The following is a 72,089-nucleotide window of genomic DNA, read 5'->3' as shown; positions in this document are numbered from 1 at the left end:
CTCACTGTAAACTCTTTCATCAAAACTCAAATCACTCACAACCATACTTCTCTGAAAAGACTAAAAAATGTACCTTCATTCAAGCCACCCCATAAAACACACTTCAAAACAGTTGGAATAGGTCCAAAAGAAGCCAAGGTCAAGAGAATATTCAAAAGACAAAGAAGACAAAGAAGAAGACAACTGATAGCTGAATTTCTCAATGATCATGGATTTGGTGAAAAGGCCATATGGAACAGATATGATCAAGATGATTTCCAACCCTAAATGTTGTTGATTCAGATGAAGACTACTTCCAACAGCTAGCTGAAGGAATGGTCAGAGTTTGGGTTGTTAACATCAAAGAAGTTAGAATCTACTACAGTGATGGGTCCTTTGAACAGCTTGGAAATAGACTAATGGATTCTCTCTCAATTGTTGAACTAAAAAGGGTGCTAAGCTTGATGAATGGTAAAGATTCAACCACTAAGGCATGAAGAACAATATTGGCAGTGTTTGTGGTTAACAGAGAGGAGATGAGAGATGAGCATAGAGCTTTGCTAGCTGAAAAGAGGAGAAAGTATGAGCATGACATTGATGAGTATATTAGAAGATCAGAAGAGTTGAAGGCAGCAGACAAGAGCAGAATATCAAAGGATGGAAGATTTCTGAATGTAAAAGCTGGCTCTTTGTCAAGATACAGGATATGGATGTTAGCTGGTTATCCTAAGCTAGATTTGCTGAAACTAATGGAGGCTCTAACTGACACCCCCATCCTAGAAGAATTAGAAATATTTGTACAGATTAAGAACATAATTGAAAAAGGATCAGAAAGCTCAGTCTTTACTTAATTATTGTAAACTGTCAAATGTTCAATGTACAAGTGTTGTATCAGCTTTTGTATTGTTTTATTTTCATTCTTTAACTTGGGGTTAGTCTTGTTAACAGACATGAATTTGTGATAAGCAATCTTCTCACAAATTGGGGGAAATTATTGTGCAAGACATGCCTGTATCATAACAAGACTAAGTCATATTGACAACCCTAAGATTAGTTGTATTGTAACCTTAATCTGTAATTTATACTTGTAACACTTAATGTCTGTAAAATATAAATGGAGCAGACTGGAGCATTTTTCCCTAAACAGTGTCAAGCCTAAGAATTCTATCTGGAAGAAGATCAAGAAGGTGATGCCTCGGAAGAATTACGAAGAAGCTTGGAGTTGAATAATTATGTTCGGTGAAAAACATTCTAAGTCAAGATCTCTACAAGTCACAGAATTAGTGTTATAGAGAAGTCATTCGAGAACTCAGAAAGACCTATCGAGAACTCAGGAATTGTCTATCGAGAATTCAGGAAATGCTATTGGAGATATCGATAAGTCAGATACCCATTCGAGAACTCAGAGATATCAACATGTATACATTCATTAGAGAACTCTGAGTTATCGATAAGCCAAAGTCCATTAGAGAACTCTGAGTTATCGATAAACCAAAATTCACTAGAGAACTCAGAGTTGTCGATAAGTCAAGTCAACAATGAAGTTTTAGAGATATCGACAAGCCAACATGCCTATCGAGATGTCGAGTTCTCTACAGCTTAATTGGAGATCTCGAAGTGAAGAAATTTCTCTAAGTACAGAATTGCAGAACAGTTCAATATCCAAGGTTACAAATCAACAAACAATTCACACAGCTGGATTGACAAGTCTACAAAAAGCAGCTTGAGAGATGTGCAAGATTAATGGTGAAGATTAACTGACAAAGAAGGATCAACCAATACACAGTGGATGAAGATATGCTAATCTAGATATGGAAATCTCACTTTTCCCTTAAATAGAAGTGATTAGTGACATGTTAGAAAAGTGATTAGCACTTCTTATTGTTCACTGTGTAAACCAAAGTTAACTATAATATAAAGTTAACTGAGGTCCTTTGTTTAAGATAGGACTGAACAGATTAAAAATTGTATTCTCTCTCAAGAAAGAAGCTAAGTTCTAAACCAAGAACTTAGAGATTTTGTAGCAAAACACTGCTTGTTTTTTAATATAAAATTAAGTGAGTTTTGAAGATCTTTGTTTTACATATTTGCATTGTTATTTATGTTTAACATCTCTTCTACAAAATCATTGATAACAACCAACTGCTAAACCCAAAGTCGATCAAAAAGTAAACATTTAAGCCAAAACACATTCACCCCGCCCCCTCTGTGTTGTATTCATATCTAACAGGGGAAACCAGACAAGAAGCCCAACTTGGGACCTAAAGCTGGGATTTCTAAGAAAAAATTTCGAGGAAAGTGTTTCAACTGTGACAAAATGGGTCACAAGTCAACTAAGTGCAGACTACCAAAGAGGAAGAAGCACGAGGCCCACATGGTGGATGATGTGGCTCAACACATATCTGATATCAGTCTTTCTGCTGTGGTTTCGGAAGTGAATCTGATCGGCTCTAACCCGAAAGAATGGTGGATTGACACTGGTGCTACTAGACACATTTGCTCTTGCAGGGAGTTGTTCCACACCTTCTCGCCAACTGAGACCGGAGAGAAGCTTTTCATGGGAAACTCTGCAATATCTGAAGTCCTTGGGAAAGGCAAGGTTGTGTTAAAGATGACATCTGGAAAGGAGCTGACTCTGAATGATGTCCTATATATTCCGGAGATCCGAAAGAATTTGGTTTCTGGTTCACTGTTGAACAAGCATGGATTCCGTATTGTGTTTGAATCTGATAAAGTTATTTTATCCAAAAAGGGAATGTTTGTGGGAAAAGGTTATGTAACCGAAGGGCTATTTAAGCTGAATGTAATGGCTGTGAAGAGTATTAATAAGAACAATAATTCTTCTGCTTACTTGCTTGAGTCTTCCAATTTATGGCATGGTAGATTAGGTAATGTTAATTATGAAACATTGCATAGATTAATTAACTTGAACCATATACCAACTTTCCAAATTAGTTCAAAACACAAATGTGAAATTTGTATTGAGGCAAAATTAACAAGATCATCGTTTCAAACAATTGAAAGGTAAACAAAACCCTTGGATTTGATTCACAGTGATGTGTGTGATTTAAAATCAAATCAAACAAGGGAAGGTTATAAGTACTTCATTACTTTTGTGGATGATAGTACAAGGTTTTGTTATGCCTATTTGCTTAAAAGTAAAGATGAAGCAATAGAGAAGTTTGAGCTCTATAAAAATGAAGTTGAAACTCAACTTAACGGGAAAATTAAAATAATAAGAAGTGACCGAGGTGGTGAATATGTATCACCTTTTGGTGAATTCTGTGCAAAACACGAAATTATTCACGAAGTCACTACACCGTATTCGCCTCAATCAAATGGGATTGTTGAGCGTAAAAATAGAACCTTGAAAGAAATGTGCATGTTGCTAAGTTCAGCGTTATCTGAGTACATGTGGGGAGATGCTGTCATGTCAGCAAATTATCTTTTAAATAGGATACCCCGAAAAAATCAAGAGCTAACTCCTTATGAATTATGGAAACGCAAGAAGCCTTCCTATAAATTCTTACGAGTGTGGGGGTGCTTTGCAAAGGTTCTTGTCCCAGAACCAAAAAAGTGAAAATCGGTCCAAAAACGGTGAATTGTATTTTTATTGGATATGTGCCTAATAGTACGACATATAGGTTTCTTGTGCATGAGTCAAAAATCCCGGACATACACAAGAATACTATAATGGAATCGAGAAATGCTTCATTTTTTGAACATGTATTTCCACGTAAGTCCAAAGCAAGTTCAAGTTCATCGAAATGAACACGTGAGACTAATTCTAAAAATGAATATAGTGATGATAAGGAACAAGAAAATATGAATGAACTTGAAACAGAGGATGAACCTCATCGAAGCAAAAGAGCTCGAGTTGAAAAATCCTTCGGGCCGGATTTTTTAACGTACTTGATCGAGAACGAACCACGGTCTTATTCTGAAGTTATGCATTGTCCGGATGGTCCATTTTGGAAAGAGGCCATTATGAGTGAAGTTGATTCTATAATGCAGAATCATACATGGTAATTGGTGGATCTTCCTACGGGATGTAAACCATTAGGATCCAAATGGATTTTCACTAGAAAATTGAAAACCGATAGGTCCATTGATAAGTACAAAGCCCGACTTGTTATTCAAGGTTTTTGCCAAAAGAAAGGCATTGTTTACTTTGACACGTATTCTCCAGTGACGAGAATGGCATCCATAAGAATGATATATGTTATTGCAGCGTTGCGAAACCTTGAAGTGCATCAAATGGATGTAAAAAACGGCCTTTTTGAATGGAGATTTACAAGAAGAAATCTACATTAACCAACCTGAGGGTTTTGTGGTTCCAGGATTGGAACATAAAGTTTGTAAGTTGGTTAAGTCAATATATGGCTTAAAACAAGCGCCTCGAGATTGGCATCAGAAATTTGACAGTGTTATATTGTCGAATGGATTTAAAATTAACGAATGTGACAAATGTGTATATGTCAAAGATACAATAGAGGGATATGTGATCCCGTGTCTTTATGTTGATGATATGTTCATCGTTGGTAGTAATGACAAAATGGTGAAATCTACCAAAGACATATTACATTCAAGATTCCACATGAAAGATATGGGCTTAGCTGATGTGATTCTAGGGATAAAGATCCTAAGAACGTCAAGTGGACTTATGCTAAATCAATCGCATTACGTTGATAAGATTCTTGAGAAATTTAGTAAAGATGATTCCAGTGTGTCAAAAACTCCTTTTGATACGACTTTACATCTATCGAAAAATAAAGGCGAGGGTGTTTCTTAAGGAGAATATGCTAAAGTGATAGGAAGTCTGATGTACTTAATGAATTATACACGACTAGACATTGCTTTTATTGTCAGCAAGCTAAGCCGATACACGAGTAATCCGGGTATGGATCACTGGAAAGCAATAACTAAAGTGCTTCGGTACTTGAGATATACGCGTGATTATGGATTGCATTACACGAGATATCATGCTGTACTAGAAGGGTATAGTGATTCAAACTGGATAAATAGTGTTAAAGGATCAAAGTCCACAAGCGGCTATATTTTTACACTAGCAGGTGGAGCGATCTCATGGAAATCTTCAAAATAAACAATTGTGACCAAATATATGATGGAAGCCGAGTTTGTTGCTTTGGATAAAGCAAGTGAACAAGCTGAATGGGTGCGCCAATTTTTAGAGGATATTCCAAGATGGGAAATTCCAGTGCCACCACTTTGTATACATTGTGATAGCACTGCTGCAATTGGTACAGCCGAGCGTGTACTATATAACGGAATGTCGAGGCATATTCGTCGTCGACACAACTCCGTTAGACAGCTACTCTCAACTGGAGTTATCACTATTCACTACATCAAGTCAAAAGAATAACACTGTGGATTCGCTAACCAAAGGGTTAACAAGAGAGTTAGTTGAAAAATCATCGAAAGGAATGGGGCTAAAGCCCATAACAAAAGTTGATACAAAGAAAATCCAACCTTGTTGACTGGAGATCCCAAGATCTTGGTTCAAAGGGACAACCTAACTGTAAAGACTTAGTGAGATCACTGTAGGGGTTTTACTCCTGGGTCCATTCCTATGATGAAAACAGTGATAAAATACGGAAAAGGCTAAGCTATGCTTTTAATGATCCTTATGTGTCGATATGTCGAACAAGTAATACTTCTTTATTATTTTAGTGATCACCTATGTGGGAGAAGTGGGGTCGTTTCAAGAAGGAATTGTGGGGGCTAATTCCGGGAAAAACTCACAGGATCAGGCTAAAACTCAAGACCAAAATGGGTTTAACGGTGAGAACTGAACAAATATAGGAAAGGCTCCAGTGAGGGATGTATCATCATTTCACAATACAGAAGGGCAGTTCAAGGTCAACGCGACTACTGAAATTCTACATATGTAAATATGTTCTTACAAGGGAAGGTTCAAAGGGTAACGCCTACCTATCCTATGCTGGTTTCTACCGTGACTTTCTATCTCCGTGTCAAAAGAGTCATTTTGCAAAATCAATTTTTATTCATGTGGGGGATTGTTGGAAAATATTTGAACAAGAATTTATTTGCATTTATTTTATTTGATTTGTAACTTATGTATTTTGATTTTTTGTAACTCTTATATTAATGTCATGATTTTAATTTGATTATTAATTTTGATGTTACAAAATTGAATACTTTGTAAGTTATTGTTCGCCTCGTAGAAGGAGGGTCTTGTAGTGCCGAAGACTACATTTGTTCGTTGTATTCTGGGAGACGTAAGTCGCATCACCTTCAAGTACACACGCGAAGGGGCTAATCTGTTTTAAGAATAACGTGGTGCTCACGTGCCTCGAACAAGTCTTTTGATATATTAATCTTGTATTCTTGATTTAAGGTAACTTCTAAAAAATACTCTCTACACAGCCCGCACCCCAGCTACCATGTTACTCGATTCATCGATAGATCAGCTGGTGTATAATTCAATGATAACCTCCATAATGGGTGCGAATTATTTTGCAGATTTTGTAAGAATCTCATCCTAGCCGGGACCTTAAAATTCTTGAATGTAATTGGACACAAAATCAGTAATCAAAATAATTCCTGTTTCAGCAGATGCAAAGACAAGATTATCAACAAAATATTTGATTATTTGTGTGACTCCACTAATCTAAGTGATCGACAATGATAATACATACATTAGACTTCATAATACCCTCTAGACAGCAAATCACATGCTTAGGCTCTCCAAATCAACTTTAGGGTCCATTGGCCCCGACTCTAATGCAATTTGCTCTTTTGTGCACTTAATATTTCACTACAAATTATTTTAAAAATCAACAAAAAATTTAGACCGCAAAAAACGGCACAATCACGTACAACATAGTAGCCAATGGAGGGCAGCTATTTAGCTGACATGGCATTGCAAATACTACCTTTTAAACAGTTAAGATGACACATGTCAACATCAGTTAAACAACACCTGGCCCGTGATACAAGTGCCACATGCACTACCCCGTAAAATTGCTGACATGGACATTCGAAAACTACATCTTCACATGGAGAAATTTGTTTTATCTTCAAAAATTCATTGTACAATCTTACTACCCAATCCATAAAAACAATAGGACCAACATGTACTTATTCGATTCGGATCACATACGTAATTAACTAATTCTCTAAAACTTCGTGCATTGTTATGTTCGTGCATTGTTATGTTCGAGCGAGATATGTGTTGGAATAATCTTAAATTTAGTTATTAATTATTTGTTTATTTAATTATTAGATATTTAGCAATGATTAATTATTAGAGAAAAATATTATTTTAGAATTGTTTAGTAGTGGGGTAGTGGAGTTATGGAGTAAATTATGGACATGTAATTTACCCATTAATTAGTAGTGGTTAGTTTTAGTAATAGTTAGTTTTAATATGTTTGTAAAGCCTATATAATGGCTAGTTTACCTTGAGTTTTAGAGGAAGAAAAGAAAACAAAAAATATAGCAGTATAAGTTCTCTGCAAAAAAAATGTAGGTGTCTTTTTCTCTAAGTTTTTTCCAACATGGCATCAGAGCTATATGTTCTAAGGCTTGTGAGACTCTTATAAAAATACATACATTTATATATATATATATATATATATATATTAAGTATTTATCTGAGATTTCAAATGACATTAAAATTTCTCCATATATATTTAGTGAAATATCAAGATGAAATGGTACGTGGAAAAAGGAAAGAGAAGCAAGAATAAAAATGAAGGAGGAACATGAGCGGGGGAAATAATGAGAAAGATATCATGGCTCAAGAGGCCATGAAAGAAATTTTATTTTAGAGTTGTGGAGAGAAAGTGCTCCAAAGTGTTTTTGATGAGATAGTGCATCAAAATTGATGGTGGTGAGAAGTGCATCACAGGCGAAGAGAAAGTGCTTCGTAAATTTAAGATTATGGGGGTGAATGTTGGAATAATCTTAAATTTAGTTATTAATTATTTGTTTATTTAATTATTAGATATTTAGCAATGATTAATTATTAGAGAAAAATATTATTTTAGAATTGTTTAGTAGTGGGGTAGTGGAGTTATGGAGTAAATTATGGACATGTAATTTACCCATTAATTAGTAGTGGTTAGTTTTAGTAATAGTTAGTTTTAATATGTTTGTAAAGCCTATATAATGGCTAGTTTACCTTGAGTTTTAGAGGAAGAAAAGAAAACAAGAAATATAGCAGTATAAGTTCTCTGCAAAAAAAATGTAGGTGTCTTTTTCTCTAAGTTTTTCCAACAATATGCTGAGTACGTTTAGTTTCGGAACGTTAGTACTTTACTTTCTGATTTGATAAGATGTATGGACAAAATAGGGAAAGGAAGGCGCTTTCATTTTAGGTTAAACAAAGAAGCAACTTAGCTAGCTAGCCATGTTATAATTAAGTGTAGTGTTGAAAGAGAATTGAAGAAAGGGATGATTTAGGTTTAGATAGTGATGGATGATGAGTTGAGGAGATGAGATTATTACGAGGCAACCTCTTCATCCACTGATACAGGGACATGCATGTAATGTATTCTCATGTGCACACATGCATGAATCATGGTTATGTTATTTACTTTATATTTGGGTATCAAATCCTACTTTCTTGTCCTCTTATTATTAGCTTGCATGTGAGCTTTGAAATTAGTTTTAGGATATTCTGATCCCAATTATTTTGGCAATCTAAAGGGTTTTGTATTTATCTTTGGCGCAGTACTTATTTTCTTCTAAAAATCTGACTTTTGCGTACATGTACTGTATGAGAACTGCTTCAAGATACATCCAATATATATATTTCACTTCATTTTTGGTGCATGTGACATACAGTTTATTTTATTTTAGTTTGAATTTATATTATTTAGGGGTTGATATCATGTGTTTAGTTTTCTATATAGGTCACTGTTAGCGTCTTACATACAGGAGCAAAAACAGTTTTTCTCTAAAGTTAATTGGAAAGTTTTTATTTCACAAAAGTTTGATTCTAGTTTAGAATACTAACCATATATAAATTTTATAAAAATCTAACACTAAAAAGTACTTCTAAAAAATCATTTGACATTTGATTCTACAATAAAATTCTTTCTGACTATTTTGATGCTAGTACGGAATCATTTTAAAATATTTTATTAATTTTAATAATTTTTTTAGAAAAATATATTTAATTTCATTTTTTAATTTTTTAATTTTATATAATAAAAAGAGTTTAATCTGTAACCTACCTCAGTGTAATGGTATATACATTATTATATTTAGAAAATATAGAGGATTCTAATTTTGTCAAAATGGGTGAGCAAGTGTGTGCAATATAACCTTAAAAAAACTAGATAAATCTTCTGTCCAATTTTCTTTAAAAAAATACGCATATTAAGAAACTATAACAACAATAATAAAGTTATATTAGTATTCATATTTATGGCATTAATTAAATTAAATATATCATTATTTATGATTTGAAGTTAGTTTTGTAAATAAAAATTAGTGATATAATAAGTAAATGGGGTGTAAAATTGATACTGAACATATAAATTAAATTTTATAATTTAAATAATGACATTAAAAATGTAAGGAGATAATTATTTTAAAATAATTTTATTTAAAAGAAGTGAACAATTATTTTAAAATAAATATTATTTATATTCTATGCAATACTTCTCTCTCGAGTCTAGGGGCTAGTGCTACCCACGGAATCACATTATCTCCACATAATATATATTCTTATCATCTCCCTAATTTTTCCAATTCTTTTTTTTTCAATTAAAATTGGAGAACGCTTTGAAACAGGACACATGGATAGCTAAGTTCATGTACGAAAGTGATAGCTGAGATATACACACACACGAGCATGTGATTCATCATTCATTGGCTACGTATATATGTGGAGAGCATTTTCAAATTAATAAACTCGTTTGCGGATTTGGCGTATGCGGAAGAATGAAGAATGAAGTTATGACCCCAAACTTTATAAAAACAAATATATTAAATTTAATTTAAACTGACTGTTTAAGCAAGTAAAGCAACCAACATTATATATAGTTTCGAATGAATCCGGTAGTACGTTTGGTACCTTTGAATTTTGTTCCATTGATTTATCAATTATCAAAGTCAGCTGTGCAACATGATTATATATGCAACCTCTTTCCCTCCTAATCATATGTATCTTTGAAAACTTTAGAATTTCTGCTTATTTTATTGTCCACTAAATTCTTTGGAGCCTTTGTATTGTAACGATTTTGCAAGTTCATGAGGTTTAACTGAAAAACGAAGTCGTGAAAGATATCTTTTTTGATATTTTTTTTGCCAGCAAAAGAAATAATTTTATTAAATTTTCGTATCATTTAACAATACATGAACCAAATTCGGATGAATATTTTTCATCTCTTCCATACCATCAGCCAGAGAATTTGAATATCTAGCTATATAGTAAAATATCATGTTTGCATATTGTTTTACAAATTTTGAAAGTTACATTTCTTAACTCTAATTCACCAAGTAGCTTTTTGCATTAATCAACAACCCGTCCAAAGTAGGAAAGGTTAATCGATGAACAAGGAATAGCCTGAATTGCACACAGGCAATCAGACTCTACCATAGCTGCTGGTCAACTACATTGTTTAACTCAGCTTAACGCATCTCGTATGCCAATTGCTTCTGCAGGTTCTGGGTTCAAATAACTGTGCCTGCATATTGATATAGCTTCCCACATTTTTCCTTCGTGATATCGTGCCACCATAGCAAAGCTGTACTTGGAGTATTTAGGTAAGGCTGCATCAATATATACCTTAACTATTCTTGTCGTTGGTTGTTTCCAGTACGTTCCGCATTCCGTTTGAATTATAAACCCAAAAGAGTTATCGAAAAACCTGTCATCTGCATTCTCTTAGTTGTTAGGAATTTGAATGGCTGATGTGATGATATCATTATACTCTTTTCCTTTCTGCTTCCACGTAACATCATTTCTATTACTCTAGATTGCCCAAGCCACCATGAATATTTTATGGATAACATTACGCGTACTAAGTAGAAGAGCCTCAACTATCCATGCTATTATGATCTTGTCTTAATGCACATCATAACTATATCTCAGTTGTTGCCAACATAACGATGCAACTGGCATATAACTAGTGCATGAACCGTTGTCTCTTCTGCTAAATTGCATACCGGGCATCTGTAATCCACTTGTACATGTCTACTAATCAAGCGTTCTTTAGTAGGTAGGCATTCACGAATTGCTCTCCAAATAAAATGCTTCACCTTTAACGGTATTTGCAGATTTCGAATCTTCTTCCAGGAATCAGAATTGTTGCTCATGTGATTCACCATTACGTTGTCCCTGATGCTTACATATGCACTCTTGACGGTAAAGTGACCCGGTTTATATTTTCTCCAAAACCAAGAGTCATTATCCGGTCTTTCAATTGAAATCGAGAGAATCGAACTTGCATCCTTTTCACTGAATATGTCTCTTACCAAGTCCCCATCCCAGCTAGTATGATCCTCTATCATGAGAGAAGAGACTTTATTTCCTTTCAGAGTCTCATGTCAGTATGAATATACGGCTCATTCTCACATGGTAACCATGGGCCGTGTTCGCTATCCATTGACTTTCCATTGCCAACTCACCGAACTACATCTAACTTTAATAACTCATTTAACTCATGTGCTTCAAAAATTCTTTTCCATAAAAAACTTGGATTAGGTCCAAGTTTAGCATAAGAAAATTGCCCTCACGATAATACCTAGCTTTAAACACCCTGCTCACTACACTTTCTGGCTTCGTGATTAATCTTCATGCTTGTTTTCACAGTAATGATATATTAAAATCATGAAGCTTTCTAATCCCCATTTCCCCATCTGATTCCCAAGAGATCTAATGTATGCCTTCGAGTTATTGACATAATTTCTTTACCAAAATTTACATATTAAGATCTTCAACTCATTACATAGCTGGTTGGGTAGTAGCAAAATGCACATTGCATAAGTTGGTAAGGCATGAGATACCGTTTTTAACATAGATTTTTTTACCTTCCTTTGACAAGTACTTCTTGTCCCGATCTTCAATTATACCTTGCATACTACTCTTGAGGTAACCAAAAACTACCTTTTTATTCCTCCCTACATAATTGGGTAGTCTCTTGAATGTAGTCGACTCAGAAGCTTCTTGAAAACCATGCGTGTTGCACACCATTGCCCTCTCCTCCTGGGCTGTGTTATAACCTAAAAAGACAGATGATTTTTCTTTATTTATCTGTTGTCCTGATGACTTCTCATAGGTATGCAATAATTGATTTATTTGAGTTTCCATCGCCTCATTAGCTTTGCAATATATATACGAATCATCAACAAAAAACATATGAGAAAGAATCGGAGCATCCGTGCTACCTTGATGCCATTTAGCAGCTTTCGTCTCTCAAAATCATTTATCAAAGTCGTAAGACCCTTCATACAGATTAAGAACAAATAAGAAGAAATTGGATCTCCCTGTCTGATGTCCCTACTTGGTATAATCAAACCAAACTGATTTTCAAAATGAGTGATATTGTATTTAACTGAGGTGACACACTTCAACAATAAATTTATTAGTTGTACATCAAAACCCATCTTGTTCAGCACTTTTTCAAAAAATTCCATTCTACCCGATCATACGCCTGACTCATATCCAAATTTAGAGTCATCCACCATTGTTTTACATTCACTTTCCGTTTCATATAGTGCATAACATCATAAGAAATTATTATATTTTCAGAAATTAATCTGCCCAGTATGAATGCACTCTGTGATTTCGATATTATGCCATCAAGAATATGGTTAAGACGATTTGCTAGAACATTTGATGCCACATTATACATGACATTGCATAACGAAATAGGACGTAGATCAGTCATACCTGGTGGATCTTTCTTCTATGAAATCAGTTATGTGGTGATCAAACTTGCTTGTTAAGAAGAACTGTTTTGTCAAGCTTATCATGTCATCTCCCACTTCCAGAATTTTTGATAGATACTTGGGCTCATACCATCCGGCCCGGGGATTTGTGAAGGTGCATACTAAATAAAGCTGCCTTAACTTCCTTCGGCTGAACATCTTCGAGCAAGACAGAATTTTGTTGTTCACTAACATGGATGGATATGCAATTAAATACCTCTGAGCAATCTGTGCTGGTGATTGAGAATAAATTAAAGAAGTAGTTCACCATTGTTTCTTCTAAGACTGAACCTCAACTAACATCCTCCCCATCTTCATTTGTCAGAGAAGTAATTTTGTTTCTTTTTTTACGAGTCTTTGTGGCAGCATGAAAGAATTTGCTGTTGATGTCCACTTCTTGCAATCAGAGTTAATTACACCTTTGTCGCCAAAACACTTCATGCTCACTATAAATTTTCATCAGCTTTTTTGAACTATCTTGATATAATGCTAGAGAGTGGGTGTCATTTCTGTAATATCCGGGATATTGCGTGTAATTATTTTTATCGATAAATGATTATTATGTGATTATTATGTGATTTTTGGTGAATTATTTGACGATTGTTGTTGTTATGTGGATGTTGATTTGTGGTAAAATATAAGTATGTTAATTTTATTATGTTTAGAATAAAATTTAGATAATTAAGGTATTTTTTTGGTAATTTTCGGAGTGTTATATGATTTTATATTGATTTATGAATTTCTTACTTATTTTCTGAATAATTACAAAACTATTTTATAAAGCCGGGAATCATCCGACTTCAACCGTTTTTACGTTTTTACAACCCGAAACTCTTCCGAAAACTTCCTTCTAACCTAATCTGGTAATTCCGGACATTTTCCGTGTTTTGACTTTTTCGATCCGGATTATGGTTTGACCCGTGCGCGGCCCGACGCAAAATTTTCGATACGATAATTATTTCGATATATCAACAAAACTCGTATTCTCAAAAGACGGGATAATATTACATTATTTTCGTATAAAGTGTTTTATAAGAAGCCCGGTTTGGATAATTATCCACTACGAGTATCAAATCGGATCATTTTTGCAGTTACTTAGCGGCTAAGTAACTAATTTATCGATCCAAAACGATCCAACACGAACCGATATTCCGTAAATATATATAGCCTTTTATTATTTCATTTTATTGGTATAATCATAATCAATAAATAAAAATGTTATTCCTAGTGGACTAACAATGAGATTTACAGAAGGGGGGGTTGAATGTAAATCTCAAAACTTCTTCAAGTTTTGAGCAGTTTATAAAGTTGTGTGTTCAAGAAGAACAAGTGTGTGAATTGCTTTATGCTAATACAGACAGATATATATTCAAGCACAAATGTAAAGAACACAACAGACCTTAAAAACTTTTCTGGTGGATTTGTTGTTCCACCAGAGATGGTATATTAGAAAATCTGTGATTAAACAATGTTGATCACAGCTGCATCCTAGTACAAACTAGATGAATTTTCTCTCAATGTTTTTCTAAACAGCTCTGGAAAATCTCTCTTCTAATTACTAGCTTCTACTTGGTTTATATATTACCAAGTGTACAAGTGAAAAACAATATAAAAATACAGTAATAAAATAAGTTCTTCACTTGCTTCTTTTCCTGTTCACTCCAGTACTTTGTTGACTATTGCATCTTTGTACTGAAGAAGAACGACTGCTTTTTCTGTTGTTCCTGAAATTCGGCTACCACATCTCAGTTGTCTCTATCAACCCATGTGCCTCTGTCTGTAGGTACAACTACCTCTTATCAACGGCTAATCATCAGAACATCCGTTGAGACTTTCATCCGTTGATGCACTCATCCGTTGAAGGATGTTATCCGTTGATGACTTTATCCGTTGAAGCTTTAGAGACATCCGTTGAAGCTTAGCTTCTTATCCGTTGAAGGTCTTTAAGTCATCCGTTGATACCACTTCACTTATACAAAATTACAAGGCATGAAGTATTTACAATTGGCCTTCCTATCTGCATATCATCTAGTAGTCAACATGACTCATAGTTCCTCTCAACTTCCAAGAATTACATTTTTTTAAAAACTGAGACTGAAATATGCTACAACACTAAACTTATTTCTAAGTAAAGCTACACCATCAACGGATAGCCAAAGTGGTCTTATCCGTTGAGGCTACAGACACTAAATTTCTACTTAAGTATTTTGTTAAACATATCATCAAACTAATGCACATACATTCCTAACAATCTCCCCCTATTTATGTCTATAAGAATTGTAGGCATAAATTCAGGGTTAACTTGATGATAACAAAACACTTAACAGATATATGAATTGAAACTAAGTAGAAATTTAAAAATGCTGCAAAAGTGTATGTACTAGGAGGTAATTGAAGATTTACAGTGTTTCCAAGGACACTCCTTTAGTCTGAGCAGATCATCTTTTTCTTCTTTGTTCCCTGGTTTTCTTTCCTAGCCTTTTGTCATTTTCCTCAATTTGGAGTTGGAGTTGTCTGAAGAATTCAGCTTCATCTTCAACACTGACATCCAACTTAGATTGCATTTCTTTGAGAGTTTCATTGCTGGCAATCTTGAGTTGGTCTTCAAGTCTGAAAAATCTTCTGACTCCTTTATCATCTCTAAATTCCATCAACCAATGAGGTGATTTGTGAATTGTAATTCCCCTTTCTTGAATGAGTAAAGTCCTGGGTAAAGCATTGGGCTCCCTCCAAGTTTTCCTTATATTGGCTATCTTGTTGAGAATTTCAGTCTTGGCAGTTCTGGTAAAGCCAGAATCCTTTTGTATGGCTGAAAAGACTCTAATCAAGGTAGAGTAGCCTTCATCCAGAATCCTGTGGAGAGGCCATGTTCTTTCCCCAGCTCCTTTATATCTGAACACTAATCTCTCTGGTAGCTGTCTGTAGGCAGCTATTCCCCTTACATCCTCCAGCTCATCCAGATAGAGTTCAATGTCTGAAATTTCTTTTATGTCACAGATGTGAACATAATCATCTTTAGAAATGGGTGACTTAGGCTTAGGTTTTTGTTTTTGAGTGAATTTCTTAGAGGTTATGGGAGGTGTAGATTTTGGTTTTCTTTTCTGTTTCTTTGGTGGTGGAAGAGTGGTTAGAAAGGTAGGCAATTTGATAGTGTCCCAATCAATAGGTTCCTCTTTTGGAATGATTGGTTCACCATGGATGTTTATTGTGGGATCAGCAACAAGGGGTTCAGGTATGGAAGATAGTGGTTTAGATATAGATTTGGTTACTTCAGTGTTATCTCCACTCCTTCTATGTGCCTTGGCCTTTCTTCTGTTTCCCTTCTGCCATTCCTCTCTTTCTTCCACACTCTCACCAAATATACTCCCTAAAACCTCATCTAGGTTTGTAGTCTTGTCTTCACCCCTGACTTCAATCCCTTTTTCTTTTTCAACTAGACTTGACTTTAGCTGTTGTTCAAGCTTTGCTTGTGCTCTTTTGTCAGCCTTTAATTGCTTGGCTTCTTCCTTCTTGGCTATTGAGAATTTGGGATGTCCTTGCATCACACATATGCTCTTTCCCTCTCTAATGATAATAGCTCTATTTCTCCTTACAGCCTCATCCATGGACTTTTTGAGATAGGCAATACCCCTGCCTAAAATCTTGTTCTCATCATCTTTTGGAGGAGGAAAGTCCACTTCTTTTAAAGGATTCTTTGTTGAGTCCTTATTGGATCTTTCATTGGGCTTGAGGATTATAGCTTGTAGTTCTTTGGAAGAAGCTTCTCCATCCTTATGACTCCCTACTGGCATGAGCTCCATGTTGATTGGTTCAATTTTTGTGCTGTGTTTCACAGATGTTGATTTGTCTTGTGTAGAACCAAACAACAGTTGCAACCTTTCATCAATTCTCCTCCTTTGCTCTTTCACTTGAATTTCAGCTGCTGCTAGCTGAATCAAATCAATTCCATCAGGCTTGCCCTTGATTTGAATGATTGGAGAAGTAGTGATGGCAGGAACTAGCACTTTAGATATGTTGACTTTTGTAGATGGCTCTCCTTCCCCTTCCCTTATACTCTCCCCCTTTTTGTTATCATCAAGGAGAGGGGCCAAGCCTTGTGCCTTTGCCAGCTGCATTAGGAGACTGGTTTGAGATTGTTGATTGTGAAGAATGGTGGCCACAGAATCTTCAATAACTTGAACTCTGTCTTCTAACTTGGCCAACCGTTTTTCAGTAATAGATTCTTTCTTCAATCTCAAAACCAAGTCCTGCAATGTACCATAGGGCATGACTGAATCCAATTTATCTGAAGTATAGGTTTTCAAGTCAGCAATATCCTTCCTTAGATCATCCATACCCAGATTCTGCTTCACTTGCTGCAGCTTCATGAGATGCAGTGAGTCCAGGTGAGCTTGAAGGATAGCCTTGATACTTGCATGTGAAGTATTCTGAATGGCCTGTTGAATAGTGTTGATTTGTTTGACTAAAGAGACATTGAATTCCACTGATCTGTACTCCTTAGTCAAGGCCCATTCAGGTAGATTTGGAATTGAACTAGGGCCTTCATCTCCCCCTAAGTTCATGCTTCCATCAAAAGAAATAGAGTCATCATCATCAGAATTTGCTCCAAATTCCTCAGATGGCTCACCAGCTGTAGAAGGCATTTTGTTAATGGCAGCTTTATCCCTTTGAAGAGATTCTGTTGTGTGCACTAGATTTAGTGACCTTTCTGCTTTCTCATTGCCCTGAGCAGCCAACAGTTGATAGGCTGTCACAGGATGAGTAAAAGTGTCAGCATCCAAGGAAATGTTATCAATTACAGCTTTGTAATGTTGCTGAAATTGTCTTTCCTTTTCAGCATCATCCACAATCATTGACTCATTAGCAATGGCTGGTTCCACCCTTGTATCTACTGTACCTGCTTTTCTCTCTTTTTCTCTATGTTCTTGCATCAGGGGCTCCCCCTGGCTCACACAACTCACTCCCTCACCTTCACCTACTAAGGTGGTACTCCACTCACTTACTTTTGCCATGCTGGAAGAAATAGCATGCATTTTTGAGCTCTCAATCTCTCCTTTTGCCTGGGAGCAACCCAGCCTCTCACTCAAATTGTCACTCCCTTCCCTCAATCCTAAGAGTGATTGCACAGTATTCATGTCTTCTACACTTGGGATTAATTCAGTTATTTGTGTAGAGACTGTCAACGGATGTGGAATATCCGTTGAAGGTGAAACTGATATTATCAACGGATGACTGCTGTTAAGCTTATCCGTTGAAGAACAACCACTTGTCAACGGATGAGTGATATCCGTTGAAGAAGGAAAAGAAGTTGAAGTTGAAAGTGATATAACTGTTGAATCTGTGTAGATTGATTTGAGATGTGGTGACACAGATCCTTCAATTATATCTGAAAGAATTTGCGGGTGATCCAACAAATCATCTAATAGATGATGATCACCTGTATTTGAGTGGGGCTTCTCCCTGAGTTGTAAAGAGGGAGAATCAGGAATTGATGGGAATAACATATCCACATCCAGAGATGGTGATGAAGTGTTTGGTGATTGATGTGTGATTATTGTGAGAGAATGGGGCTGTGACTCCACATTTATTGGAGTCACATCAAACTGAGTTTGAGAAGGCATAGATACAAATGGATGTATCTGTGCAGTGTGTGCACCCTGTGTAGAAGATTGGGTTCTGGCCTTCTTTCTTCTAATAAAGGCTTTTATTGGTGAGTGTTTGGCTTTAGTGTCCCTCCCTCGTTTGTGAGTGTTGTTGGTGAGTGTTTGGCTTTCTGTGTTCCTGGTTGGGAACTATTTTCAATAGTAACATCCTTTTGGGAGGATGCTACTAGGGGTGTGCTAGATACCTTTTCAACCACCACAGCTTTTTGAGAAACTGTGGCTTGGCTAGCTTGGGAAGCACTCAACTTTCCTTCCTTATCCTGGGGGTTTCTTTGATGTTCACCCCTCCCCTCACCACTCACTCCCTGTTCACTCACCTCAGGGTTAATAGTTGGTGTTACAACTGTTGTCTTTTGAGAAACAACAGAGGTGGTTTTCTTTGTCTTTGATTTTGAAAGTTTAGTTTTGGTGACCTTGGTAGAAATCTGTTGGGTCATCACAGATTTCATGGCCACACTAGAAGATAAAGAAATAGAGGGGTTGGAAGAAGTAGGAGTTGTAGAAGCAATTACCTCACCTACCTGAGGTGCATTCATGATTGGTAAATATACCAATGACACACTGCTGTTAAGATCCATTCTCATCAAGTCTGCAAGAACTCTTTTCTCTTGTGCCCAGCACTTGAGTTTATTATTCTCATTGATTATGACTAAACCTTCAGCAACATGGTTAGCCAATAACATAAAGAATCTAGCATAATAGATGTTATTAGGTCTATTAGCTTTGTTACCTAATCTAGTACCTAATTCTAGCATCACATAGTTGCTAAAGTTAAAATACCTATCAGAAACAAGCATATAGAACATATTAACCAGAGATGAAGTTATGGCATCAAAATTACTAATTTTCCCAGAGAAAACCTTTATAAAGGCATCCCCAAGGAAACTCCATTCTTTCCTAAGGCCTTTTCTTCTAATACTCCCTAAATTAGCAGAGTTAAGAGAATAACCTATGGAATCTAACATGCTGGATACATCACTATCAGTGTGTGGTGTCATGGCATTGTTTTCAGGTAATTTAAAACATGCTTGTAAATCATCACTGTTAATACAGTGAGTTTTACCTTTGAGAGTGAAGGAGATAGTCATATCCATGGAGTTGAACTCAGCAGTTGTCCAAATCTCCTCAACTACTTCACAGAAAATTGTTGGGGCTTCCAGCATTGCATAGCTAAGTTTGCAGTTTTTGATGAAGTCCATCATTTTGTGATAGTCTGAGTGGGCTTCATTCTTCTCTACCAAAGCTATGAAATTGTTCTTTTCATAGATGAACCCAGATTGAGACATAATCTTCACGACTGGTGCCATTTTTGTGAGTAGAAATTGCAGAGAATAACTTGAAGTTTTTGCAGAGAGAAAATGGTAAATGCTTGAAATTTTAAGAAAGCGTAAAGTAAAAATGAACAATCAGAAGGACTTATATGCTTTCTCAAATTAAAAAAAAATAAAAGAAAGATTTATCAATAAATATGCGTTGGTGAATTTCAGTCGTTTAAGAATAAACTGTAAGTATTCTAAAAACTACCTTTAAGACCAATACATACAGATGTATGTATGAGTATCAACGGTTAAGAGAATAGAATCAACGGCTGTTAAACACCTGAATCGACTGATGTGACATTTCAACGGATAAGGCAAATTGTCATTCGTTGAAGGGTACTTCAGTTTTATCCGTTGACGGATAAAAATTCCAGAAATGTATTTGTCTTTCAACGGATAATGATTATCCGTTGATAGAGCAATTTTGACTTTCAACGGATAGGGAACATCCGTTGATGGAATAAACTATGTTAAAAGTCAAATTTGTTCTTAGCAACTAATATATTTCAGGCTTCAATTCAAATTGCAATAAAGACATGAATTTTAAGAGTAATTAAGCATACCTAGCTCACTTACCAATCTTGTGAATGTTGATTCATCAAGTGGCTTGGTAAATATGTCAGCAATTTGTTGTTCACTTGGAACAAAGTGTAGTTCCACTGTACCATTCATGACATGCTCCCTAATGAAGTGGTACTTGATATCAATGTGCTTGGTCCTTGAGTGCTGCACAGGATTCTCTGTTATGGCTATGGCACTTGTGTTGTCACAAAAGATAGGAATTCTATCAACATGAAGTCCATAGTCAAGGAGTTGGTTCCTCATCCATAACACTTGAGAACAGCAACTTCCAGCAGCAATGTATTCAGCCTCAGCTGTAGAAGTAGAGACTGAATTTTGCTTTTTGCTAAACCATGATACAAGCTTGTTTCCCAGGAATTGGCAGGAGCCTGTTGTACTTTTCCTATCTATTTTGCAACCTGCATAGTCTGCATCTGAATAACCAATTAGATCAAAGCCAGATTCTCTAGGATACCAAATACCTAAATTTGGTGTACCCTTGAGATATCTGAAAATCCTTTTGATAGCAATTAAGTGAGACTCCCTAGGATCAGCTTGGAATCTAGCACATAGACATGTAGCAAACATTATATCTGGTCTGCTAGCAGTTAAATATAAAAGTGAACCAACCATGCCTCTATAACTTGTAATATCCACAGACCTTTCAGTCTTATTTAATTCAAGTTTGGTGGCAGTGGCCATGGGAGTTTTTGCAGATGAACATTCCATTAAGTCAAACTTCTTTAAAAGATCATAAATATATTTAGTTTGACTAATGAAAATTCCATCACTAACTTGTTTAACTTGTAAACCAAGAAAATAGGTTAGTTCTCCCATTAGGCTCATTTCATAATTACTTTGCATTAGCTTAGCAAACTTTTTGCAAAGTTTGTCATCTTTAGAACCAAATATTATGTCATCTACATAAATTTGAACAAGTATACTAGAGCCATTAACATCCCTAAAGAAGAGAGTTTTATCAACAGTACCTCTAGTGAAGTGATTCTCCAAAAGAAATTTTGATAAGGTCTCATACCAGGCTCTAGGTGCTTGCTTCAGTCCATAGAGTGCTTTCAACAGATAATACACATAGTCTGGAAAATTTGGATCTTCAAATCCTGGAGGTTGACTTACATAGACTTCCTCCTCTAATTTCCCATTTAGAAATGCACTCTTGACATCCATTTGATAGACTTTGAAATTGGCATGGGCTGCATGGGCTAAAAATATTCTGATGGCTTCAAGTCTTGCAACAGGAGCATATGTTTCATCAAAATCTATTCCCTCTTGCTGAGAATAGCCTTTAGCAACCAGTCTGGCTTTATTCCTTATGATAATGCCATTTTCATCCATCTTGTTTCTGAATACCCACTTTGTGTCAATAGGACTCTTGTTCTTTGGTTTGGGTACCAGCTTCCATACTTGGTTTCTCTCAAATTGGTTCAGCTCTTCCTGCATAGCTAATATCCAATCTGGATCCAATAGAGCTTCTTCCACTTTCTTAGGTTCCTCCTAAGACAGAAAACCACTATACAGACATTCATCTTGAGTGGCTTTTCTTGTTTGCACTTTAGATGATGCATCACCAATGATCAGTTCAAAGGGATGATTCTTGGTCCATTTCCTTTGTGGTGGAAGATGTGCTCTAGATGAGGTGGCCTCAGTATTGTCATGATGTGAGACAGAGTGTTGACTAGTTGAAACTCCCCCTGAGTTGTTGGTCCTTTGCAGGGAACTTGGAGTTCTATCAACTGATGATGTAAATCGATTATCCGTTGATGAACCATGATCAACGGATGCTTCATTTTGTACTTCAACGGATGATGCACTATTTCTTTCAACGGATACTGCATTATCCAAGGGCAAGTTTTGAATCCCTTTTGAAGTGTCATCTCCATCAGTCTCCTCTTCACTATCATCACAATATATCTCAATGTTGTCAAATTTGAGTCTCTCATTATGTCCCTCATCTGTTAGTCCATCAATCTTTTTATCATCAAACACAACATGCACAGATTCCATAACAATGTTGGTTCTTAGATTGTAGACCCTATAAGATTTTCCAGCTGAGTAACCAACAAATATCCCTTCATCAGCCTTTGCATCAAACTTCCCTTTATGGTCAGATTGATTCCTCAGTATAAAGCATTTACATCCAAAGACATGAAGAAAGTTTAGAGTTGGTTTTCTTCTCTTGAACAACTGATAAGGAGTCATGCCTTTAGCTTGATTGATCAAAGAAATATTCTGAGTGAAGCAGGCACAATTAACAGCTTCAGCCCAGAAATATGTTGGTAACTTTGATTCTTCAAGCATTGTTCTTGCAGCTTCAATTAAAGATCTGTTCTTTCTTTCAACAACCCCATTTTGCTGAGGTGTTCTTGGAGCTGAGAACTCATGCATTATTCCATTTTCTTCACAGAACAGCCTTAATGTCAAATTCTTGAACTCAGTTCCATTGTCACTCCTGATATTTCTAACCTTCAAGTCAGGATGATTGTTGACTTGCCTGATGTGATTGATAATGATTTCACTTGCTTCATCCTTTGATCCAAGAAAATAGACCCATGAGAACTTTGAGAAATCATCTACAATCACTAAGCAATATCTTTTTCTTGCAATAGACAATACATTGACTGGTCCAAACAAATCCATATGTAGCAGCTGTAATGGTTCATCAATTGTTGTTTCAAGCTTCTTTTTGAATGATGCTTTCCTTTGTTTGCCTTTCTGACAAGCATCACACAAACCATCCCTTGAGAATTCAACTAGAGGGATTCCTCTAACTAAGTCCTTTTTGACTAGATCATTCATTGTCTTGAAATTCAAGTGGGATAGCTTCTTGTGCCATAGCCAACTTTCAACTGAGCTTGCTTTGCTGAAGAGACAAGTAATTGATTCTGCATCTGTAGAGTTGAAGTCAGCTATGTACACATTTCCTTTTATAACTCCAGTTAGAACCACTTTGTTGTCTTTCTTACTAGTGACAACACAGGCTTCAGAATTGAAGGAAACTGTATTCCCTCTATCACATAGTTGACTGATGCTCAGTAAATTGTGCTTGAGACCATCAACTAATGCAACTTCATTAATGATGACATTCCTTGTTGAAATCAAGCCATATCCCATAGTAAACCCTTTGCTGTCATCTCCAAAGGTTATGCTAGGGCCAGCTCTCTCCTTGAACTCGGTGAGCAGGGAGAAATCTCCTGTCATGTGTCTTGAACAACCACTGTCCAAGTACCATAGATTTCTTTCATTTCCCTGCACACCATAAAATCAATCAATTTGATTTTGGTACCCAAGTTTCCTTGGGTCCATTCTTGTTAGCCTTTCTCCTAGACTTCATTCCTCCTGCATCTTTAGACTTAGGTGAGTTTGAGTCAACCTTGGTCTTAGATGTAGTTGGTTGAGGTGTAGGGTTAGTCACAGAATCATTTAGCACATTTGTAAAATTATTAGGCATTGATTGTGCAAACATGTTATTCCATATGGGCATATTGTATGGCATTTGAGGCATACTACATGCAGCAAGATAAGGATTGTTAAAATATGGCATGTTTACAAAATGTGCATAAGGATTTTGTTGAGACATAACAGGCATAGCATGCAGAGGTGATGCAGACATATTAGGCATAGAAGAGGGTACAGTTATGGGAGTCTTCTTAATGGATTTACAATTAGCAGATAGATGATTAACACTACTACAATGCACACAGCTTTTTCTAGGAGCATACCTATCAGGTGTGTAATTGTTGTGTTTATTAATTCCTACCTTCCCATTTCTGTTGGATTTTCTTTTAGATTCCTTTTTATCCTCAACCATCTTGAGCCTATTATTTAACTGTTCTAAGGTCATGTGCCCTACATTCACCTTACTGACATCTTTGGATGTGCTTGCTTCTTCTTTGACAAAGTTCTTTGAGGTTGAACCAAACTTTTTGTTGAGTTTCTTTAGATTCTCTCTTTTAGAAACATCTGACTGTTTTAATTGAGGAACCTTCAACGGATGCTCCTTTTCTTCCTTCAACGGATAACTTTCATCATCCGTTGATTCCACATCCGTTGACAGTCCATCAATTAATTCTAGTTTCTTTTTATTTTTATCCCAGGCAGTTTCACAGAATGATTCAATTCCTTGGACCTTAGCAATTTGAGCACTTACATCCCTAGATTTCTTCCAGGCTTTAATCACCTCTTGCTCTTTCTCTAATTGATTGGAAAGTATTTCTACTTTCTTAACAGATTCAGCTAGTTCATTTTCAACAGATATACAATGCAACTTAGTTTTCTCTAGGTCAATCATCTTATCTTCTAACAAAGCATTTCTATTACTTAAAAACAGATTGTTCTCTTTAATCCTACTATTTTCTTTAGCAAGAGATTTAAGAGATACACGCAAATGATACAATTCAGTAGACATGTCATTAAAGGCATCATTGCACTCTTCTTTAGTAAGCTGTGTTAAGTCAGTAGTGATTACCTGATTGCTTGATGAACTAACTTCATTTTCTTCAGAATCAGCCATGAGAGCAAGGTTGAAATACTCCACATCTTCATCCTCTTCATCTCCATTAGCTGCCCAGTCCTTTTCTTGAGTAATGAAAGCCCTCTCCTTTTGCTTGAGCAGATCAAAATATTTCTTTTTGTAATCTACTTGTTCAAATTTCTTCTTTTCAGAAGTTGGCTTTCTGCACTCACCTGCAAAGTGTCCACTTATACCACAATTGAAACACTTGAACTTGGATTTGTCCACAGTGTTTTTGTGAGGTTTAGTGGCTCTAGTGTTTTTCTTGAATTTCATCTTTGCAAATCTTCTGGACAGAAATGCAAGATGCTCATCAATTCCATCTGAGTCATCTTGGCTGGAGTTGTCTTCATTTTCAGCAGCTTGCTCTTTCCCCTTGCTTGATTCCTGACTTCTTATACCATCTTTGGAGTTTGATGTAGATCTCGCAGTTTCTTGTCTGCATTTCCTCTCATCTTCAGCTACCAATGCAACTGAACTTCCTTTCTTTCTCCCCTTCTCCAATACCTCATCCTGTTCCAGCTCTAGTTCATAAGTCTTCAAGATTCCATACAATCTTTCAAGAGTGAAGTCCTTATAATCTTGAGAGTTTCTTAAGGAGACAGTCATGGGTTTCCATTCCTTTGGCAAGGATCTTAAAAATTTAAGATTTGAATCCTTCACCTGGTACACTCTTCCATACAGCTTCAGTCCATTCAACAGCTTTTGGAACCTATTGAATGTTTCATTTAAAGATTCATTTTCTTCAAAATGAAAGTATTCATACTGTTGAATGAGAAGCTGCATTTTGTTTTCTTTCACTTGTTCTGTACCTTCACACAGTAGTTGAACTGTGTCCCAAACCTCTTTGGCAGTTGTGCAATTTATCACATTATCAAACATATCCATGTTAAGACCATTAAACAAAATGTTCATAGCCTTCTTATCCTTGTGGACTTCTTCTGTGTCTTCCATTGTCCATTCTGCTCTAGGTTTTGGAATGGATTGACCAACAGCAACTGTGGCTGTAGCAACTGTTGCTACTTTGTGGGGAATATGAGGACCATTCTCAATGCAGTTTACATAACCTTCATCTTGGGAGAGTAGATGAAGGTGCATTTTCACCTTCCAATGGTGATAACTGTCTTTGTCAAGAACTGGGATCTTTACTCCAATATCCTTCTTACTCATCTTTGTTAGATTCCAAGATCTTTAAACTCTTTGTGTGTCAAGAGCCTGCTCTGATACCAATTGTTATTCCTAGTGGACTAACAATGAGATTTACAGAAGGGGGGGTTGAATGTAAATCTCAAAACTTTTTCAAGTTTTGAGCAGTTTATAAAATTGTGTGTTCAAGAAGAACAAGTGTGTGAATTGCTTTATGCTAATACAGACAGATATATATTCAAGCACAAATGTAAAGAACACAACAGACCTTAAAAACTTTTCTGGTGGATTTGTTGTTCCACCAGAGATGGTATATTAGAAAATCTGTGATTAAACAATGTTGATCACAGCTGCATCCTAGTACAAACTAGATGAATTTTCTCTCAATGTTTTTCTAAACAGCTCTGGAAAATCTCTCTTCTAATTACTAGCTTCTACTTGGTTTATATATTACCAAGTGTACAAGTGAAAAACAATATAAAAATACAGTAATAAAATAAGTTCTTCACTTGCTTCTTTTCCTGTTCACTCCAGTACTTTGTTGACTATTGCATCTTTGTACTGAAGAAGAACGGCTGCTTTTTCTGTTGTTCCTGAAATTCGGCTACCACATCTCAGTTGTCTCTATCAACCCATGTGCCTCTGTCTGTAGGTACAACTACCTCTTATCAACGGCTAATCATCAGAACATCCGTTGAGACTTTCATCCGTTGATGCACTCATCCGTTGAAGGATGTTATCCGTTGATGACTTTATCCGTTGAAGCTTTAGAGACATCCGTTGAAGCTTAGCTTCTTATCCGTTGAAGGTCTTTAAGTCATCCGTTGATACCACTTCACTTATTCAAAATTACAAGGCATGAAGTATTTACAATTGGCCTTCCTATCTGCATATCATCTAGTAGTCAACATGACTCATAGTTCCTCTCAACTTCCAAGAATTACATTTTTTTAAAAACTGAGACTGAAATATGCTACAACACTAAACTTATTTCTAAGTAAAGCTACACCATCAACGGATAGCCAAAGTGGTCTTATCCGTTGAGGCTACAGACACTAAATTTCTACTTAAGTATTTTGTTAAACATATCATCAAACTAATGCACATACATTCCTAACAAAAAATATATAATTTACAGAGAAAAAAATCCTAAAAACATTGCGTTCTTCATAATCAAACCCACGAACGAAAGCGTTATCGAACTCCGATTCGGGCGTGCTACATATCAAAACGAAGCTCTCGAAAAACCCTTTCTCAATCCACCGTCTATTTTTGTGCAAGAATCAAGAGTAAGTGAGGCATAGGAAAAGGAAGCCAGTGATCAGTAAATAGAACCGAAGCGTAGAAAAAAAGAAAGCAAGTGATCGGTGAATAGAAGTAAGGCATAGAAAGAAGATAAGTGGTTGTTGAATAGAAGTGAGAAATGAATGGAAGTAAAGTTGGTAATTATCTGTGATAAGGCAAGTACTTCTGAACCTTCTTCAAAATACATTGCATATATTTTCAAACTTTCTCATAACATGTTGCTAGTATTCAAAATAAATCATGTTTTATATTGCAAGCGCTTTAAACTATTCAACCTTGAACCCTGATTATTATTGATCTTGAGCCATAAGCCTTATTCTTCATAAACCATTGATTGTTAAAATTTCAGATACGAGCCAGACACATACGATACTACTCCACAAATACATATCTACCACATACTGATTTCTGATACTGAATTGCTTGACGTACCAACCCTTATTTCTTGTTTAACAGAAGACCAATCCTTGGAACCCTTGAACCCTTGGTCTTCTACTTTCTGATTCTTTCCTTGATTGAAAGCCAATCTTTTTGAATTCCTTGTTATACCTTCATGGTATTTTGAATCACCCTATGCTTCAAGATAAATGTTGTTTATGATTCAGCTTATTGAATTACGTTGGTTATCGTATTGAATTATTTTAGAATTGGATGGTTTTATAAATGTGGACCAGATTCATGGTCATAATAGGCCAATGCGTGCCTTGGATCCAGTATATAGAGCAAAGCTGGGAGCCTTGCTCGGGGTTAGTGCGTGACTGATCAGCAGCCTAACCTTGTTTTTTTTTTTAAAAATGAAAAGTGAATATCCAATTCTAATCATTATTTATTCAGAAACTTGATTCTTCTGAATTATTTCAATTGGTTATTTTTTAACCTCAGTTATTGCTATTATGACTTGTTGAGCTAGTTAGCTCACTCTTTCAAACCTTTTTATATTTTCAACAGTTGAAAAGGAAATTGTTGGTAACAAGGATTCCCAGTCCAGTGTGCGAGCTAGGATTCCAGGTTAAGTTGGATTGAGCTAGCAGTAACTTTATATTGTAGATGAGTTATGCAAGATTGTAAGATCGATATCATTATCCATTGTAAGTTGAACTAGTTGGGATTTGGTACGATGTCATAAAAGTTAAGGTTGTGGCTTGTTTTCATACTTTAACCTGTTGCTATCCGTGCTTGTGTAAAGAAGGGTCAATGCATACAATACTTTATATACATGATTATATATATAAACATGTTACAACAACACCCAAAAAATGTTACAACAGGCCAAAAAAATGTTACCATAGCCACCCAAAAGACCTAAGGTAACATAAAATTTAAGTTGCTTTTTTTTCGAGTTACCTTTGGCCCCTAAGGTAACATTTTCGTTGCCCTGGTGCAACATGGACTTTTGTGTTACAGTAGACATCAAAGGTAACATCAATGTATTTCTATAGTATCACACTATGTATGTAACGTTTGCACTTTGAATTTGTAAAAAAAATGGGGCCCACTTGTGGGGCCCAAATTGGGGCCCACCTGTGGGCCCCATTTTTATAATGATTTGTATTATATTAATTTGACATGATTTTTTTATAAATTGAACATATATACCATTAACATATTTTTTATACGTAAAATGCAATACTACATGAAATTCTGTTATTCGAAATCGAACAATCCCAAAATATCATTACATACCACAAAATGTACTACATCCAAACCAACTCAAACATTCAAACCATCACATGTCTAAAACTACAACAATAACAATTATTTTAACTATACAAAATAGTTCAGGTTCTTTACTAAACATTAGAAAAAAAAGATAAACTTAATAAAATAGTAACACTAGAAACTCTTCACATTTTCCTCGACTTCAAACGCAAGTGTTTGGTCCACTTTTTGTTAAGTGTCCTCCTTTACCAGCATGTCCCTAATTGCAGGATACCCCAAAGATAACAATGCACAAATTAGTTTGACTCGCCTTCCTGTGAGTCAGTGATGTAAAATTCAATTTACATATATTCAACAAATCCTAATATATATGAACATATACAAACAGTCAGTGTAGAGAAAAAAATAATATGCATGCCGACAGCTAAACCGAAAAATTAGGAGAAATAAAATTAAAATGCAAATTTTAAAATGGATTGTTACTTATTTTGATATCCTAAATCATCCTAAATCATAACAAAAATAAAATCTATAAAGATAGCCATCGTTTAATGAATCCTTACGCACGTGCACATATGCATTTATACATACACATAGAAAAGTAAAACATGTATATTTTTGGAGATCATACTGGCACCAAGAGAATAGTTGTTGCAGTAGGAGGAAAAACAAGTCACAGGGCATCATTAAAGAGAATGCGTAATTTTTGGGCCTGTAAATACCAAATATCAAAGAGCAGAGGTTTTTTATGAGTTAAAAAGGAAATTAAAAACTATAAAACAAATAAAATAAAAAGGAAGTTAAAGTCGAAACTCAAAGTGGTTAGAGTTGGTCCGCAGACAGAAGAAGATTGGTTAGAAGTAGGTTTTGAAGGGGCTGCCTGGGATGGCTGCAACACCATCTTGTCTCTTTACTTCATGTTGTTATCTATTAGTAATTGTCACGAAACACTCTTATTCTCCTATTATTTTCACAAGCACCACATACTATTATCGGCCGCCTTTTGCTGTTCAATACTATGATAACCCCGATCTGTTTACTCGTACATTTATCTACTTTACTTGAAGTCTTGAAGAAATATTTCTATTACCTATAAATTTCACCTTGTTACTTAGAAAACCCGAAAAAAATAAAAATATTGGCGATGGCTATGAAAAGATTAGAACTAATGGTTTGATTAATTGGTTGTGAAAATAACGGAAATATAAATGTTAATATTTAAATAATTAACGTTTAACAGTATTTTTAAAATATACGCTGCATTGTTGACCTGATTAAAAATTAATCGTAACTATTTTATAGTACTACAGGGCAGTGACAAACTCTAACAACATTTGTGAGAACTGTGCTTGTTTATATTTATCATAGAATTGAACGTAAAAGATATATAATATAGTCTAGTACCTAGATCATCTAACAAAATTGGAACTCAAAAATAAATCCAGAAGTAATATCTTACCTAATGTTGATGAATTGAAAGTACTCCAGCCATCACCATTTTGAAACCATCGAAAACACTAACAAAGAGATTTTTCATAGAACTGGTCATGAAAAAAACTGGAATTGATTCACCGTTGAGGAAGTGAAAGTCATAGTCGTCTGTGTAGTGTTGATCGAACACCCTTCTCCTCCATTATGCATTAAAAACAAAGAGCATTGGTAAAAATACAAGGCTAGATCTGCTATTAACTAATTTAGGAGAAAGAATGTGTTGAATAAGACCACTTGTCTCCTTGTCATCCCATGAGTTCACTATTTCTACTACTTCCCCAACCTGCAGAATTACCAATAGAATTCTAATTAGTATAAGAATATCGAAAATCATTCTCATTAAGTTATACAGTAACAATAAGGTAAAGGTACATTCATGCAATACACTATTTTAAGTAGACTGTGAGTGTATAAAGTCACAGACCCTGACCTTGTTCAGAACATCAACCTGATGACAAACAGTCTTAAAAAACCGCTTGTTTAAAAGAAGACTTGATAGAAAGCGGCATGTCAATTAAAACACCACTGGAAAAGGACAAACGAGGACCGCTAGATGGGAACCATGGGCAAAAAGAAGATCAAAGAGATGTGAATAGAGATAGTTAAGTTCATATGTAGTGTTAGCTCTAAGGAAATAAAGAACCTGGTCAAGGGTTTGCCACTAGAACCAGCTGCAATCAAACTGAGAATACCTCTTACCAAAGCACCTTTTAACCACTGGAATCGAGTATATCACCGTGAAATTCCCCAATATACATCCTTTTAATGACAATACCTCGACATGAATGTTGCAAGTGAAGTAGGCTAAGATGAGCATACCTAAGGTAACATAATTTTGTAACACGCATAATTAAACCATTGCGATAGGCCATCTATGGCATAGTGTTAAGTTGGATCGAGCTAGCAGGAACTTTATATTGTAGATGAGTTATGCAAGATTGTAAGATCGATATCATTATCCATTGTAAGTTGAATTAGTTGGAATTTGGTACGATGTAATAAAAGTTAAGGTTGTGGCTTATTTTCATACTTTAACCTGTTGCTATCCGTGGTTGTGTAAAGAAGGGCCAATGCATATAATACTTTATATACATGTTTATATATTGTGGTGTGTGTGTGTTGTGAGCCCCAAACTTCTGACTCGGGTTAGGAGAGCGTCACAATTTCTGCCTTTTCTGTGTTTGAAGATTCTTTTTAGATGTTGCACCCGTGTTCTGAAACTCCATATAATTTCCTTTCCCTGCTTTGCTAAAATTTCTGAGATAAAGCTGATTTTTTCTATTATTGATTTACCTTGATTCATCTTTCAGGATTTTTCAACGATTTTACCATACATAAGATCCCTCAACCACGCATTATTGAATCTAAAATGTTGAACTTTGACTGATTATGAATGTGAATATGACTCCAATAAAATCGGATTATGCTCAGAGGTTGATATTTTCAAATTAATCAGTTTAATGTCAGCAAACTAGCCACAAAATTGTTTAATACTAACGCTATGTTGAGTCTGATTTCTGTCCAAAATTTTGTACCATAACCATTTTCCCATGTATATGAATAGCCTTCAAGTTCTAAATCATGCAGCCCACATTCATCAATGCATTTTTGAAAACCCTGAATGAGCCATGTCAGATATAATCTTCCTTCTCTTTTGTCTTCCAGTCGTACAACATTATTCATATCCCCTATTAATACCCATGGTAAAGGCACTTGGTTATGCAACCTACAAATCAAGTCCTAAGTTTCCTTTCGTTTCACACGATTAGGTTCTTCGTATATGCCTGTGAGTCTATATTTTTTTCGGCCTTTTGTTTCAACAACCACATCAATATGGTTTCTACTATAAGATAGCATCGTAACCTCCTGTTTATTCATCTATAGTAAAGATATTCCCCCACCGTGCCCTCTACAATCTACTGTGGCTCCTTCAAAACCTACAATATTTTTTACTTTTTCGACTTTATCTGTTTTACACAAAATTTCACTTAGAATAGGAAAGTCCTGACTGTTTTGAAGTATGGACTCCTTAAGGAATTGTAAAGCCCATGGGGTCCTAAGCCCATCAACTCAGGGTGTTCATAATGTTTGGCGAGCCCCGTATATGAGACTCGCCATCTTCACATTTTTTGGATTATTGGTATTATTTGTTTGTTTCATCCCCATAATATCATCTCCCTCTAGGCCCATATCCAATCCATATTCTTGTAAACGTCATCCATGAGGCCCAGTCCATCATTAGTTCTTCGTTTCTTATTTTCTATTATTGTCACCCCTATTTTTATGAGATTTGATATAACAAAATCCTTCATTATCCATATCTCTTTTGAATTTCCCATAATCGCGTCTATCTCGTGTGGTTGTTTTGTTGCATTTCCTTGATTTTCTCCATGTATATCTATTCCTGATTTGGCGGGATTATATCCATCTTTCTGGTAGTGTTCCACTCCTTGTTTGTTGATGAATTCCGACCATCTACATTGACTTCCCGCAACCATTTCGCACAAATCAATCTTGTCTGTCTTCTTAGTGGTGCTCGCATTCAGGGACTATACAGTTTAACTATATCTCCCTCTGTTGTATCAAACAAAACGGCTGCAGAACTTATCTGAGTGGCCTTGTAAGCCGTAGATGACGCAAAAGGTGGGAATGTTTTCATATTTAATATAATCAAATACCAGTCATTACCAGCCTTCCTCGCCTTCATACGCCTTTTTAATGGTTTTGCTAAGTTTACCGTGACTTTGACCCGTAAATATTCTCGCCAAACTCCCGTGAAATTGCTAGGACATGATTGAACAAAAGTTCCAATGTAATTTCCTTCCTCCTTCACTACCTTCTTAATCATGAAATTCGCGCGTAGCTCATGATTTTGAACCCATAAATCCATGGTCTCCAGGTTTACAGCACGAGTAATTCTCCTTCTTTCATTCTTGCAATTACCAAAGCCTTACAGTTGAAGGATCACGAGCTGCCTTCATGAACTCTTTTAATGTCCACTTCATGATAAAATTGGAACAAATATAAATTAATATCCAACTCTTTTTTAAATACACCATTTCCGGATCTCCATAAAGTAGCCATTGTTTGCTTCATTGATAGGAAGTCAACAACTCCTTCTACCAGAATACGTCCAACCAGATATAATTTTGCGTTAAAGTCCAAATTCGAATCATGAAGTTGTTCATGTATTTTCACCTCAAAGCCAAAAGCCAATCTCTCATCTTTCTCATCATTCAACGTGATTTTATTCATAGCATCCACTATATTGCTAGAGGAGGCCATCATAATCAGAATGAAAAAAAATGAAACCAACAATTTAAATTGAGACCAAAAAAAAATAAAACAGAATCAAATCTTGATATGAAATCAAGACATAACAACCATGTCAGATGACAAGACGTATTATGCATTTTGGCGCCAAGTTTTGTTGATTGTGTGAAATATTATTTTATAGTTTTAGATATTAACCACAACAAAGGTTTATAATGTTTTAACAAATCTCAATACAATAATTGTTATCGGGATAAATTTATAATATATATATATATGGCAATTCAAAATTTTAAAGTATAATTTTTTATATTTTTTATTTGACAATATACAACTTTTCACGTAAATTAATTGCTTAAGAATACGATAACCGGAGTAAAGAGTTGCTTCATTTAAGAAATTCTACGTAAACTAGTATCATATATCAAATGGTGATTGGTTATTAATGATATTCTAAAAAGGTGATTAATTTTTAAAAAATGACTAAATTACTCAATAAAGCGAAAATAGGTCAAATATCGGTTAAAATTGTATTTACCAGTCAAAAATTAGATTTATCGATCAAACATAAATCGATCTCATTGATTAAAAAATGTAAAAAATCACATATATTTTTTAAAAATAATAGGAAATTGAATAAAAAATAATAAAAATGACATTCTTCTATATAGATTTACTACTTTTGACGAATAAATATTCTTAACTTTTTTCTCGCAATTTGCCCAAAAAATCAAAATTTAGATCTTAAAAATTACATTTAGTTAAGCAATAATATATATTTCTAAATATAATTGTTCAAATATATGATAATTGTATATGTTTAATCAAAATAATAAAATTACTACTGATACAATATTTATTAGAATTTAAAATAAATTAAATTAATTCTAATTAATGACCAAATTAATCATTTTAATTAATTTCTGAACCGTATTTTTCCGATTAAATCCAATTCCCGCTTTTTACCCCAAAATTTACCAAGTAAAGGGATATTTATAAATCATTATATTAAGTTACTTTGAAGGATATTCAAAAGAAAGGATAAAGATACTCACTCCGGAGGAAAAACGAAGCAAATTATCTCATCTTGTTCTTCTGGACTGAACTTACAACTATCAGGCCTAACTGGCCCAATTTTCTCTGAACCTTCTGCAATGGCCCATATGTGATAATAGACTGGCTCATAAGTTCCATTATAACAAAACTGCCTGTCAAAAATAAATAAATTAATTCATCCAAATTATTTAATTATTATTATCGCTAAACCCTGAGCAAAACTACAATCTGAAACTGAATCGCAATTTGTAAAGGCTGAATCAGTTTTAAATGGACGACGAAATCGAGATAGAAACTGTACGATTACTCTGTAACAAACTTGTGATCATTCAGAACGAACCAGGCATTCAGTGGCTGATTGGTTCTCCATTTTTTTATCAATTCACAATCGCATCCTCGTTCAGATGTATTCACACTCAAAACTCTCATCCTCTTTCTCCTGATTACTCCAAAGAATCAGGTACTCTCGCTTTTAATGTATTCACACAAACTAACTTCAGCTCAATTTGTGGATGCACACTTGTATTACTGTTAATATACTTGGACATTCCTAATTTGTCCTTATCGAGATCGTATCGTGCAAGGAATGAATGATTGTATGTATAGGAACATTTCGGTTTACTTAATTGTGCAAATATAATTCAATTACTGTGAAATCGTGTATTGTTAGTTAGAACAGATGAATATATGATATTGTTCATATGTACATTTTATTTACATTTCTGAACTTTTTGGAATCGTCTATTTATGTCGTGTAATTTGTATGGATACATTTTGAAATCGAGTATTCAGGTACTCCAAAGAATCAGGTACTCTCGTTTTTATTACTTATATTTACCTGTTTCTGTATTTACACAATCTAACTTCAGCTCAATTTGTCGATGCACACTTGAACTACTGTTAATATATTTGTTATTGCACAAAAGAAATTTGTAATTTGCATATATCGAGATCGTTTTGTGAACATATAATGCAAGGAATGAATGGTTTTATGTATAAGCACACTTCGGTTTACTTACTTGTGCAAATATAATTTAGTTATTGCAAAATTATGTATTTGTGTTTAGTAATTTGTCTTGAGTCTCATGAAACAAATGAATATATGATATTGTTGATATGTACATTTTATTTACATTTCTGAACATTTTGGAATCGTGTATCTATGTTGAGTAATTTGTCTTGTGGATGTGCATTTTGAAATCGTGTATTTATGTGAGTAATTTTTCTTATGGACGTTTATATGTGTACACAGTTTGCTTGTTTGTTCAAGTATGCTTAAATTGATGTGTGTGTATTGTATTGTATAAGTGGATGAATAGATTCGAGATTACACCTATGGAAATCATGTATTCTCTCGAGTAATTTATTTTATGAGCTGATGAGTGTTTTGTATGTGCACACACGCAGTTCATATAACTTATCTGTTCAAATACTATGAATACCGTATATCTTTTAAGGAATGAACACATTCATGCACAATTTTTACAAATATAAACTATGAATTTATGTTGAGTGATTGTCTTATGGACAGATGATCTGCGGACACTGTTATTAAAAGGTTTTGAGGTAATTGGGGCTCTGATTGTTGGTAACAACTCTGATTTTGAACAAGTAGCAAGTGAGGCAATTGACGCCTCGCGTAAATTGAGAAAGTTGCTTTATAATAATGTTGACAAAGAAAGTTTGGAAAAGAGAAACTTGGTGGGGGCTGTGACGGATTCAGGCAATGGTGATGTTCGGTTTTTTGTATCAAGGTCAGGATCAAATCGTGTCGAGCCTATTACCTCAGTTGTGTATGATGATCAACCTGAGAAGTATGTTTGGGAGAGAGGTTGTTTACTTCGCTGTCAGCTTCCAATCAATTTGCCATTGTATTATCCTGTCAACAGGCCTAAGGGTGAGCTGTAATTTTTTTACCCTATGCTAGATTGTTCATACATATATTATCAGTCATCTTATAATCGTACTCTTTTCTTAATGTATTGCATGATAGTTTCTGATAATCAAGAAAAGTTTTGTCTACCTATTGGGACTAGACAAATGTTTATTATTGCCGATTGTTTGTAACTTTATAGTATCTTGTCATGACACAAGCTTAAATGATGTATATAACCAAAGTTCTACTTAATAGGTTCCGACGAGAATGTGCACACGAGTACATGTCGTTTGAACTTTTTTTGAATATGATATTCAATTTGAATGATTTAGTTTTTAAAGTTTAAACTCTAAGCTGCACATTCGTTACACACATGATAGATGACCTAAATTTGATTGCTGACCGTTATTGTCTCTCATAGATGTCAAGGATATGTTTATGCAAGCAACTGAAGCTGTATCTGCTACTCTTAGAGATCCCAAAGTTGCATACATTGTAGAAACACTGAATGAAACTTCAACCGATGAACCAGAGCATGTCATATTTCGAGGGTCAGATTTAAATCTAAACACGAAGCTCACAGATGCCGGGTTTTCGAATGACATTTCTCAAGAAGTAAATCCAACAGAGTTATCATGCTCACACTTCTGTTTGAAGGATAGGGACATCAGAACATTTACTTCTATAGAGGAGGTAATTAGATTACACAAAAAATCAAACCTGCACTGTGTAAAATAGTGGCTTTAGTGCCAAATTATGTTTTACAGTATTTATAAATTTCCTGGACTTTCTATATTAGCTTCTTTAAAAGTTTCAGTTCTTAGAATGCAGATAAAATTCAAGTACAAATCCTGCATAGTAGATCGGATAACAGACAAAAGTCTACTTCCCCATCTGCTGAATTTTTCCCAGGTATGGAAAATTTATAGAAAAAGGCGGTTGCATGAGTTTTTTTGGTTTAACTTTGATTTCCATTCCTAAATTCCACACTTTTTTGAGTTACATGGAAATAACCTATTTGCCAGCTAAAGTAAAGATCCAAAAAAAATAGCTTTGTACTATTGCCTGTCCAACTAACAATCTGATTTTAAAATGATTATAAGTTTACATCATTCGCTTATTAAAGTCGACGAGCTTCTTCTTGAAATCGCAATCGCCACTAAAACCGAAGATTTCTACTTATTACAGTTGCGAGATTCATGTCATGTTTTTTAGACTTGTCATTTATCACATGTCTTATGGTCACTATTATAGTTGCTTTTATATTTTGCCAAAATTTAATGCTTATAGCTTAGATCCCTTAGTGTTCTTTAATAACTTTGTCTTGAACACCTTTTGAAGAGCTACAGATACAAGTGCTTATATTTATCAGATTAAAGAGTTAGGGTGCTTGCATCGATTCTTTTTAGTAAAATATTTTTATTTTTTAATTTTGTCCATCTGTCTTTGTACATTAAAATGTAAAGCAATTAGTAGTGTATTGAAGATATGAATCAAACATGCTTGAAATATGTGCTTCAAGAGTAAAATCCCAAGTTCTCATCCATATAACTCGATCTAAGATATTTATAATGGGAAGTTTATGTTTCTCTTACAGCTCCAGAAGAAACCAAACTTTTTGTTGTGGATTACAAACTAGAAGTGCTTTGTTATGCTGCAAAGGAGCTTTCTATTGCTTCTGCAATTTCAAGCCTACTCATCCCTGCACTCACTGACCAGTTACATGCAGTTAAAACAACGATATTTCCTGATCTTTTTAGACAACAATCAAATGTAAGATGCAAATTTATATTCTGTTTTTTCTTCTACTAGTTAAAAATGATGCGCCACTCGTGGGCTGATAAACACCACAGAGAAAGTCTTTCCTTAAAAAGCCTTGCACAAAATGTATTTGGATGTTGCTTAAGTTTTTTTTCCATTGCAGATATATCCATATCACTTCAGTCCTCCTGGGGTTTCACATCCAATAACTGTTTTATATGAATTAACTTATGGGGAAACGGAAATGAAGCAAGGTGCTGTTTTCACGGATTTTCTCTTTGACATATATTGCGTATTTACTGAAAGCAAAATAATACTATCTGTTACGTTTAAAACGTGTTGGCAAATTGTTGGTTTCTGAAATTTGTGGTGTTCAAGTGTTTGCTTCCTTGAGTATATGGATGAAGGATATAGACAATTATATATTATTAAGTAGAGAAGCTGTCTTTTGTCCATCAACCTTTGTCATGCCATGGGTTTTGAGTATGCTTGCGGACACTGTAGTGTCAACATTCTAACAGTTTTTAGAGCTTGCGATATGCAGTGGAAGTTAGAAGGCTTCTTCACATGAGGCTAGGGCTACCTTTCGATCGTCCTCTTCTAAGAATTGCAAATGCTATAAATGTAGCAAGGAGCAGCAATAAACAAAAAGGTATATACATTCTATTTTTACCTGTATAATTAGTAACTTGGCGCATGCATGTGGTGCAAATTCATTAATCGTAACAATCTTTATTATATAATCAGGGTCTTTATTGCCCAAAGATGTACATCTGGGGATTCCAAGTAGTGGGGGTAAGTGCTTCTGTATGTTCTGTCACCTACATTTATTGATGGAAATTGTTGGAGTTGCATCAAAAGTTTGATGTATTGTGCAGTTTCTGGTGGTGGAGTCTCACTAATTCAAGGCTCTTATGAATACTTTCATTATCTTCAAGATGGTTTTGACGATTCGGTAATTTTTTTTTTATGTATAATGCTGGCAAGTTCAGTTTAAGCAGCTTTAAAATAATCATTGTATTATACAAGATTTAAGTAAATACCCCTTCCGTCCCATTTTAATTGATGTTTAACTTTTTGGCACGTATATTAAGGTTTAAAAAATAATTGTTATACTTGATAAAAAAAATTATTTTTTTCATACCAAATTAATGTTTAGATCTTAAATTTTTATTTGATATAAATTTTATAAATAAAAATTATGTAGAAGTATGATTTTTTATGTGTTAAAAAATGAAACATCGGTTAAAATGGGATGGAGGGAGTATATCATAAAGAGCATGTGGCTATAGATGCTCTAATGAGTTATGATGTTTTATAATTACTGTAGCTTTTGTCCTTTAATTAAATAAAAACGCCGCCATTGACTGATAAAGAAAATATCCTGAAAATAGCTGTTTATGCTTGTTTATAAGATTTTATCCCATTAGTGATTGTACCTGTGATTTGTCACGGGCTTGTGTTATGATGTTCAGATATAGCTCATTATGTAGTTTATGATATGTTTACCAATTCACTTGCATCTATTTTTTCTATCATATTCATTTCCGCTTCATGTCAGGGTTGGGGTTGTGCTTACCGATCCCTCCAGACAATCATTTCTTGGTTTAGGCTCCAGCATTACACCTCCATTGATGTTCCTTCGCACAGGTAAATAAGAGTCCTTTAATTTGCTAAAATGTACTTCTTTAGAACAGATATTATGATTGTATGATTCAGCTTTTCTTTTTCTAATTAGAATTAATCAACATGAACTTGTGTAATGCGTTAATGCCCTTATTTCCAACTGTACTTTTGTTGTTCTGTATAGAAATAGAAGAGCAGTTCAATAGTCCCGGCTAAATTATTTTTTTATAGTCTTTATGCCAATCCAACCATCAAAGTTTGGTCGAGTATATACATCTGTGACATTAAACTTTTTTGGTCGTGTTTATAGGCTTAACCTCTTCGAATTCCTTTCCATTTTGAGACCCCACAACACACACTTCTCCAGATTTAGGCCTACTATTTGAAGTTACCGTCCTATATATCTTTTGCTACCAATACCATTATGAATAGCATATCTAGGAGGCTCTGAATTCTCTCTTCTTGATTGAGGTGAGGGAGATATTGAAACCCCACATTTACAATCTCTTTCTTTAGCAATTACTTGGATTTAGATGAAGCACAAACTTTAAATTTGGATGGGGTTGTGGAGATTGAAACAGTGGGATTGTCTTCTTCAGTTTTTGTTGTTGAAATATGCTTCATTATTGCTCTCTCTCTTTTCTTGAACCGAAAGATAAGATAAAAGAAATGGGTTGTGTTCAGTTTTTCGTTTGACAAAGTAGAAGTGTATACAAGTGTGTTTATTTCATCTGTTCAGCTTAGACCCTCACTCTCCCAAAGCAAGCGATCTCACTAACATATTTCACACAGTTGTGGTTGGGATGTGCAAATCAGGCAATCAGTGCACTTGGGTAGTTGAATCAGCCAAAAAAAAGTTTAATGGGACAGTTGTATATTCGACCAAATTTTGATGGTCGGGGCATTCCTAAGCCTTTTTTACAACAATCATGATCTTTCAATTGATTTTACGTTGAGATTATAAAGTGGCATTTATTATTCACATTTTCAGGGAAATACAACAAGCCCTTGTGGAAATTGGTGACAAAGATCGTTCATTTGTAGGATCACGGGAGTGGATAGGTGCCATTGAGCTTAGCTTTGTTTTGGACAAACTCCTTGGTGTAAGTTTGCTACTTTATTATAAATTTGTTATTTATAGTCTGGAAAAAGGTCAAAATGTGATGTTGACTGCAGCAATTAGCCAAGAAGTCTCATCTCTGGCGTACCGCTTTGAGTAAAAAACTAATTGATTGCCTGCCTTATTATAGGGGATATCTTTAATTCTTTATTTATATGTACATCTGTCCCAGTGTTGTGAAGGTCTATGACTCTATTACAAAGGCATGACTGTATTTTGTCTCAAACAGGTGAGTTGTAAAGTTATAAACGTAGGATCTGGAGATGAAATTCCTGAAAAATGCCGTGAGCTGGCCCTGCATTTTGAAACCCAGGGAACTCCCATAATGATCGGTAAGTCAAGATTCAATCTGGTCTGCTCAGTACTTTGTGTACATATACCTTGCATAAAAAAAAATCGAAGACATGACAACAAGATTGACAATGTTAGTAAATTTAGGAAAGCTTGGTTTGATGTAAGAACACCATTAATATACTATTAACCAAATGGACGTGATTTTGAAATTCCTGATGCAGGTGGAGGGGTGCTTGCATACACTCTTCTGGGAGTTGATTACAATGAGACAAGCGGAGATTGTGCGTTTCTCATACTTGATCCTCACTATACTGGAAATGACGAGCTCAAGAAAATAGTAAATGGTGGATGGTGTGGCTGGAAAAAGGCTGTTGATAGCAAGGGAAAACATTTCTTCTTACAGAACAAGTTCTATAATCTTCTATTACCGCAGAGGCCCAATATGGTCTGATCACATATTACTTGTGTAAGCTGCTCAAGCTAACCTCCATATCATAGTCATCATCTGAAATAGTTAGAATCCTTACATACGAGTTCCTGATGTAAATCCCAAACTCGAATCATCAAATGTACCAGCTATACAGTCGTCGCACACAGGGCACACATTGCAAGTCGTCGTGCTATTATCTATATCTTTATATTCACAGACAGTGAACAGTTTGTGATTTGTTGTACAATCAGATATTTGCAGAGTGCACAACCTACCATGGTACCAGTAACAGTTATTCTGGATGTATCGTAAATTTGAATTTTATGAGCTCTCAGCAAATTATAATGATAATAATGAGTAATATTTGCAAGGCTTGTTGATACAGGCTGGAATTGATGCACCATATGCTGATTTATATCTTTTAACCACCCCTGTTTGCTCTCATCTTTTTCTCTATTTTTAAGCCAGTGTAACATAAAATATTTATTGAAAAAATAGTTAATGATCAATTCTAAACTTGAGATTTGCTAGATTCGAAACAATTAACAAAGAGAAACATATAAGATCATCGTGAGATACACAATGGATAAGTCTTGTAGTGAAATCCCCAAAATACCCTTGTTCTAACATCAACCGTTCCGTTGATAACACAATTACGTTTACGTTTATACCCCTGTTAACCCCTACAAAACAATCAACTACTATTACAAAACTCTTTGAGAGTCGGTCTCATCCATATCCAGTTTTTGACATTTCTGGAAAAAACAATCTCACAAATTGACCCTAGATCTAGGGTTACCTTCCTTGCACATATTTTACTCATATATACACTCTCTCTCTCTCTCCCATCTCTCTCTCTCTCTCTCTCTCTCTCTCTCATCCATCTCGCTCCATCTCTCTCTCTCCCTCTCCCTCTCTCACTCCCTCGCTCTCTCATCCATCTCTCCATCTCTCTCTCTCTCTCTCTCTCTCTCTGTCTTGGCTCGACATCCCCTGCCCGAGCCAAGTACAGAGTTAACTCGTTCCAGGTCAGTTACAACTCAATCATATATATGTTTATGTGTTTAATTGTGTTTATGATTGATCATATGTGTATATATGTATTGTTATAATTGTGATTTTGATAGATTATTGGAATTTAATTTGATTCGTGGATTGAATTTGTGAGTGTTTTTAAGTAATTTGAAGTTGTAAACTTGTAATTGTAGAATTGGAGTGTGATCGATGGCTTCGAGTGAGGGTTTTTTGACGGAGGAGCAGAGGGAGACGTTGAAAGTTGCGTCCCAGAGTGTCGATATTTTGTCTAGTTCACCTAAATCACCTTCTGCGTTGATGTCGGATCATTTTGCCAAATCTCCGAAAGGTGGGATGCCTGGGATTAATGCGAGGCATGTTCGGAGAACTCACTCCGGGAAGCTAGGTCGTGCCAAGAAGGGTAATTTCTTTGTTTTTCTCTAATTATTTGTTTTAGTTGATATTTGTTTTAATTTTTATATAAAGCAGTGTTATTAGTTTTTGTTGTTAAGGATTATTGTAGGATCAAGTTTGCTTTGTGTTGTAGTAAAGCCTGCGGAGGGGTTAATTAGTGTGGTGTTTAACATGTTGATTTTACACTGGGACTATAGGTCACAAGTCAACGTTGGAGCAGCTACTAGCTGTTGACTAGTTGTATGCTACTTAATATGATGTATTGTAAATATGGTTCTGTGTGTAAAGACAAAGTATTAATCATAACTAAATATACTTGATAATAAGATAACATAGTAAAATTGTCTTAAAAGTTAACATATTGCATGCAACATAATTAGAATCCATCATAAATATGTAAACTTTATATTTATTATTTGCCTTGTCTTCTGACTAATTAGTGATTACTTGACTAGTCCTCCATCGGAACGCTATGGAGGACTTTTCGATAAAACAACCATGAGCTGTATACTTTTCTAAGTACTTCGTAAGAAATTGACATTGAAAGTGTGAGTTAAGTATGTATATTGGAAGATCTGTGGTTTAAGACTTTAAGTTGTTATTATAATCTCTTGTATGCTGCAGATGGAAACAACTAGGAAAAAGCACTTATTAGCCCTAACACGTGACAATAGTATCTAGGGACATGTTCCATGAGCTTATCAGCGGAACTTTGTTCTGTTCTAGATAAATCAGCTGTTTTTATGCTGTTTTCCTTTTCTTATGAAATTGATGGGTCATGACTGTTAAAGAAAGTGTTTTTAATTTTCTATTGGTTGTCCCAAATTTAGGATGCGCAGTTTCATCTTTTCGCACCCCCTTTCTGTTTAGTTCCAATTAAATTATGTATTTCATAGGTTTCGGACTTTCTTGCCATACTTTGAACCGCATTCATGTGGACCTTCTGATCAACATCCATCACCATTTTTTCCGTTTAAGCATTAAATGATACTAATATCAAGCTCCAGATTTGAAGTTTGCTTGTAAATTTGTAAGACAAGTGCATGCTATTTTGAGCTTAGAATCTACCTGCTCTTTTGAGCTTTGAATAAAAGTATGTTCTAGGGCTGGAGTTTATATTTTTCTATAAGATTTGCATTACGAGGATCGTAATAAAATTTACAATGCTGACCTTTTTGCATACTAAACAATTTCCAGTCTTGTTATTATAATCAACCTTAGTTGGAACAGCGCCTCAGAACTTGGATCCAAGTACAAGGCTCGGAATTAGTGATTTTTATTCTTCTGTAATGTCGAATATGATTACAGTACATGAAATGCTTGTTTCTGGTTGATTTTATTCCTTTAGGCTTTTGCCATTCTATCTCTTAATTAATTTTTTTACAGATGGCGGCGGCGGCAAGGGAACTTGGGGTAAACTACTTGATACTGGCTGTGAATCCCCAATTGATCGAAATGATCCCAACTATGACAGTGGCGAGGTAATTGCCGGATTAAGTTATTTTTTCCTCTCGTCTAATATCTCAAGGAGTTAAACGTATGGGCATTTCGTGGCGAGGGAGTTATGCTAGCTTATGTTCTTTCAGATTTTTTCTCTATAGGTGTTAGGGACCAATGTTGTTTTACATATTAAATAAACAGATTTCATTTTCTTATTTGTCTTTATACAACACAGGAACCTTATCAATTGGTTGAGTCAACTGTAAGAGATCCACTGGATGATTACAAAAAAGCTGTAGTTTCCCTTATTGAAGAATACTTCAGCACTGGTGATGTTGATGCGGCATCTTCTGATCTGAGGGAGCTTGGATCGAATGAGTATCATCCTTACTTCATCAAGAGGCTGATTTCCATTGCTATGGACAGACATGACAAGGAGAAAGAGATGGCTTCTGTTCTGCTTTCAGCTCTCTACGCTGATGTCATCACCCCAACGTCGATTAGCCAAGGTTTTCTGATGCTTCTCGACTCTGCTGATGATCTTGCAGTGGACATACTAGATGCTGTCGATATTCTTGCTCTATTCGTTGCTCGTGCTGTAGTTGATGACATTCTTCCCCCAGCGTTTGTTACTAAGGCGAGAAAGGGATTCTCACAGTTGACCAAAGGTCTTCTTGTTCTCGAAACTGCCCAGAAAAGTTATCTTTCAGCTCCCCACCATGCAGAATTGGTTGAACGAAGGTGGGGAGGCAGCACCCACGTTACTGTTGAGGAAGTGAAGAAAAAAATTTCAGATCTTTTAAGAGAATATGTTGAAAGTGGTGACACTGCTGAGGCCTGTCGGTGCATCCGGCAGTTGGGGGTTGCATTTTTCCATCACGAGGTTGTCAAGAGGGCGTTGATACTAGCCATGGAGACTCGTACGGCAGAACCAGCTATTTTAAAGCTTTTGGAAGAAGCTGCAGATGAGGGTCTTATAAGTTCAAGTCAGATGCTGAAGGGTTTTGCTCGGTTGGCTGAGAGCCTTGACGACCTTGCTCTTGATATTCCATCTGCAAAAACTTTGTACCAGTCACTGGTTCCCCACGCCATCTCCGGAGGCTGGCTCGATGCTTCTTTCCTGAAGTCCTTGGAGAATAATGGAGAATTACATCAGAATGATTCTGAAAAATTGAAGCTGTACAAAAAAGAGGCTGTTGCAATCATCCATGAATATTTTCTTTCAGATGACATTCCCGAGCTCATCCGTAGTCTTGAAGATCTCAGGGCACCCGAGTTTAACCCAATTTTCCTGAAGAAGTTGATAACCCTCGCTATGGACAGAAAGAACAGGGAGAGAGAAATGGCATCCGTACTGCTATCTGCACTTCATATTGAAATCTTTTCCACTGAAGATATTGTTGATGGTTTTGTCATGCTTTTAGAATCTGCTGAAGATACAGCACTTGATGTTTTAGATGCTTCAAATGAACTGGCTCTTTTCCTAGCAAGGGCTGTCATTGACGATGTTTTGGTGCCACTGAACCTGGAAGAAATAGGCAGCAGGCTTCCGCCAAATTGCAGCGGAAGTGAGACTTTGCACGAGGCTAAATCACTTTTAGCTGCACGCCATGCTGGTGAGAGAATCTTGAGGTGTTGGGGAGGAGGGACAGGCTGGGCTGTGGAGGATGCAAAAGATAAGATAGTAAAGCTTCTGGAGGAATACGAAAGTGGTGGTGTTGTGGATGAAGCCTGTCAATGCATACGTGATCTTGATATGCCCTTTTTCAATCACGAGGTCGTCAAAAAGGCTTTGGTTATGGCCATGGAGAAAAAGAATGATAAGTTACTGGATATGTTGCAAGAATGTTCCAGTGAGGGGTTGATTACAACTAACCAAATGACCAAGGGGTTTACCAGAATCAATGATGGACTTGATGATCTCGCTCTAGACATTCCAAATGCAAAGGACAAGTTCAAATTCTATGTTGAATATGCCCAGGAGAAAGGATGGCTCCTTCCATCTTTCGCCTCCCCCTAGTGCGGATGGTCCTTTCATCCGAGCTGCAACAATCTGAAAACACATGTCCCCGTATATCTTTTTTCTGTGTTAAAAATATGGTGGAAGCTACGTTTCTCTATACAATGCTTACTTTTTCTCAACTTCTTTTTCCTTTACTTAATATTACTGAACGTGTAAAGTAGGTTTTCGGGTTTGGTTTTTAAACAGATTTAGTCTGGTGTATGCCCTTTGCTTAGAAAATATAAACTCTTACATGCCTCATCTTCTACTTCTTTGCTTATCTGCCCAGTTTTTGGTCTGCCAATAATTGTGGGGAAATGCCATTTCAAGAGCTATTTGTAGCACATATTATTAGAATATGCTACAAATACAATATGCTACAAAAGTGTGAATGCAGGGAGAATATGCTATAAATGTAGCTCCGAACATTGTTGTTGTGAATGTAGGGAGACTATGCTATAAATGTAGCTCCGAACGTTGTTGTGAATGCAGGGAGACTATGCTATAAATGTAGCTCTGGAAATTAAAAAAAAAAGCACTGGAAATAGCATTTCCCCGAAGCTCACTTTCATACTATTTGGACACGGAAGATCGTTTAAAAAGTTGTATAAAAATTTCGATCCAGATCTTTGGGGAGAAATTAAGCGAAGAAAAATATTTTAGCATCTTTTTGCAAATTATTGTAGCATATTGTATTTGTAGCATATTCTAATAATGTACTACAAATAGGTCCGAACGTTGTTGTGAATACAGGGAAAATATGCTACAACTGTAGCTCCGAACGTTGTTGTTGTGAATGCAGGGGGGATTTTAGCATTTTTTGCAAATTATTTCTTCTTACACAACTCGAGAACTTTTGTTCTCTGTAAGGAGCCGGTATCAGCTTGCACCAAAGATATGCCCTGCAAGGCTGCAATCAAGAGAAGACCTTTTGAAAATGTCGTTTCCACATGTAAAAGATTACGCCTATGCTAATATAAAATTGTATAACTCCCTAAACTGCTAAAATAATAGAATTGTGTATTATCTTCATTGAATATTAATAAACCCAATACAAATTTATACTCTTTAAAGTACTAACAATTTTTAATGATTTGGGATTGTAAATTTATGCTATTACTTTGTATCGGACATGTTTGTATTACATTTTAATAATAATGTTTTAATATATTTGTTGATATCATATTATCATGTAAGCCCATATTACAAACGATTTATTTTAAGTTCGATTTTAAGATAGTAATAATATAGTTATAAATATCAATTTAAAATTTAATTTTTTTATATAAAAATATACTCCCTCAGTCCCAATTTATTTTTACAGTTTGCTTTTTATGCGTAATTTAAGATGTATTAATCAAATGGTTCTATTAATTATTTTTCATTTTTTTCGTAAATAGAAATAAAATTTACGATTTAAATTTTTATTAACAAAAAAAAAATTTGAAAAATAATTACATGTAAAAAATTAATTTTTAAATTATATATGAAAATCAAACTAAACAAGTAAATTAGGACATAAGAAATACATATTATTATGAAATTAAATAGTCCATAAACATCACTCTATCGTAAAAAAAATATTAAAGATTTACGATGGATATCCATTTTCATTTTTAGACAACGACCAGAAAGCTCTTTTTTAAGGACAACCAGAAAGCTTTAGTTGAACTGCATTGAAGGACAGCGGAGCTGAAGCTCATGGACCCAATCAATCTCTGTTGGTCATCATCTTTTATAACGCCCACCACCTGTTCGATGAAATGTCTGAGAGAACATGTAAAACAACCAAACCCAAAAACTATAGCACCCAAAGCAGCAAAAAAGAGGGTGGAGAATTCTTCACATGGTTTGCAGAAGTCATCAAAGAAAAACTTGGCTCATATACTGAGAACTGAGGCAGCCATTATAGGTGTCGAAAAGAAAGCGGATTCGAGAAAGTACACTCGTTTGTGGCCTAAAGCTATTTTAGAAGCTTTGGATAATGCTATTAGACAGAAAAGATGGCAGTCTGCTCTTAGAGTATGTCGAATTTCTTGGTTTTAAGTTTGCTCAAAATTGTCGAAAATTTATAGTTTGCTATAATGTAGTGTGGTTATGAAGTCTATTGAGAATTTAATAAAATAAATGTGCAGGTTTGAGGGAATTAAGTTTTAATAAAAGAGTTGTTGTCATGCCATTTTCTTGTGTAGTGTTTGACACCCTTAAATTTAATCTTAAACCCTGCGTAATAAAATTTTTTGGATAGCTCTTTTGTAATTAGAGAAGATTAAATAAAAGAGTATCGGAATACAAAAATCACCAGGTTTCTGCTTGTTAAATTACCGTTCCTGTGGTCTTTCTAAACTAGATTGGTTATAATGTGGTTCGTCATAATATTGTCTATTAAAGTTCATTAAGCTTGAATTGCAGAATATCCAAAGTTGTTAATGTTAATTGTTATTTATAGATGATTTGTGAATTTTTCAAATTATCTGACAAAGACATGCTCTATTCTTTAGATATTTGATCTTCTTCGTAAACAACATTGGTATGAACCAAAAGGCCAGACGTACACAAAGCTATTGGTGATGCTTGGCAAGTGCCGGAAACCTAACCAAGCTGGTTTGCTTTTCGAGATTATGTTATCAGAAGGCTTGCAGCCAACAATTGATGTTTACACTGCGCTTTTGAGTGCATATGGGTTCAGTGGTCTCATTGATAAGGCGTTTCAGATTATTGAGGATATAAAGTCATTCTCTAGATGTAAACTTGATGTGCATACATACTCTATCCTCATCAACTGTTGTTTTAAATACCGTCAATTTGATAGAATAGAGCATATCTTACAAGAAATGTCGTACTTGGGGATCCAGTGTAGCATTGTCACATACAATACTATAATTGACGGATATGGAAAGTCTCAGTTGTTTGAACAGATGGAGAGTGCATTGACCAACATGATTGAAAGTTGCACATGCCTCCCGGATGTTTTCACTTTTAATTCTGTAGTTGGAACTTATGGTAACTGTGGACAAATTGAAAAGATGGAGAAGTGGTTTGACGAATTTCAACATATGGGAGTTAGCCCAGACATTGTAACATTCAATATATTGATTCAATCATATGGGAAAGCAGGCATGTACGATAAAATGAGTTCAGTTATGGATTTTATGGAGAAAAGATTCATCTCTCCAACTATTGTCACGTTTAACATAGTTATCAATGTATTTAGGAGAGTAAGGAATATTGATCGAATGGAAGATTTTTTCCTGAAGATGAAGCATCAAGGACTGAAGCCTAATTCAATCACTTATTGCACTCTCATCAGTGCTTATTCTGAAGCTGGTCTCTTGCATAAAGTTGATTCAATCATGAGGCAAGTGGAAAATTCAGATGTAGTTTTAGATGCTCCATTCTATAATTCTGCTATCACTGCCTACGGTAGGGCTGGTAATGTAGATAAAATGGGGGAGTTATTCTCGGAAATGAAGGAGACAAAATGTTTACCAGATAATATCACTTTCAGTACAATGATAGAAGTCTACAATGCTCAAGGTATGCTTGAGGCTGCTCAAAAGTTGGAGAGTAAGATGATAACTGCCACACAAACTCGGGTATATTTTACATTTTTCTCAAATTTATTTTTCCAGTTAGTTCAGAAGTTAAAAATGTATATACGTTTTTACTCTGACCTAAACTTTGTCAGTAATTTTTTAATATTGGTGTTTAAATATTTGAATTAGTATACAAGGCCATTAGCGGTTACACTATTATAGTTTTATCTCTTGTGTTGTTTCAGCAAAGAAGTTGATCAGATACTAATTTAAAGGAGTACAAGAAATAAGTTCTCCTGATCTAAATGGTGTTTCTGATAACTAGAAGAAGGAACTGCCTTGGGCATGCAAGTAAGCCGCAGGGTAAGTACAATAGCTTGCCTTTGGCTTTTCTGTCTCTGTTAGGTCTTAAATGAACATCCTACATATTATGAGACGAACTAGCTCTTTTGTGTCAAATTATTGAACAAAGGTCAGTGTATTGAACTATTGCTATCTTGAACAAGTATCAAACGAATATCGGAAAGGGCATAGCAGAGATTTATTGTTATTTCCATTGAACTACCCTCACCTTGATTATATTAAGATATGGAAGTCTGCTTTTGTCATTTATATTAGTTAAAAGGTTCCTCATTTGATTCCTGTTGTGTTTAATGCAATATAGCTTGACGTTCCTATTTAGACATGTCCTTTTCTGAGGTCCTTCCGGTTCACTCCTTGGTTCAGTTTGACTAACCTTCAAGTGAGCCTCACAATTTTGAATGCATGGTTCACTGAGATCATTGCTCTTCTTGACGTTCCTATTGAGAAATGTCCTTGTCTGAGGTCCGTCCGGTTCACTCCTGGGTTCGGTTTGACTAACCTTCAAGTGAGTGCCTCACATTTTTCTAACACATGGTTCACTGAGATCATTACACTCCTTGACGTTCCTATTGAGACATGTCCTTTTCTGAGGTCCTTCCAGTTCACTCCTTGGTTCGGTTTACTAACCTTCGATTGAGTGCCTCAAAATTTTGAACACATGGTTCACTAAGATCATTGCTCTTCTTAATTAACAATGTACCTAAAGCAAATAAATATGATGAAATTAGGTTTTTCTTTGCTTATTATATATTTGCAATCAATGTACCCTTTTGCAGTTCTGATTTTTGTTTTACAGTTATCTTATATTTGCTTCTTTCTATCCTCTTCATCCGCTTCCTCTGAAGTCTACACATCCTCATTAATATAGGTAAAAATCATTTAAATTTTGGTTTTAAAAAATCATTATTATTTCAGAGACTTGGGTTCTGCTGTTATTTTTCTCTTTATATTATATATTACAAATATCGAGGCGGTATTTCACCTTTCAATGCCTCCAGATGCTACCGGAAGAATCTGATACGTTGGCAACTCACCAGACTAAAATTGATAGCAAGTTAGCAACGCATCACATGTGTCAACCTTGATTTATCTAAGCCATTTTTCGTGCTCTGCTTACATCAAAAGGAATCATCACCTTCTGTTTTATGATTGACTATTTTACTTTCGCCATAGTATCCGTTATAAGATAGACACCTTATTTAGTTATTTATTATCTTTTGCATATTTCTGAGATACTAAATGTAGAATCTTGTGCATTTCTATTCTTAATTTGAGATTCTTGTGCAATTCAGGCCAGTTCTCTTCCCACACAATCAGGGTTGATGGAATTTGAGCATCCATATTGCAATGTAACGACTGATCCAGATAAATAAACATAACACAATTGTCTTGTCGAATATCTTGTGCATAAAACATTTTATATTAGCATCTATTTCTTGTCGATATTACTTGCACGTAATGTGCATCTTTGCACTTGGTATCCAAATCCAGTACTTTTTATCCACTATTGTGATGTACAACTCTGAGTAGTCAAGACATACCAACTATTGAAAGGGGCCATTCCTATTATTGATATGTGTAGTTCTTGGTTAATTTGATCATATTGCTCCAGACTCCAGAGAGACAAATAATTGGTGGTGGTAAAATACCTGCATTTTAATTAGTATGGCAGGATATATTCTTTTTACAATGAAACTGCTGATTCTTCCATCTCATTGGTGACTTCCACCCTTTCCGTCTATCAGATCTCACAATTGTTTGTGTTTTCTTTTATATTTGTGTTAGTCATATCTACCGACAGCCACTATATTGAGATATTAACTTCATCTAAGAATTCAGCTACTAAGCTGGTGGTAATTTATGCCACAAGTGTGTGTGGTCCATGTACTTGTGAAGCTTGATTAACACAACCCCACCCAAGTTACAATGGTAGATATAGTTTTATAAGTCATTACATTTAAAATTGTAGTGGGATAAATATGCTAGGAATTATCTTACGAATCTGTACATTTGATTAGCAGGATGGTTGGAATATTGGACCGATCCTCATGTTTCCCCGAATACTGTAAGCTGCTCCAGTTAGCAACTATTACATTCATCTATTACATATTATATATAAAATAGTGCAACATGTAGGTTTCCTCAGCCATTTATTTCCACATCATGTATCCGTTTCTGCTGGCTACTGAAAGTCTGAAACCCATTCCCCTATAATATATATACAAAATAGAAATGCACGGCTCTTTGTATCTCTCCCGCACAACCTCATGTACTGCCTCAATTGCCGATTGCTGTTAATTAGGACCTCTGGCAGGTGAGAATTTGCTACTTTCAATGGCTTATTAGAGTCATTTAATTGTTGGGCTGACATGTTTTGATGTTTGATCAGGCATGTCCATGTACCTAAATAATCATTCCCACATGACTTTTGAAGGAAATTACCTGAAATGGTGGGATTGATCATTTATCCCAGTTATTTTGGATTGTTCGGACTGTCGATGATTTCAATCAGGTATTTGAATTCAAAACCGGAATAGAATTAAAGCTTCATGTCCCTCTCTTACTATCACTCTGAAGTTTGTCTCTATGTCTGTTCTCACTATTTCCCCCTATTATTTATGATTTTTGGGGGATTAACCAAGGTAAATTATTTGACTTTTTTGGGTTTGTAATTGACTTCAGTGGCATTCAAGTGCGTACTTTTAGTTGTCATTGATTTTATATATAGTCTGTAATGCTTTCTTATATGTGCCTGCCCCTGCCTCAAAATTAGATGGCAGGTGACACTTGCAATTTGCATATCACCAATACATAATTATATTTTAAATATTTGGATACCTAATAGAAAAGACATGTGTTGATCATTTGAATTAGCACATGGTATACTACTTTTTTTTCCTTTTGTTAAGTAGCATATGGTGTAGTTCCCCCATGTTATTATGGTTTTTGTTATGTGGTAATCTCAAGTTTTTCCAAGCGTTTCTTTGCCTGAACTCAAATAGAAAAGGAAGTACGTGTGTCTGCTTATTTATGATGCTGGTGAGGAGGGACAGGCTGGGCTTTGGAGGATGAGAAAGAAAAGAGAGTAGAGCTTCTGGAGGAATATGAAAGTGGTTTTTTTTGTGGATGAAGATTGCCACTGCATACTTGATCTTGAAATGCCCTTTCTCATTCATGAGGTCGTGCAAAAAGGCTTTAACTATGGCAATGGAGAATAAGAATGATCAGTTACTGGATCTGTTGCAAAAATGTTTCAGTGAGGGCCTGATTACGAACTTACAACTAATCAAGTGACCAAGGGTTTCACCAGAACCACAAACTTGATGAACTCGCTCTAGACATTCTGGATGCAAAGGATGAGTTCAAATTCTATGTTGAACATGCCCAGGAGAAAGGATGTCTCCTTCCATTATTCGGTTCCTTCAGTGCAGATGGTCCTTAAAGCAGGTCCAATGCGGTGGACCAAGTCACCTGACACATTCTTACCTTCTTGCCACATAATTAATAATTGGACTTCACAGGCAGATGGGTGATCTCGTCCAACCCACAGCTCAATTCCTAACTTTTTTATGGACCCCACGTGATTAATCTTATGTAACTTTTAATTTGCAATATATTTAACTAATATATATTTTTATACTTATTTTTATTTTTAATGAAAATATTTTAAAAAATCAAAGGATTTTTTTTAAAGAGAGATATTTAAAATTAAAATATTAATTATTGAAAATAAAATGACTTATTATTAAAAACATTACAAAATTAAAAAGAAAACATTACAAGAACATTACAATTTAAAAGATTAAATCTCAAACAAATTAATCACCATTATGAAACCTTGTGATATGCTCAAGTTGGTGATGTTTCTGCCTGTCACGAATTTGGATAGTCCTTTCGATATACATTTCATAGGAGGCTAAAGGTTCTTCTCCTAGATTAGGAGGTGGTAAACCGTCTGCTGCATCATCGTAAGATGGTAAAGAACCGAAAGGAGTGGCATATGTGTCTCTCTCATCCTCAACAATCATATTATGTAGTATAATACACACTCTCATTATTTTAGCGAGATCATCTTTATCCCAAAATCGTGCTGGACCGCGAACAACTGCAAATCGAGATTGCAACACACCAAATGCTCTTTCGACGTCTTTTCGTTGGCCTTCTTGATATTTGGAGAACAATTTTCTCTTCTCACCCTGCGGGCGTGGAATTGTTTTGACAAATGTAGCCCATTCAGGATAGATTCCATCTGTTAGATAGTACCCCATGTCATAGTTATTACCATTAATATTGTAATTTACCTCGGGTGCACGACCTTCTAGTACATCATCAAATATCGGTGACCGATCTAATACATTTATGTCATTATTAGAACCGGCAACTCCGAAAAAGGCATGCCATATCCATAGGTCTGATGAGGCAACAACTTCAAGCAGTATTGTTGGAACTCCTTTATGACCACTCATGAACATCCTTTTCCATGCTTTAGGGCAATTTTTCCACTGTCAGTGCATGCAGTCAATACTACCCATCATACCGGGAAAATCGCGAGCCTCTCCCATCTTTAGAAGACGTTGTACATCATTTGAGTTTGGCTTTCTTAAATATTCATTCTCAAAAATTAAAATGATATCAGTGACAAATTTTTTCAAGCATTCAATTGCAGTGGACTTACCAATACACACATAATCATCAACTGCATCTGCTCCAACTCCATATGCCAACATACGCATGGCCGCCGTGCATTTTTGTAAAGATGATAGGCCCTTTCTTCCCAAGGCATCAACCTGCTGCTGAAAATATGGATCAAAGTTCGAAAGAGCATCCACAATTCGAAGGAACACATGTCTTCCCATTCAAAACCTTCGTCGAAATTTATCAAGAGGGTATACCGGATCTTGAGCAAAATAATCTCTTTGTAAACGTTCATGACCTGCTTCACATTCTCTGCATATCACCCGTCGACCCGTGGTTGATGAGCCTTCTCCATAAATTTGGTTGAAGAGTTCGAGGCGACGATCTTCCAATGAATTATCAAAGAAAAACTCTTCAATAAATTATTTAGACACATCAGGATTTTCATCCATAGTATATATTTGACTTTGTAATATGAATGAAGCAAAAGAGTTACGAACTATCACAAGGAACAAACATGTTATATAGGATGTAAAAAGAATAAAAGGCAACGACTAGCTACAAATAAAAAACAACAAGAACTAAATTCCAACGGCTAGTTCCAAAGAAGTACAAACAAATAACAAGATTCCAACGGCTAATTTCAAACAAGTACAAACAAATAACAAGATTCCAACGACTACTTTCAAAGAGAAACAAACAAATAACTAGCTTCCAAGCAAAAACAAACATACAAATAGCTTCTAACGGCTAGTTCCAACCACGTCTTGATTTAACTTCCTCAATCATTTTGGCATGTATTTCTCGTTGAGCCTCGTTCATCATACTAGTATCAAGCATAAGAAGCTGCATATCTGACTCCTTCTCTTTTCTTGCCTCCTCTTTCCTCTTAAGATCATTAAACTCTGCCATTAGATCTAATCTCCTGCATGTACTAGCTTTTAATTCTTCATACTCTTCAACAACACTTGATTTTGCCTTTCCTTTTCCCTTTCTCTTAGCTGCTTTTGTACCTTTCGGACGAACCGGTGATTCAACAACATTCTCATCTATTGATGTTTCATTCATGGATGATGAGTAGTTCCCAGAATCACTTAATTTAGTTCTCTTTGCACTTCCACTATTTGTCTCTTTAGGCTGTTTCCACTTGGGCTGCCTCCTTAGATCATTCCAATGCTTGTCAAAATTAGACTTCTTATTGTATTTAGCTTTATGAAAGTCATGAGATGCCGCTATTATGTTGTCCAAATTTGTACCACTCCCCATTTTCCGGACAGCTTACTTATAACATGCCCCATATCGTTGAGCCCCTTCATTTATTCGTTGCCACCTTTTTTGATAGCTACTACCCCTCTTTTAATAAGACCGGGTTCACTTTCTTCACAGTAGTTACGAATTCGATCCCAAAATGTTTCACCTTTTTGATCCGTTCCGATATCGGGATCAATCGACACATTCAACCATGCGCTAATTAATAGTTTATCTTCAGTCCAAGTCTATTGGCTTCCGCTTCCCCGTGTATCCTCGACTTCATTTACATCATCGTTCAAATCAATAACATTCGTAGCATCAAAAATAGAATTATGTGAGTGTGGAGAATTTTGATTAGTGGGAGGGATTTGTTGATTTCCGAAATTTGGATGTTGAAAATTTATACCGTACGGAAATTGCGAATTTTGAGGATATGGGTAAAAAGGATTAGGAAACGAGAATTGATGATTTGGTGTTTGGGGATTGTAACACGAATTTTGTTGGTTGAAAAATTGAGAATTATCGATATTTGCATTTTGGGTAACCGGAAAATAAGGATTCGGAAATGGATACGAAAATTGGGTGTTTGAAGTTTGTGAATTCGGATTTGTATTTTGAGGATTGGAAGATGAATTTTGATGGGGATTCATTTTTTTGTATACATATTTTTTTGTATAAGATGAGAGAAGTGTGAAAAATGAGAAGTGAAATTTCTATATTTATAGTGTCCAAATTTTTGAACGTTAAAAATTTTGAACGTTAAATTTCTGTAATTCTACAACGTTCCTGTTAGGAATATATGTGCATTAGTTTGATGATATGTTTAACAAAACACTTAAGTAGAAATTCAGTGTCTGTAGCCTCAACGGATAAGACCACTTTGGCTATCCGTTGATGGTGTAGCTTTACTTAGAAATAAGTCTAGTGTTGTAGCATATTTCAGTCTCTGTATTTAAGATGTAATTCTTAGAAGTTGAGAGAAACTATGAGTCATGTTGACTACTAGAAGATATGCAGATAGGAAGGCCAATTGTAAATATTTCATGCCTTGTAATTTTGTATAAATGAAGTGGTATCAACGGATGACTTAAAGACCTTCAACGGATGAGAAGCTAAGCTTCAACGGATGTCTCTAAAGCTTCAACGGATAACATCCTTCAACGGATGAGTGCATCAACGGATGAAAGCTTCAACGGATGTTCTGTTGATTAACCGTTGATAAGTGGTAGTTGTACCTACAAACAGAGGCACGTGGGTGAACAGAGATAACTGAAATGTGGCAGCCTAATTTCAGGAACATCAGAAAAAGCAGCCGTTCTACTCTAGTATAAAGAGACATTAAGTCAACAAAGTACTGGAGTGAACTGGAGAAGAAACAAGTGGAGATCTTACTTTATTATTTTATTATATCCTTGTCTTCACTTGTAAACTTGGTAATATAAAAACCAAGTAGTAGCTAGTAATTAGATAAGAATTTTTCCAGAGCTGTTTAGAAAAATCTTGAGAGAAAAATTATCTAGTTTGTACTAGGATGCAGCTGTGATCAAATTCTTAGATCACAGAATTTCTGAAATACCATCTCTGGTGGAACAACAAATCCACCAGAAAAGTTTTTAAAGGTTTATTGTGTTCTTTACATTTGTGTTTGAATATATATCTGTCTGTATCAGCTTAAAGCAATTCACACACTTGTTCATCTTGAACACACAGTCTTTATAAACTGCTCAAAACTTGAAAAAGTTTTGAGATTTACATTCAACCCCCCTTCTGTAAATCTCATTGTTAGTTCTCTAGAAATAACAATTGGTATCAGAGCAGGCTCTTGACAAACAAAGAGTTTAAAGATCTTGGAATCTAACAAAGATGAGTAAGAAGGATATTGGAGTAAAAATCCCAGTTCTTGACAGAGACAGTTATCACCACTGGAAGGTGAAAATGCACCTTCATCTACTCTCCCAAGATGAAGGTTATGTAAACTGTATTGAGAATGGTCCTCACATTCCCCACAAAGTAGCCACAGTTGCTACGGCCACAATTGCTGTTGGTCAATCCATTCCAAAACCTAGAGCAGAATGGACAATGGAAGACACAGAAGAAGTCCACAAGGATAAGAAGGCTATGAACATTTTGTTTAATGGTCTTGACAAGGATATGTTTGATAATGTGATAAATTGCTCAACTGCCAAAGAGGTTTGGGACACAGTCCAGCTGCTGTGTGAAGGTACAGAACAAGTAAAAGAGAACAAGATGCAGCTTCTCATTCAACAGTATGAGTATTTTCATTTTGAAGAAAATGAATCTTTAAATGACACATTTAACAGATTCCAAAAGCTGTTGAATGGATTGAAGCTGTATGGTAGAGTGTACCAGGTGAAGGATTCAAATCTTAAATTCTTAAGATCCTTGCCAAAGGAATGGAAACCCATGACTGTCTCCTTAAGAAACTCTCAGGATTATAAGGACTTCACTCTTGAAAGATTATATGGAATCTTGAAGACTTATGAACTAGAGTTGGAACAGGATGAGGTATTGGAGAAGGGGAGAAAGAAAGGAAGTTCAGTTGCATTGGTAGCTGAAAATGAGAGGGAATGCAGACAAGAAACTGTGAGATCTACATCAAACTCCAAAGATGGTACAAGATATCAGGAATCAAGCAAAGGAAAAGAGCAAGTTGCTGAGAATGAAGACAACTCCAGTCAAGATGACTCTGATAGTGTTGATGAGCATCTTGCATTTCTGTCCAGGAGATTTGCAAATATGAAGTTTAAGAAAAACACTAGAGCCACTAAACCTCATAAGAACATGGTGGACAAATCAAAGTTCAAGTGTTTCAATTGTGGTATAAGTGGACACTTTGCAAATGAGTGCAGAAAGCCAACCTCTGAAAAGAAGAAATTTGACCAAGTAGATTACAAGAAGAAATATTTTGATCTGCTCAAGCAAAAGGAAAGGGCTTTCATTACTCAAGAAAAAGATTGGGCAGCTGATGGAGAGGAAGAGAATGAAGATGTGGAGTATGTCAACTTAGCTCTCATGGCTGATTCTGAGGAAAATGAAGTTAGTTCATCAAGCAATCAGGTAACAACTCAGGTAATCACTACTGATGTAACACAACTTACTAAAGAAGAGTGCAATGATGCTTTTAATGACATGTCTACTGAATTGTATCATTTGCGTGTGTCTCTTAAATCTCTTGCTAAAGAAAATAGTAGGATTAAAGAGAACAATCTGTTTTTAAGTAATAGAAATGCTATGTTAGAAGATAAGTTGATTGACCTAGAGAAAACCAAGCTGCATTGTATATCTGTTGAGAATGAACTAGCTGAATCTATTAAGAAAGTAGAAATACTTTCTAATCAATTAAAGAGAGAGCAAGAGGTGATTAAAGCCTGGAAAACATCTAGGGATGTTAGTGCTCAAATTGCCAAGGTCCAAGGAATTGAATCATTCTGTGAAACTGCCTGGGATAAAAACAAAAAGAAACTGGAATTAATTGATGGGCTGTCAACGGATGTGGAATCAACGGATGATGAAGGTTATCCATTGAAGGAAGAAAATGAGCATCCGTTGAAGGTTCCTCAATTAAAACAGGCAGATGTTTCTATTAGTGAAAATCTAAAGAAACTCAACAAAAAGTTTGGTTCAACTTCCAAGAACTTTGTTAAAGAAGAAGCAAGCACATCCAAAGATGTCAGTAAGGTGAATATAGGGCACATGACCTTAGAACAGTTAAATAATAGGCTCAAGATGGTTGAGGATAAAAAGGAAACTAAAAGAAAATCTAACAGAAATGGGAAGGTAGGTGTTAACAAACATAACAATTACACACCTGATAGGTATGCTCCTAGAAAAAGCTGTGTGCATTGTAGTAGTGTTAATCATCTATCTGCTAATTGCAAATCTATTAAGAAAACCCCCATAACTGTACCCTCTTCCATGCCTAACATGTCTGCATCATCTCTACATGCTATGCCTACTATGTCTCAACAGAATCCTTATGCACATTTTGCAAACATGCCATATTTTAACAATCCTTATCTTGCTGCATTTAGTATGCCTCAAATGCCATACAATATGCCTATGTGGAATAACATGTATGCACAATCCATGCCTTATCATATTCCAAATGTGCTAAATGATTCTGTGACTAACCCTACACCTCAACCAACTACATCCAAGACCAAGGTTGACTCAAAGTTACCTAAGTCTAGAGATGCAGGAGGAATGAAGTCTAGGAGAAAGGCTAACAAGAATGGACCCAAGGAAACTTGGGTACCAAAATCAAATTGATTGATTTTATGGTGTGCAGGGAAATAGAAGAAATCTATGGTACTTGGACAGTGGTTGTTCAAGACACATGACAGGAGATTTCTCCCTGCTCACAGAGTTTAAGGAAAGAGCTGGCCCTAGCATAACCTTTGGAGATGACAGCAAAGGGTTTACTATGGGATATGGCTTGATTTCAACAAGGAATGTCATCATTGATGAAGTTGCTTTAGTTGATGGTCTCAAACATAACTTACTGAGCATCAGTCAACTATGTGATAAAGGGAATATAGTTTCCTTCAATTCTGAAGCCTGTGTTGTCACTAGTAAGAAAGACAACAAAGTGGTTCTAACTGGAGTTAGAAAAGGAAATGTGTACTTAGCTGACTTCAACTCTGCAAATGCAGAATCTATTACTTGTCTCTTCAGCAAAGCAAGTTCAGTTGAGAGTTGGCTATGGCACAAGAAGCTATCCCATTTGAATTTCAAGACAATGAATGATCTAGTCAAAAAGGACCTAGTAAGAGGAATTCCTCTTGTTGAATTCTCAAGGGATGGTTTGTGTGATGCTTGTCAGAAAGGCAAACAAAGGAAAGCATCATTCAAAAAGAAGCTTGAAACAACAATTGATGAACCATTACAGCTGCTACATATGGATTTGTTTGGACCAGTCAATGTATTGTCAATTGCAAGAAAAAGATATTGCTTAGTGATTGTAGATGATTTCTCAAAGTTTTCATGGGTCTATTTTCTTGGATCAAAGAATGAAGCAAGTGAAATCATTATCAATCACATCAGGCAAGTCAATAATCATCCTGACCTGAAGGTTAGGAATATCAGGAGTGACAATGGAACTGAGTTCAAGAATTTATCAATGAGGCTGTTCTGTGAAGAAAATGGAATCATGCATGAGTTCTCAGCTCCAAGAACACCTCAGCAAAATGGGGTAGTTGAAAGAAAGAACAGATCTTTAATTGAGGCTGCCAGAACAATGCTTGAAGAATCAAAGTTACCAACATATTTCTGGGCTGAAGCTGTTAATTGTGCCTGTTTCACTCAAAATATCTCTTTGATCAATCAAGCTAAAGGCATGACTCCTTATCAGTTGTTCAAGAGAAGAAAACCAACTCTAAACTTTCTTCATGTCTTTGGATGTAAATGCTTTATACTAAGGAATCAATCTGACCATAAAGGGAAGTTTGATGCAAAGGCTGATGAAGGGATATTTGTTGGTTATTCAGCTGGAAAATCTTATAGGGTCTACAATCTAAGAACCAACATTGTTATGGAATCTGTGCATGTTGTGTTTGATGATAAAAAGATTGATGGACTAACAGATGAGGGACAATATGAGAGACTCAAATTTGACAACATTGAGATATATTGTGATGATAGTGAAGAGGAGACTGATGGAGATAACACTTCAAAAGGGATTCAAAACATGCCCTTGGATAATGCACAAAATACTGCATCCGTTGAAAGTCAGAATTCTGCATCCGTTGATAGAGGCAATGCAGTATCCGTTGAAAGACATGGTGTATCATCCGTTGAAGTACTAAATGAAGCATCCGTTGATCATAGTTTATCAACGGATAATCGATTTACATCATCAGTTGATAGAACTCCAAGTTCCCTGCAAAGGACCAACAACTCAGGGGGAGTTTCAACTAGTCAACACTCTGTCTCACATCATGACAATACTGAGGCCACCTCATCTAGAGCACATCTTCCACTTCAAAGGAAATGGACCAAGAATCATCCCTTTGAACTGATCATTGGTGATGCATCATCTAAAGTGCAAACAAGAAGAGCTACTCAAGATGAATGTCTGTATAGTAGTTTTCTATCTCAGGAGGAACCTAAGAAAGTGGAAGAAGCCTTATTGGATCCAGATTGGATATTAGCTATGCAGGAAGAGCTAAACCAATTTGAGAGAAACCAAGTTTGGAAGCTGGTACCCAAACCAAAGAACAAGAGTCCTATTGACACAAAATGGGTATTCAGAAACAAGATGGATGAAAATGGCATTATCATAAGGAATAAAGCCAGATTGGTTGCTAAAGGCTATTCTCAGCAAGAGGGAATAGATTTTGATGAGACATATGCTCATGTTGCAAGACTTGAAGCCATCAGAATTTTTCTAGCCTATGCAGCTCATGCCAATTTCAAAGTCTATCAAATGGATGTCAAGAGTGCATTTCTAAATGGGAAATTAGAGGAAGAAGTCTATGTAAGTCAACCTCCAGGATTTGAAGATCCAAATTTTCCAGACTATGTATATTATCTGTTGAAAGCACTCTATGGACTGAAGCAAGCACCTAGAGCCTGGTATGAAACCTTATCAAAATTTCTTTTGGAGAATCACTTCACTAGAGGTACTGTTGATAAAACTCTCTTCTTTAGGAATGTTAATGGCTCTAGTATACTTGTTCAAATTTATGTAGACGACATAATATTTGGTTCTAAAGATGATAAACTTTGTAAAAAGTTTGCTAAGCTAATGCAAAGTAATTATGAAATGAGCCTTATGGGAGAACTAACCTATTTTCTTGGTTTACAAATTAAACAAGTTAGTAATGGAATTTTCATTAGTCAAACTAAATATATTCATGATCTTTTAAAGAAGTTTGACTTAATGGAATGTTCATCTGCAAAAACTCCCATGGCCACTGCCACCAAACTTGAAGTAAATAAGACTGAAAGGTCTGTGGACATTACAAGTTATAGAGGCATGGTTGGTTCACTTTTATATTTAACTGCTAGCAGACCAGATATAATGTTTGCTACATGTCTGTGTGCTAGATTTCAAGCTGATCCTAGGGAGTCTCACTTAATAGCTATCAAAAGGATTTTCAGATATCTCAAGGGTACAACAAATTTAGGTATTTGGTATCCTAGAGAATCTGGCTTTGATCTAATTGGTTATTCAGATGCAGACTATGCAGGTTGCAAAATAGACAGGAAAAGTACAACAGGCTCCTGCCAATTCCTGGGAAACAAGCTTGTATCATGGTTTAGCAAAAAGCAAAATTCAGTCTCTACTTCTACAGCTGAGGCTGAATACATTGCTGCTGGAAGTTGCTGCTCTCAAGTGTTATAGATGAGAAATCAACTCCTTGACTATGGACTTCATGTTGATAGAATTCCTATCTTTTGTGACAACACAAGTGTCATAGCCATAACAGAGAATCCTGTACAGCACTCAAGAACCAAGCACATTGATATCAAGTACCACTTCATTAGGGAGCATGTCATGAATGGTACAGTGGAACTACATTTTGTTCCAAGTGAACAACAAATTGCAGACATATTTACCAAGCCACTTGATGAATCAACATTCACAAGATTAGTAAGTGAGCTAGGTATGCTTAATTACTCTTAAAATTCATGTCCTTATTGCAATTTGAATTGAAGCCTGAAATATATTAGTTGCTAGAACAAATTTGACTTTTAACAAAGTTTATACCATCAACGGATGTTTCCTATCCGTTGAAAGTCAAAATTGCTCTATCAACGGATATTCATTATCCGTTGAAAGACAAATACATTTCTGGAATTTTTATCCGTCAACGGATAAAACTGAAGTACCTTTCAACGGATGACAATTTGCCTTATCCGTTGAAATGTCACATCAGTCGATTCAGGTGTTTCACAGCCGTTGATTCTATTTTCTTAACCGTTAATACTCATACATACATCTGTATGTATTGGTTTTAAAGGTAGTTGTTAGAATACTTACAGTTTATTCTTAAACGGCTGAAATTCACTAACATATACTTATTGATTAATCTTTTACTAATTTTTTTTTTTGAAAGCATATAAGCCCTTCTGATTTTTCATTTTTACTTTACGCTTTCTTAAAATTTCAAGCATTTACCATTTTCTCTTTGCAAAACCTTCAAGTTATTCTCTGCAATTTCTACTCACAACAATGGCACCAGTCGTGAAAATTATGTCTCAATCTGGGTTCATCTATGAGAAGAACAATTTCATAGCTTTGGTAGAAAAGAATGAAGCCCATTCAGACTATCACAAAATGATGGACTTCATCAAAAACTGTAAACTTAGCTATGCAATGCTGGAAGCCCCAACGATTTACTGTGAAGTAGTTGAGGAGATTTGGACAACTGCTGAGTTCAACTCCATAGATATGACTATCTCCTTCACTCTCAAAGGTAAAAATCACTGTATTAACTGTGATGATTTACAAGCATGTTTTAAATTACCTGAGAACAATGCCATGACACCACACACTGATAATGATGTATCCAACATGTTAGATTCCATAGGTTATTCTCTTAACTCTGCTAGTTTAGGGAGTATTAGAAGAAAAGGCCTTAGGAAAGAATGGAGTTTTCTTGGGGATGCCTTTATAAAGGTTTTCTCTGGGAAAATTAGTAATTTTGATGCCATAACTTCATCTCTTGTTAATATGCTCTATATGCTTGTTTCTGATAGGTATTTTAACTTTAGCAACTATGTGATGCTAGAATTGGGTACTAGATTAGGTAACAAAGCTAATAGACCTAATAACATCTATTATGCTAGATTCTTTATGTTATTGGCTAACCATGTTGCTGAAGGTTTGGTCATAATCAATGAGAATAATAAACTCAAGTGCTGGGCACAAGAGAAAAGAGTTCTTGCAGATTTATTGAGAATGGATCTCAACAGCAGTGTGCCATTGGTATATTTACCAATCATGAATGCACCTCAGGTAGGTGAGGTAATTGCTTCTACAACTCCTACTTCTTCCAACCCCTCTATTTCTTTATCTTCTAGTGTGGCCATGAAATCTGTGACAATGCCCCAACAGATTTCTAGCAAGGTCACCAAAACTAAACTTTCAAAATCAAAGACAAAGAAAACCACCTCTGTTGTTTCTCAAAAGACAACAGTTGTAACACCAACCATTAACCCTGAGGGGAGTGAACAGGGTGTGAGTGGTGAGGGGAGGGGTGAACATCAAAGAAACCCCCAGGATAAGGAAGGAGAGTTAAGTGCTTCCCAAGCTAGCCAAGCCACAGTTTCTCAAAAAGCTGTGGTGGTTGAAAAGGTATCTAGCACATCCCTAGTTGCATCCTCCCAAAAGGATGTTACTATTGAAAATAGTTCCCAACCAGGAACACAGAACAAACGAGGGAGGGACACTGAAGCCAAACACTCACCAACAAAAGCTTTTATTAGAAGAAAGAAGGCTAGAACCCAATCTTCTACACAGGGTGCACACACTGCACAGATACATCCATCTGTATCTATGCCTTCTCAAACTCAGTTTGATGTGGCTCCAATAAATATGGAGTCACATCCCCATTCTCTCACAATAATCACACATCAATCACCAAACACTTCATCACCATCTCTGGATGTGGATATGTTATTCCCATCAATTCCTGATTCTCCCTCTTTATAGCTCAGGGAGGAGCCCCACTCAAATACAGGTGATCATCATCTCTTAGATGATTTATTGGATCACCCGCAAATTCTTTCAGATATAATTGAAGGATCTGTGTCACCACATCTCAAATCAATCTACACAGATTCAACAGTTATATCACTTTCAATTTCAACTTCTTTTCCTTCTTCAACGGATATCACTCATCCGTTGACAAGTGGTTGCTCTTCAACGGATAAGCTTAACAGCAGTTATCCGTTGATAACATCAGTTTCACCTTCAACGGATATTCCACATCCGTTGATAGTCTCTCCACACATAACTGAATCAATTCCAAGTGTAGAAGACATGAATACTGTGCAATCACTCTTAGGATTGAGGGAAGGGAGTGAAAATTTGAGTGAGAGGCTGGGTTGCTCCCAGGCAAAAGGAGAGATTGAGAGCTCAAAAATGCATGCTATTTCTTCCAGCATGGCAAAAGTAAGTGAGAGGAGTACCACCTTAGTAGGTGAAGGTGAGGGAGTGAGTTGTGTGAGCCAGGGGAGCCCCTGATGCAAGAAAATAGAGAAAAAGAGAGAAAGGCAGGTACAGTAGATATAAGGGTGGAACCAGCCATTGCTAGTGAGTCAATGATTGTGGATGATGCTGAAAAGGAAAGACAATTTCAGCAACATTACAAAGCTGTAATTGATAACATTTCCTTGGATGCTGACACTTTTACTCATCCTGTGTCAGCCTATCAAATGTTGGCTGCTCAGGGCAATGAGGAGGCAGAAAAGACACTACATCTAGTACACACAACAGAATCTCTTCAAAGGGATAAAGCTGCTATTAACAAGATGCCTTCTACAGCTGGTGAGCCATCTGAGGAATTTGGAGTAAATTCTGATGATGATGACTCTGTTTCTTTTGATGGAAGCATGAACTTAGGGGGAGATGAAGGCCCTAGTTCAATTCCAAATCTACCTGAATGGGCTTTGACAAAGGAGTATAGATCAGGGGAATTCAATGTCTCCTTAGTCAAACAAATCAACACTATTCAACAGGCTATTCAGAACACTTCACATGCAAGTATCAAGGCTATCCTTCAAGCTCACCTGGACTCACTGCATCTCATGAAGTTGCAGCAAGTAAAGCAGAATCTGAGTATGGATGATCTCAGGAAGGATATTGCTGACTTGAAATCCTACAGTTCTGAAAAATTGGATTCAGTCATGCCCTATGGTACATTGCAGGACTTGGTTTTGAGATTGAAAAAGGAATCAGTTACTGAGAAAAGGCTGGCCAAGTTGGAAGACAGAGTTCAAGTTATTGAAGATTCTGTGGCCACCATTCTTCACAACCAACAATCTCAAACCAGTCTCCTAATGCCGCTGGCAAAAGCACAAGGCTTGACCCCTCTTCTTGATGATAACAAAAAGGGGGAGAGTAAAAGGGAAGGGGAAGGAGAGCCATCTACAAAAATCAAAATATCTAAAGTGCTAGTTCCTGCCATCACTACTTCTCCAATCATTCAAATCAAAGGAAAGCCTGATGGAATTGATTTGATTCAGCTAGCAGCAGCTGAAATTCAAGTGAAAGAGCAAAGGAGGAGAATTGATGAAAGGTTGCAACTGTTGTTTGGCTCTACACAAGATAAATCAACATCTGTGAAATATAGCACAAAGATTGAACCAATCAACATGGAGCTCAAGCCAGTAGGGAGACATAAGGATGGAGAAGCTTCTTCCAAAGAACTACAAGCTATAATTCTCAAGCCCAATAAAAGATCCAATAAGGACTCTACAAAGAATCCTTTAAAAGAAGTGGACTTTCCTCCTCCAAAAGCTGATGAGAACAAGCTTTTAGGTAGGAGTATTGCTTATCTCAAAGAGACCATGGATGAGGCTGTAAGGAGAAATAGGGCTATTATCTCTAGAGAGGGAAAGAGCATATGTGTGATGCAAGGACATCCCAAATTCTCAATAGCCAAGAAGGAAGAAGTCAAGCAACTAAAGGCTGACAAAAGAGCACAAGCAAAGCTTGAACAACAGCTAAAGTCAAGTCAAGTTGAAGAAGAGAAAGGAATTGAAGTCAGGGGTGAAGACAAGATTGCAAACCTAGATGAGGTTTTTGGGAGTATATTTGGTGAGAGTATGGAAGAAAGAGAGGAATGGCAGAAGGGAAACAGAAGAAAGGCCAAGGCACATAGAAGGAGTGAAGATAATACTGAAGTAACCAAATCTATATCTAAACCACTACCTTCCATACCTGAACCTCTTGTTGCTAATCCCACTATAAACATCCATGGTGAACCAATCATTCCAAAAGAGGAACCTATTGATTGGGACACCATCAAATTGCCTACCTTTCTAACCACTCTTCCACTACCAAAGAAACAGAAAAGAAAACCCAAATCTACACCTCCCATAACCTCTAAGAAATTCACTCAAAAACAAAAGCCTAAGCCTAAGCCATCCATTTCTAAAGATGATTATGTTCACATCTGTGACATAAAAGAAATTTCAGACATTGAACTCTATCTGGATGAGCTGGAGGATGTAAGAGGAATAGCTGCTTACAGACAGCTACCAGAGAGATTAGTGTTCAGATACAAAGGAGCTGGGGAAAGAACATGGCCTCTCCACAGGATTCTGAATGAAGGCTACTCTACCTTGATTAGAGTCTTTTCAACTATACAAAAGGATTCTGGCTTTACCAGAACTGCCAAGACTGAAATTCTCAACAAGATTGCCAATATAAGGAAAACTTGGAGGGAGCCCAATGCTTTACCCAGGACTTTACTCATTCAAGAAAGGGGAATTACAATTCACAAATCACCTCATTGGTTGATGGAATTTAGAGATGATAAAGGAGTCAGAAGATTTTTCAGACTTGAAGACCAACTCAAGATTGCCAGCAATGAAACTCTCAAGGAAATGCAATCTAAGTTGGATATCAGTGTTGAAGATGAAGCTGAATTCTTCAGACAACTCCAACTCCAAATTGAGGAAAATGACAAAGGGCTAGGAAAGAAAACCAGGGAACAAAGAAGAAAAAGATGATTTGCTCAGGCTAAAGGAGTATCCTTGGAAATACTATAAATCTTCAATTTCCTCCTAGTACATACATTTTTGCAGCATTTTCAAATTTCTACTTAGTTTCAATTCATATATCTGTTAAGTGTTTTGTTATCATCAAGTTAACCCTGAATTTATGCCTACAATTCTTATAGACATAAATAGGGGGAGATTGTTAGGAATATATGTGCATTAGTTTGATGATATGTTTAACAAAACACTTAAGTAGAAATTCAGTGTCTGTAACCTCAACGGATAAGACCACTTTGGCTATCCGTTGATGGTGTAGCTTTACTTAGAAATAAGTCTAGTGTTGTAGCATATTTCAGTCTCTGTATTTAAGATGTAATTCTTAGAAGTTGAGAGAAACTATGAGTCATGTTGACTACTAGAAGATATGCAGATAGGAAGGCCAATTGTAAATATTTCATGCCTTGTAATTTTGTATAAATGAAGTGGTATCAACGGATGACTTAAAGACCTTCAACGGATGAGAAGCTAAGCTTCAACGGATGTCTCTAAAGCTTCAACGGATAACATCCTTCAACGGATGAGTGCATCAACGGATGAAAGCTTCAACGGATGTTCTGTTGATTAACCGTTGATAAGTGGTAGTTGTACCTACAAACAGAGGCACGTGGGTGAACAGAGATAACTGAAATGTGGCAGCCTAATTTCAGGAACATCAGAAAAAGCAGCTGTTCTACTCTAGTATAAAGAGACATTAAGTCAATAAAGTACTGGAGTGAACTGGAGAAGAAACAAGTGGAGATCTTACTTTATTATTTTATTATATCCTTGTCTTCACTTGTAAACTTGGTAATATAAAAACCAAGTAGTAGCTAGTAATTAGATAAGAATTTTTCCAGAGCTGTTTAGAAAAATCTTGAGAGAAAAATTATCTAGTTTGTACTAGGATGCAGCTGTGATCAAATTCTTAGATCACAGAATTTCTGAAATACCATCTCTGGTGGAACAACAAATCCACCAGAAAAGTTTTTAAAGGTTTATTGTGTTCTTTACATTTGTGTTTGAATATATATCTGTCTGTATCAGCTTAAAGCAATTCACACACTTGTTCATCTTGAACACACAGTCTTTATTAACTGCTCAAAACTTGAAAAAGTTTTGAGATTTACATTCAACCCCCCTTCTGTAAATCTCATTGTTAGTTCTCTAGAAATAACAGTTCCTTTGCTTTGCTTTTCAAAATTTGCAACATTAATATTCACTTTCTTATGGCACATGCACTGCAAAGTTCACAGATATGCAATAAGATATAATAAAATAAGAAAAAGATAGGCAGTTGGTCAGGCCCGGAAAAGTGGACCTGTCCAGTTTTTATTATTCTCGTCCAGTGCATGTGGCTTGGCCAGTTCCTTTTCTCTTTCTGCCACATAAGGAGTTGGGTCTCCCATTGGACCTGCTCTTACACCAACTGCGACTTCTTGAAAACAAACGTCATTGCCTTGTATCTTTTTTTCTGGATTAGAATTATGATGGAGGCTACTTCAATTCATACAATGCTTACTTTCTTTTAACTATTATTTTTGCTCTACTTGAGATTACTGAATGTGTGAAGTAGATATTTGATTTTTTAAACAGATTTAGTCTAGTATGTATAGGCCTTTGGGTAGAAAATCAAAATATAAAGCCGTACATTTCCATTATTTACTCTTTTGCTTAATTAATTATACACGCATTCAAACTCTTGACCTTTTGCAAGCTGCCTGAACACTTCTTTGGCTTATCTGCCCGTTATTTGGTTGTACAATTAAGAGGGTTAATAGTATTATTCCCGGGTTAGTTACATTTTGTAATCCTCACCTTTCATTTAAAATCAAAACAGTATATCTACTTTGCAAAACACAGTTTGCAATTTTAACTTTCAAAATCAAATATACCATGCATCCCTTCATAATTTTCAGTTATAAAATTGGAATTGAGATGTTTAATATTAATAACTAAAATTTTAAATCAATAAAAAAATATTTTTTAATACATTTTTACATGAAAAAGATGATAGCTATCTGCTATTAATAATACTCTAAATTAATCATAATGCTAACTACTTAAAATATATTTATCAAACAAAATATATATTTATATATATAATCATAAAGTTTCTGAATCTATATTTTAATTTTTTAACAATTATATTGATTAAAATATAAAATAATTGACATTAATATTATTTTTATAATTTAAAATTCTAACTTTTAGTTTAATTTAAAAAAATTAAAATTATTATTTAAATATTTCGCTGAATTTTAATTTTACCGTCCAATATATATATATATATATATATATATATATATATATATATATATATCTTTAACAAAATGGTTAAAATGATGCATATTGTATTGATGTCGAAAGTTAAGGGTAGCAAACTCTATTTTTGAAAGTAAGTATATAGTTTTGGTATTTTTTTTTGACAAATATGACTTATAACCTTACAAATGAGTTTCTGTTCTTATAAATTCTCGGGGTGGACGAGGATCGAACCCAGTACCTGGGACGACAGAGGATAAACTCTTAATTAATTGAGTTATCCAACCGTGCTCATATAGTTTTGGTATTTAATAATGAAAGGCGGAGTTACAAAATGCATTTAACTCTATCAGTCCCTTATCCAAATTGGATCAATTTTGGAAAAAATGAAAAAACTTTAAAACGCAGGACATCTTTCTTGTATGG

General features: G+C 35.6%; 6 protein-coding genes across 11 annotated transcripts; 3 read left to right on the top strand and 3 right to left on the bottom strand.

The window, feature by feature from the left end:
• Positions 1–35,094: 35,094 nt before the first annotated feature.
• LOC141717628 (putative Ufm1-specific protease) lies at positions 35,095–42,396 on the top strand. Its single transcript, XM_074519780.1, has 13 exons — positions 35,095–35,367; positions 36,439–36,804; positions 37,205–37,476; positions 37,608–37,695; positions 38,381–38,556; positions 38,708–38,798; positions 39,089–39,196; positions 39,292–39,339; positions 39,423–39,499; positions 40,106–40,194; positions 41,162–41,273; positions 41,520–41,622; positions 41,806–42,396. Exons 1-13 carry the CDS (start codon positions 35,178–35,180, stop codon positions 42,033–42,035), a joined length of 1,950 nt encoding a protein of 649 aa, XP_074375881.1. The 5' UTR covers positions 35,095–35,177; the 3' UTR covers positions 42,036–42,396.
• A 329-nt stretch (positions 42,397–42,725) lies between these two features.
• Positions 42,726–47,145, top strand: LOC141717627 (MA3 DOMAIN-CONTAINING TRANSLATION REGULATORY FACTOR 1-like). Its single transcript, XM_074519779.1, has 4 exons — positions 42,726–43,042; positions 43,223–43,449; positions 44,829–44,923; positions 45,118–47,145. Exons 2-4 carry the CDS (start codon positions 43,239–43,241, stop codon positions 46,900–46,902), a joined length of 2,091 nt encoding a protein of 696 aa, XP_074375880.1. The 5' UTR covers positions 42,726–43,042; positions 43,223–43,238; the 3' UTR covers positions 46,903–47,145.
• Positions 47,146–48,435: 1,290 nt separating this feature from the next.
• On the top strand, positions 48,436–54,391 carry LOC141717626 (pentatricopeptide repeat-containing protein At3g53170). 6 transcript variants are annotated; one of them, XR_012573717.1, is made up of 7 exons: positions 48,436–48,906; positions 49,386–50,480; positions 50,666–50,783; positions 52,076–52,132; positions 52,805–53,097; positions 53,173–53,295; positions 53,786–54,391. XR_012573717.1 is itself a non-coding variant. In XM_074519778.1 (3 exons), the coding sequence occupies exons 1-3, from the start codon at positions 48,586–48,588 to the stop codon at positions 50,675–50,677; spliced, it is 1,428 nt and encodes a 475-aa protein (XP_074375879.1). In that variant the 5' UTR covers positions 48,436–48,585; the 3' UTR covers positions 50,678–51,571. The 6 variants fall into 6 exon arrangements, 1 of the variants encoding a protein (XP_074375879.1); XR_012573715.1 differs by having other exon boundaries at positions 53,173–54,391; XR_012573716.1 differs by lacking the exon at positions 52,076–52,132 and having other exon boundaries at positions 53,173–54,391.
• A 210-nt stretch (positions 54,392–54,601) lies between these two features.
• Positions 54,602–55,249, bottom strand: LOC141718254 (uncharacterized). The gene has a single exon (XM_074520638.1). It carries the CDS (start codon positions 55,247–55,249, stop codon positions 54,602–54,604), a length of 648 nt encoding a protein of 215 aa, XP_074376739.1.
• Positions 55,250–55,288: 39 nt separating this feature from the next.
• LOC141718253 (uncharacterized) lies at positions 55,289–55,639 on the bottom strand. The gene has a single exon (XM_074520637.1). It carries the CDS (start codon positions 55,637–55,639, stop codon positions 55,289–55,291), a length of 351 nt encoding a protein of 116 aa, XP_074376738.1.
• A 529-nt stretch (positions 55,640–56,168) lies between these two features.
• LOC141718252 (uncharacterized) lies at positions 56,169–56,684 on the bottom strand. Its single transcript, XM_074520635.1, has one exon. It carries the CDS (start codon positions 56,682–56,684, stop codon positions 56,169–56,171), a length of 516 nt encoding a protein of 171 aa, XP_074376736.1.
• Between the last annotated feature and the right edge of the window lie 15,405 nt (positions 56,685–72,089).

This window comes from Apium graveolens, chromosome 4 (assembly GCF_009905375.1).
Source record: "Apium graveolens cultivar Ventura chromosome 4, ASM990537v1, whole genome shotgun sequence".
Lineage (NCBI taxonomy): Eukaryota > Viridiplantae > Streptophyta > Magnoliopsida > Apiales > Apiaceae > Apium > Apium graveolens.
The sequence above is the reverse complement of the archived record's forward strand: the minus strand, read 5'-3'. Positions and strand labels throughout refer to the sequence as shown.

Coding starts and splice junctions, on each gene's coding strand:
- LOC141717628 (XM_074519780.1), top strand. CDS start 35,178: ATGGACGACGAAATCGAGATAGAAACTGTACGATTACTCTGTAACAAA. Junction 35,368..36,438: donor TGATTACTCCAAAGAATCAG/GTACTCTCGCTT, acceptor TCTTATGGACAG/ATGATCTGCGGACACTGTTA. Junction 41,274..41,519: donor TTTTGGACAAACTCCTTGGT/GTAAGTTTGCTA, acceptor TGTCTCAAACAG/GTGAGTTGTAAAGTTATAAA.
- LOC141718252 (XM_074520635.1), bottom strand. CDS start 56,684: ATGGGGAGTGGTACAAATTTGGACAACATAATAGCGGCATCTCATGAC.
- LOC141718254 (XM_074520638.1), bottom strand. CDS start 55,249: ATGAGTGGTCATAAAGGAGTTCCAACAATACTGCTTGAAGTTGTTGCC.
- LOC141717626 (XM_074519778.1), top strand. CDS start 48,586: ATGGACCCAATCAATCTCTGTTGGTCATCATCTTTTATAACGCCCACC. Junction 48,907..49,385: donor GATGGCAGTCTGCTCTTAGA/GTATGTCGAATT, acceptor TCTATTCTTTAG/ATATTTGATCTTCTTCGTAA.
- LOC141718253 (XM_074520637.1), bottom strand. CDS start 55,639: ATGGGAAGACATGTGTTCCTTCGAATTGTGGATGCTCTTTCGAACTTT.
- LOC141717627 (XM_074519779.1), top strand. CDS start 43,239: ATGGCTTCGAGTGAGGGTTTTTTGACGGAGGAGCAGAGGGAGACGTTG. Junction 43,450..44,828: donor GCTAGGTCGTGCCAAGAAGG/GTAATTTCTTTG, acceptor ATTTTTTTACAG/ATGGCGGCGGCGGCAAGGGA. Junction 44,924..45,117: donor CCAACTATGACAGTGGCGAG/GTAATTGCCGGA, acceptor TATACAACACAG/GAACCTTATCAATTGGTTGA.